This window comes from Dioscorea cayenensis, chromosome 7, assembly GCF_009730915.1.
Source record: "Dioscorea cayenensis subsp. rotundata cultivar TDr96_F1 chromosome 7, TDr96_F1_v2_PseudoChromosome.rev07_lg8_w22 25.fasta, whole genome shotgun sequence".
Lineage (NCBI taxonomy): Eukaryota > Viridiplantae > Streptophyta > Magnoliopsida > Dioscoreales > Dioscoreaceae > Dioscorea > Dioscorea cayenensis.
This window is the reverse complement of record NC_052477.1, coordinates 14,274,073-14,346,161: the sequence shown is the minus strand read 5'-3', so window position 1 is coordinate 14,346,161 and position 72,089 is coordinate 14,274,073. Positions and strand designations below refer to the sequence as shown.

General features: G+C 38.7%; 1 pseudogene; it reads right to left on the bottom strand.

The window, feature by feature from the left end:
• Positions 1-31,634: 31,634 nt before the first annotated feature.
• LOC120265090 lies at positions 31,635-46,014 on the bottom strand (annotated as a pseudogene).
• Positions 46,015-72,089: the final 26,075 nt, after the last annotated feature.

The window sequence follows — 72,089 nt, the reverse complement described above, 5'->3', positions numbered from 1 at the left end:
GCTATTATCTAGCTTAAGATCTCAAGTGAGGGAATTTACTCTACTAGGTGAAATTAAAACTAAAACAAGATTATCAACAAATTAGAGAGAACAAGCAATAAGCAAGCAAGAAACTCAATGTAATGCAAAGGCCTATGGATGCGGATCCCCTTGATTCACGTTTGACCAAACTTAAGCTTCGCTAACCGCTCAAACCGAGCTCGATGCTCATGACATGTGAATTCTATGACTTCTGGCTCAGGGGCAGGCCCTCTAGGACGTTTAGCAACTGCCTTCTTCGATCTCGTGGCCATACCTACATGTATTAGAGGAAGAAAATCAATCAATTTCATTCAAACTGCAGGAAAATAACAACGCACGTCCGTGCGGAAATTCCACACGCCCGTTCACTTTCACGGGGCGTGGAAAACGCTCGGCCCTTTGTAGCCAATCTTCCAGCTACATCCCCATCTCACTTCCAGATCTTCTCAAAAACAAATCATAACCATTTTAGTAAGAAACCGATGCGTATTATCCATTTAAATCGTAGGTAATCAGCTAGGCTCAAAGGAAATCGGTGACGAGAGGAAACAAAGGCTTCCCGATGAGTTGAAGCTAAACACCTCTACAATCCGCATAATGCACAATCAATCGATTCAAAGACAATAATAGAAGGACAAGCGAATGTCGAAAAATGTTCTGTGAGCGGCTTAGGGTTAGCTGAGGAACAAGGTGTGACCAATGTATTGGGAGAGTAGACAGTCTTTTAATTCCTGGAGATCCACACGGGCGTGCGGGAATCAACCACGCCTGTGCGCCTCATTACAAGAGAGCCACAGGGGCGCACGCACGCCCCTGTGCGCTCTCTGGAAAACACTCGTTCGACTCTGACAGCTCTCGCACGGGCGTGTGGAAAATACCCACGCCCGTGCGCCCGACCCACAGGGGCAGCCGCACGCCCCTGTGGCTTCCCTGGACATCCGAGAAAAATGCCAAGTGTTCTACACGCCCGTGAGGAAATTCCGCATGGGCGTGGACATTCACATGCCCAACTCATAGGGGCAGCCACACGCCCCTGTGTTTTCTCGGGATGGAGAGAACTCCTCTGCAGCATTTAGCACGGGCGCTTAAAAATCACCCACGCCAGTGTGTAATTCACAAGGTAGCACACAGGGGCGAGTCCACGCCCCTGTGTGCTCTCGGGATAATCTGCCCAACTCTACAGGAATTCACACGTCCGTGCGGAAATTACCCACGGGCGTGTGACAGTCGCATGGTCGTTCACAGGGGCAACCGCACTCCCCTGTGCCTTCTCTGGATGAGCTTGCAATACAAATCCATGGGCGTGCGGTAGAGGTGTCAAACGGGTCGTGCCGGCCCGGGCCCGACCCGATTTGGGTCATGCCCAGTCCAGGTACGATGCTACAGTATCGTGTCCGGGCTGGGCACGGCCTGCACCCGGCCGGGCCGAGCCGAGGGTTCGTGGCCCATGGGCCGGCCCGCACGCGGCCCAGCGGGTTGGCGATTGGGCCGTGCCAGTCGAGCACGCGGGCGGCCCGTAACGATCCACTTCTTAATGTGTTAAAACTTTGAATTTATTTTTTTCTTTTTTTGCTTTGATAGAAAGACATTTTTTTACCCATCCCAACAACTAGTTTTTATGGGTATTTTTAGTCTTTTTGGTGTAAATGACAATTTTGCCCTTTACAACAACTATAAAGCGGCTAGTTTATGAGGGCATTTTTGGAATAAAAAAATATTAAAAAAAATTATAAATACCCCTAAATTCAAACTAAAATTTTTCACACCAAACTCTCTCATCTCTCAATCTAATTCTCTCTTTGGCTTCTAAGTGCAACTTCCAAGCTTTCAAGTTTGCAAATCCAAGTTTCAAGTTCATCATCATGTATCTCAATTGCACTCAAAAAGAAATCGACACCAAAAAAATTGACTTCGTAAATTATTTGTTAAAAGCAATTGAGGTAATCCGTTGTTCTTAATTTTTTTAATTTTTCATAATGGCCGGTTCTTCTCCCAACTTTCCCTCCGATAATTCTCCGTTTGGTTTTTTTATGAAAAATGCCCCGTTAAATTCTCCGGATGATGATGATGTTGTTATTGAGACCCCAAATATTGGGCCATCAAGTGACAACCCTCGAAGATCTAGAAAACGAACTTCCGGGGTTTGGCAATTTTATGACATTGTTGATTTTTCGAACAAAGGCACTTTCGGGCGGTTTGTAAAAAAATGTAAAAAGATTTTTTTCTTGCCAAACTTGGGGGACGGGGCATTTAAAAAGACATGCCGATAAGCATGCCATGAAGCCACACGATCCCACACAAACGCAAATTAGTTTTTACCGATTCGAGTATGGGAAATTTTATTTTTTTAATAATGAAAATGCAAGAAAAGAAGTTGTGAAAATTTATTGTTCAAAATGAGCAACCTTTTTTTATCTTGCCGAAAAATCCACTTTTATAAAAAAATACTTATTTGAGGTTTTAATCCAAATTTTAAATCGGTTTCAAGAAATACTATGAGAAAATATTGTCTTATTATTTATGATGATTATAAATAAAAATTAATTTCGAATTATCTTCTTGTTCTTTTTAAAAATTTCTCTTACTTCGGATATTTGGTCTTCTCAATTTCAAACGAATTATCTTTTGTGTTACCGGTCACTATATTGATAATAATTGGGTTTTTGCAAAAGCGTATTTTTAAGTTTTTTTGAATTAGAACACCGCCATACACGTAAGTGTTATTGCAAGTTATATAACTCGGGCTATTAATGAGTATAATATTTCGAGTTCTATATTTTCAATTAGTTTGGATAATGCTTCGGCAAATAACAATGCCGTCGATCTTTTAAAAATGAATTTAATGCCTTTATTTTCCGGGGCTTTTTTTCATGTGCGTTGTGCTTGTCATGTTTTAAATTTATGTGTTAAAGTTGGTTTAAAAATAATTGAGCCCCATATTAAAAAAGTTCGAAATTCTATTTTATATGTTCGAAATGGTTCAACCCGAAGACATGATTTTTCAAGCTTATTGTTCGGAAAGGGGAGAAAATGTAAAAGATATATCATTGATGTTGAGCATAGGTGGAATTCAACTTATGAAACGTTGGAGTGTGCTTATAATGATAGAGATATTATTTCTATGTTTGTTAATGAGAGATTTCCCAATGATCATGTCACTAATTATGATTGGGAAGTTTGCCATTTAATTAAGGAATTTTTTTGGAAATTTTTTTATGCTTCAACTAATATTTTTGTCCGGTGTTTATTATTCCACTTCATCTATTATTGTCAACCAAATATTTTTTTATTAGTGAGGTTTTTTTGCAAAATATAGAAGACCCTAATTTTTGCTCCTATTATTGCTCCCATGGAGGAAAAAAATTTAAAAAAAATATTTTTGGAAAAAAATCGAACCACTTCCTATTTTTAGCTATGTTTGTTGACCCCCGTTTTAAAATTGATGGCACTTTTTTTGCATAATTGATTCTTATGATAATAATATGGATCTTGATCATTCTCTTTTGAAAAGAAAAATTATCGTTCTTTTATTTTTATGACATGTATAATGAATATCATAGAAAATATGGTGATAGAAGGACTTTCAATATGCCTCAATCTAGTGAAAGTTCCTCTTCAAGCATCAAAAAAATAGATCCGCCACTTATGTTGTAAATATAATTAAAAATTTCCATGGGATGCTTCTTCTTCTTTTTCTTCTTCTAATACTAGTACTTCTTCTACTTCTCATGAAATAAATCATTATTTAAATAATAATATTAATAATTTCCTTACATCGGAAGAAATGGATAAGTTTGATATTTTTTTGACATGGTGGAAACAACAGAAGCATAGTTATCCTGTACTTGCCGCCATGGCTCGTGATCTGTTAACTCCACCGATGTCTCATGATAGCATCGAGTCTTGTTTTTAGTGCAGGGAAAAAAAGAGTACTTTGGATGATAGGAGGAGCAGAATGAATAATCAAACAGTGCAAATGTGCATATGTCTGAAGGATTGGGTAGATGCTGAGATAGATTGGAAGGGCTAATAGAACAATTCACCCCTGATGACGGCGGAGAAGGCATATATCACGATCATCGACGTAGAAGAAATAAATTGATGAGCCTCAACTCTCAAGCTTGGAACATGCCAAGATTAATCCTTTATTCCTTTTTATTGTTTCAAATGTTCCAAAAGATAAGTATTTTTGAGTTTATTTCAAAAATTCAAATGATATTAATAATTAATTGTTATTTTTTTGCAAATTTTTAAGATTTTTTTATTTAAATATAAAATATATATTTAACTAATCTTTCTATGTTTCTCATTAGGGTTAGCTTGGTGACTTGGTCCTTGGAAGCCGACAGCCGGCAGCCGCCTAGCCCTCCCCACACGCACGGCCGCACTTCGCCGCTTCAACGGTTCAACCGCAGCGCCGTTTCTCTCGCCCGCCCAGCCCTCCGTCCTCTCCGATCCCCAAGCCAAGATCCTCCTTTCCCTTCTCTCCTCCTCCCCTCCCTCCTCCCCTTCCACCCCTCTCCTCCTCTCCCTCCTCTCCATCTGGCCTCGCAAATCCCTCCGCCCCTCCTCCTCTCTCCTCCTCTCTTCTCTCCCCTTATCCCCTCCTCCCTTTTCCCTCAATCCCTCCTCTTCCTCGGCTCTCTCTCCCTCCATGCCTCCTCCCGCCCCGAAGCCCTCTCCCTCCTCTCCCGCCTCCTCGATTCCCCTGCTGCCCTCCCCCCGACCTCCTCCCCGACTTCCCTCGCCCGGCCTTGGTTATGCCCTATCTCGCTCTCGATCCCGGTTTTTTTCAAGAAAGGTTTCACCTTTCTCCTCCGACTTTGGAGTTTTTCCCCTGGTTCCAGCTTCAGCACTTTTCTCTCGAATGGCCTTATGGTTCTCAAACTCGTGGAGTGGCTTGTTCGTCGGCTTCTTGAATTCTCATTCTTTTGATATGGTTCGGGATTCTCGCAATGAGGTTTCGCCCGAGGATGTGTAGAGAGGATGGAGAGTGGTGGTTTCGGTTTCTGTGTGGTGATGACTTGCTCGGTGTTACGAGGGCTTTTCGGATGGTTGGTTCAAGCAGCAAGCTTGGGAGCAATCCTCAGATGAGGAGTTCAGTTGAAGGGTCTATAGCTCTTGTTGCTAAATCTTTGGTTACGGGTAGTAGTGATTCGGAGAAGCATCTACTTCTGCAATGCTTAGCCATTGGTCTGACAAGATGAGGTCCGATTTCCTTCTCATTGTTGCTGCTGTTTTTTCTTCTTGTTGTTGTTGGCATGGCTTTTCTTTGATGTATTTAGAGTTAGGGAATGCTGTAATCCTATTTTGCTTGGACAGAAAACCCATCCCCTAGCCTTCTTGCTCGATTGTGGTGGACGTGAATCCTCGGAAAGAGAATATGAAAGAAATGCTCATCTCCATGGCTTTTTCTTCTTTTTATTGTTGCCTCTGAATGACTGAAGAATGTTTATGTATGAATTTTGTTTAATTCATCGCGTTGGACCGTTGATATTGATTTTACTCAATTTTGTGTTCTTAAATTTGTATTAATAAATCTCATGCTCTCTTGTTTGAGTTGATTCTGTAAACTCTTCATCTTTATGAGACCAAGTTCTTTTTTTTTTAATGTGATTTTCTTCTTTTTTTAATTTTCTTTTGCTTGTATAGTTCCTCACTTTTGGTTATTTGAATATTTATGTTGAATCGTTGATTGATGATTTGAAGTAATTTAACTAAGGATTTAGATTAGGCAATGGATTAAAACTCAAAAAAGCCTGAAGGATTTGATTTCAAAGATAAATAGATAATGATAAATGATAATATAGTTTTTTTCAATTATAGTAAAATTTAATTTATATTTATATTATTTAATTATTAGATAATGTTTCTTATATTTTTAAATAATTTTTTTCTGATTTTTTTATATTTTTTTATTTTTTTAATATTTTTATATTAAAAAAATATTATCGAGACGCACGCACGAGCCCGACCAAAGTGGGCCGTGTCTCGTCTTTGGGCCGACCCTCCACCATTTGCGGGCTGTGCCGGCCCGGCATGACAAAGCCATAGGCGGGCCGGCCCGGACACGCACAGTTCTCGGGCTGCCATGGGCCCGGGCCGTGCCGGCCCATTTGACACCTTTAGCGTGCGGAAATTCCACACGCCCGTGTGTCTTCACTGGATGCCTTAGAAAAAAACCTGCGAGGCTCGCAGAAAAATTTCTGAACATGTTCATACACTCAGAGCCTGCCTAGTATGCAAGTTTTACCAATGAAAAACCATGGAATAAAGCTCAAACGACATAACTTCGCCAATTACTCATGAAAACACACGCTGAATATTCAAAGCCCACAAGAAAATCTCAGCAAAAGGATCTAAAAATCAAGACACCAACACTTAACAAATTATTCATGCAAACAAACTAAACTATAAGATAAGAAAATAGTAAACACTTGGGTTGCCTCCCAAGAAGCGCTTGTTTAACGTCACTGAGCTTGACGTACCTTGTCTTACCTCACGTGGGTTCGTGGAGGAAAAATACTTCTCTATTGTCACTACAATTCTCTCCGCCATAGTATGGTTTCAGTCTATGTCCATTCACCTTGAATGTGCCCTTCTCTGGATGGTTAATCTCAATGGCTCCTTGAGGCGAAACTTCGGTTACAGTATATGGACCATACCACCTTGATTTGAGTTTCCCCGGGAATAAATGTAGACGAGAGTTGAATAGTAACACCTGATCGCCTACTTTGAAGTCCTTCGGAATCTTAATATGCTTGTCATGCCACTTCTGAATTCTTTCCTTATATATCCTTGCATTCTCATATGCCTTCATCCTCCATTCGTCTAAATCGTTGAGATGTAATATTCGTTGCTTTCCGGATTTGCGCAAGTCGAAATTCATCACTTTAATTGCCCAATATGCTTTATGCTCTAATTTCACCGGTAAATGGCAAGATTTTCCATACACTAAATTATAGGGAGTGGTCCCTATTGGGGTTTTGTATGCTGTTCTATGAGCCCAAAGTGTGTCATCTAACCTTTCGGACCAATCTCGTTTCCCTTGTTTCCACTGATTTGGTTAATATTCTCTTGAGCTCTCTGTTTGTAACCTCCACTTGCCCACTCGTATACGGATGGTAGGGAGTAGCAAGACGATGATGAACTCCATAACGCTTTAACACCGCCAATTGTGTATTACAAAAATGGGTTCCCGATCGCTAATGATAATTCTTGGAGTTCCAAATCGAGTAAATAACTTCTTCAAAAACTTCACCACAGTTCTTGCATCATTAGTTGGAAGAGCCTGGGCTTCCACCCACTTGGAAACATAATCAACTGCTACCAGAATGTATTGATTGCCATTGGAGTTTGGAAACGGTCCTATGAAATCAATTCCCCATACATCAAATACCTCGCAAAATTGCATGGGATTTTGAGGCATCTCGTCGCTTCGTGATAAATTTCCAGCCCTTTGACAACTATCACATCGTAAAATGAATTGATGAACATCTTGGAATAAGGTCGGCCAATAGAACCCAGCGGCTAAAACCTTCTCTGCAGTTCGACTTGAAGCATAATGCCCCCCCACTAGGCCTGAATGATAATGCGCAATGATGTTCCAACCTTCCTCCCTAGAAACGCACCTTCGCACCACCTGATCTGCACAAATACGGAACAGGTAAGGATCTTCCCAGAAAAAATTCTTAAGGTCACTGAAAAATTTCTTCTTCTATTGAAAGCTTAAACCCTGCTTCAATACCCTTCCTGACAGATAATTTGCAAAATCTGCGAACCATGGAATATCTTTTGATTCTGCTCCCTGTACCGCATACAGATGCTCTTTAGGGAAGAAATCATTAATTTCCTTGCTTGCCGGTTCTTGCCCCTCACAAGCTTCTAATCTCGACAGATGATCTGCAACCACATTCTCTGTCCCCTTTTTATCTTTTATTTCCATGTCAAATCCTTGCAACAACAATATCCACCGAATCAATCTTGGCTTCTCATATGCCTTGTTCATGAGATAACGGAGTGCAGAGTGATCTGTGAACACTGTGACATTAGATAGGATGAGATATGGTCTGAATTTATCAAAAGCAAACACTACTGCTAATAATTCCTTTTCAGTAGTGGTGTAATTCTCTTGTGCACTTGTGAGAGTCTTGCTAGCGTAATAGATTGGTTGAAATTGCTTATTTCTCCTCTGACCCAAGACCGCTCCCACTGCATAATCACTAGCATCACACATTACTTCGAACGGCTCATCCCACTTCGGTGTTGTTAGGATTGGTGCTTGCACTAATTTATCTTTCAGCACATTAAATCCATTCAGACAGTCGTTTCCGAAATCAAAAGGGGTATCCTTCTCCAAGAGTTTGGTCAACGGTTGGGAGATCTTCAAAAAGTCCTTAATGAACCTTCTGTAAAAACCTGCATGCCCCAAGAAACTACGGATCCCTTTCACATTCGTAGGTGGAGGAAGCTTTTCAATTATCTCAATCTTCGCCTTATCCACCTCCATACCTGCCTGGGAAATCTTATGTCCAATTACAATGCCTTCTTGCACCATAAAGTGACACTTCTCAAAGTTGAGGATGAGATTTGTCTCTTCACATCTTACTAATACTCTTTCCAAATTATTTAAGCAAGCATCGAAAGAGTCCCCGAACACTGAAAAATCATCCATGAAAACTTCCATAATATCTTCAAGAAAGTCATCAAAAATGGTTGTCATGCAGCACTGGAATGTTGCAGGGGCATTACACAACCCGAAAGGCAGTCGTCTATAATAAGCAAAAGTACCATAAGGGCAACTAAATGTGGTTTTCTCCTGATCTTCTGGGACTATTGGGATTTGAAAATATCCCAACATGCCATCAAGGAAGCAGTAGAATTGATGCTCCGCTAGTCGTTCCAACATTTGGTCAATAAATGGCAAAGGAAAGTGATCTTTCCGAGTGACGTCATTCAGCCTTCTGTAGTCAATGCAAACTCGCCAACCAGTAACTGTCCTAGTTGGTATTAACTCATTCTTTTCATTCTTTACTACTGTCATTTCTCCTTTTTTCGGACAACTTGGGTCGGGCTCACCCACTTGCTGTCGGATATAGGGTAGATGATTCGTGCATCCAAAAGTTTTATTACCTCCGCCTTGACAACCTCCTTCATATTCGGGTTCAACCTACATTGAGGTTGGATCACATATTTGTAGTCATCCTCCATTAGGATCTTATGAGTGCAGAATGATGGGTTTATACTCTTAATGTCGGAGATCTTCCATGCAATAGCTGATTTGTGCTTTTTCAACATGCTAACAAGCTTATCATTCTGCTCCGCAGACAAGTTTGAAGATACAATCACAGGGAGTTTAGAGTCCTCCATTAAGAACGCATATTCCAAATGTGTTGGAAGAGTTTTAAGCTCAAGTTTTGGTGGTTCGACAATTGATGGGCGCAAGCTGCCCTCCTTCAATCTATCAATCTCCTCGAAATCATTTGCCTCATGTTCGCAGTCATTCTCCTGTTCTTCCACCTGGGTACCTATTTCTTCACACTCTGCAACGGATATCAACGTGTCCATTACACAAAGTTCCTCTTTTGAAATAGCAACTCCCACTGAAAAGAGTTCTTGCATTTGGTCTTGATAGGAAGAATCAAACTGAGCAAAAATTCTTTCTACACTTTCCTCCAACTGATCACTCATTGACACCGACGTGGATCTCTCAAACTGCTTTATCACATTATCTAATTCACAGTTCTGCCCTTGAATCCTGGCGACGTACTCTTTAACTGATTCTTCTACTGGCTGTTGAGTGGTATACTGCTCATGATGAGAATAACACGGTATGTCGTGCAGTGCAACTGTTTGAACTTTCTGCTCCACGTTTTCAACCATTCTCGTAATAGTGTCAAATGACTCGAACATGTTAATCATTTTCTGAAATAAAAAAGAAATAAAGAAAAGTCAGAACAATGATGGAATAAGAAGATAGGAAATAGAATGTATGGTGAAATAGCTAAGAAAACAATGTGCAAAGTATCTCTAAACGCCTACTCCCCGGCAACGGCGCCAAAAACTTGACAAGATCCCCTTGCGTATATCCCGCAAGTGCACGGGTTTGCCGAAGTAATAATCCCGGATGAGTGGGTATCGAATCCACAAGGAGTAGGTAATAAAAACACTTAATCTGCTTCTTAGCTATGTGAAAAATCAATAGTGATAAGTGTGACAATGATTCAATTCTCACAAGTAAAATCAACAAGAGAGCACGAGTAAAGGAGAAGGTAAGGTAATCGATAAAGATGGGGTACTCGGATAATGCTCCGCCTAGGACGATCGCTTCAAGTGCAAGAACCCTCTATTATGCCTCCTAATCAATGCAATAGTGAGTCATGGAAATCCTTCATTACATAGTCCCAAATCTAAGGTCAACTATGCCTAACTCCATACATGTCCCGGAGAAGAAATCGAACAATCTCAACACCTCACACTCGCATAGAGTTGTAATGAGTTCTAGGGATTCCAAGTGATAAATCTCTTCCTAATTATAGACCTAACCCTTTGGTCTAGGTGGAAGGTCCCTAACCACGATTAAGCCCTAGATACTAATATCACCTCAACGCTTCACTCCGTTGCACTCGTAGCTAAGCCCCATCGGAGGGTCATCCTTTAGACCATTCACTCTATTATGACCGCAAAGAACTCGAGGAACAGAAATAGAATCTATCACATCGGAGGGGAAAGGGGACGCTCCTGTACCTCTCGACTCACCCTCTCAACCCTCTCCAACTTAGCTTTGTCTAACACTCGTGGTGTGTCACTCACTCACAAGGTTACCAACAAGAACTCTCAACCCTAATGTCACTCTAGGGGAAATATTCATACAATCAAGCATTCAAAGTTGGAACTCACAATAAACATCAATTAATAGAAAGCATAATAAAGAGATTCAATGAAACGAATGCATCCTAGGGTTCACAAATACCCAAGTACCCACTAGGGGTTTAGCTCTCCATGGAGCTAAGTACAATCAAAGAAATAGAATGTAAAAGCAATGAATCCATAGATAAACCCCCTCGATGGTCGTGTCGATGGTCTTGTGGAAGTCCTCTACTCGTCGTCCAAGGATTCCCTCGTCCGGTATAGGATACGCCTCGACGGAAGCTTCCCTACCAACCTTCTTCCTAAGGAATGACGATGTCGGAGCCATAGAACCTCTCCAAAACCCTAGCCAATACCCTTCAAAACCCTAGCCGAAGCCCTCTCTCAAGTTGGGGAAAAGATGGAGAAAAGAATACTGAAATCGGGGCGTAATCGGCTTTAAATAGGGATGGAGTCGGGCGACTACACGGGCCTGTGGATTTTTCACACGCCCATGTGGAATTTTCACACGGCGTGGATAATTTCCACACGCCCATGTGGATTCTCTGAATTCCTGTTTTCTCGACCGGCTATGAACAGTGTAGCTACAGTACTTTGCTGCAATGCTCTGCTACAGTATCGGCCTGAATAGCTTCCCGAATCCATACTTTTATTGGGATAATGCAAACGGGCACACGTTCACGTCGTGGATCACTTGCTTCTTCAATAATAGACAAGTTGGTGTAGCTCTTGTTCTATGTGTATAAGTCGGAATGCTCGAGTGTGACTGCCCTTGTGCCCCTCCAAATTGATGTGCCAACTAGAATACGAGGTTGGCACACACTCTAGCATCTCACACACCCAACCTATGTCTTCGCGTTTGAACCTTAGCAAGATTTCCTCCAAAATCGGTGCATTACGATCCACATTGGCTTCTTTCCTTCATACTCGGCCTCACAACCCTACCTGCACGAAAGTAACATAAAAACACACATATTAGTGTAAAAACCTTCTTTCCTCCAAAAGTAATGCTCAGCATAAGGAATGAACGCTTCGCATTCATATCGCACAAGCACTTATCAATATCTTCTTGTTCTCCATGGCTTCCTTATGCCCTACAAAGCAAATAGTAGACAATTAAGCACAAAATGGGCATCAAACCTCACAAAATACAAGCAAAGTGAATACGATATATATATGAAAACACCTACATTTATACACTTATCACTTCACAAGTTCTAAACAAGTCATATAAAAAAAATTAAATAGACAGATAAGAGAGCAAACATTAACGAGTAATGACATAAGATTAGTGGTTATTACTTCCAATTAAACATAATCTGATTCTTTCTACAATCAATGAAACCCTAATTTTAACATTCACTCTCAATCCATACTCACATGTTTCAAACCATGGAATTATATTGCATCCTGTAATTTAAACATTTTCACAAGTTCTAAAACATGTCATATACAAATAATAAATAAATAAACTGATAAGAGAACATACATTGAAACCCTAATTTTAGCATTAACCTAACCACTAAAAAAAATGTAGGAATACAATAACAACAAGGCTTACAATACTTTGGCCCTTCCTCATTCACACATCTTATGTGCCAACAACCATCCATGGTCCACAATCTTTAATGAAGGTTGGTCTTGTCCTTGCCCTTGGGCCCCTAGCCTTTAGCCAAAAAAATCCAACACCCGCAAGATGATCTTCTCTCCTCCAGCTCCTTTGGTCAAACGATGTTGCCAATGATGCTTGGCAGTCACTCTTCTCTCTCTCTCTCTCTCTCTCTCTCTCTCTCTCTCTCTCATGCTCGATCAGGTGAAACTCGGCCGTTGCAGTGCCCTGGTTGATTCCTTCTTCCACCCTTCCGTGCTCGCTTCCCAACCGATGAAGTAAGATCTCGCTGGTGAAATAGGGGCCACCGGTGAAGAATCCCTAACATCGGATGCTAAGAATCATGATGGGTGTGGGGGGCTCTCAGTGAAAGGGAAAGGTGCCCGCTAAGTTGGTTTATTAGATGGTGGCATGGCTAACTTAAGTCTGACATGGTCCCATGGTGGCGTTTCGAAGCCAACCTGGACTAAATAATTCAAATTAAATGGATGATGTGTAATTCCAGTGGCCAACTCATTTTTTATCATATTCTTATGGGTGACCTCCCGGTAAAAAAATCAGTATAAAGTGATTGAAAAGAAGCCAATTGAAATTAAGTAAACAAGGTGGAAAATGGTCATAGTACGATGACCTAAAATTTTTACTCGATTAAAGCCTCCATATGTAACATAATTAAAATTTATTTTTTATTATGAAAGAAATTTTCATATAAACCCATATTAAAATAAACTTTATGATATGATTTTTTTATAAGCTAAAAATGTTTATAAGTCCGTTTGTTCCAATGAATTCATGTTGGTTGTTGCTCCCCCTTCTCTCTGGTGACCCACTTTTTGTCTCCGTTGTTTCCCTATGGTTTTTTGTGATTTTTTTATTATTGAATGAAATAAATGGGTTATCCACTTTATTAAAAAAATAAATTTATAAATAACTCATTTAATAAATTAATTATAAATTATTAAAAAATAAAGTATTTCTATATATATATATATATATCATATGTATGAAATAAAAAAATAAGTGTATTAAATATGCAATAAACTTATAAATAAAGTATTTTTCAAAAAACTATAAAAAAAATGTATGAAATTATGTTTTCTTGATTTTTACTTAATTAGATCAATACAAAGAAAAACATACATTTCGCGGAGATTTTAACCATACCAAATCACTTATGTGACAGTTTTGAATAATTGCCGAAATAACCTATTTGTTGAGGTTGTATTTCACAGCGGTTTTATCAATGTTGTCAAAGACGAACTGGTCCGACCAGTTTTCAACTAGAAAAACCAGGAACCGGCCATGAGGCCGGTCCGGATATCCCCTTTGACTAGATGTTGAAATAACCCGGCCAAAATCCATTGACTTGGCTGGTTAACCTGGAAACCGGTTGACCCGATCGGATCTAAGGGGTTAAAAAATAAAAAAAATTTAAAAAAAATGTCATGGTGAGAAGAAGTGATAATGAAGCCAATGAGAGCATTAGCGAGTGGCGGTGAGCGGCGGCAGGCATGAGAAGAAATGAGGGACAACCGGAGAAGAAGATGAGAGACAGTGTCACAGTGGAGATGAGAAGAAATGAGAGAGAGAGAGAAAGAGTGATTTTTTCTTTCTTTCTTTCTTTGATGAGTCCCCAAAGGAAGTAATTTTTTTTTTCTTTGATGAGTCCCCAGATGGTGACATAGAAAAAGAGAGAGACGTGTTTATTTTTTCTTTGGTGAGTGGAGTGGTCAGTGATAATTTGGTTTTAATATTTTATTTTTTTTTAAAAGTATTGTATATAAAACCAAAACTTTATATTAAATTTAACTGTATTTTAAATATTTTTAAAATAAAAGAAAATATATAAAATAAAAATTTTAAATATCATATCTAATTAATTGTGCTTTTAAATTATTAAAATATATGTTATATTATTTTTTTATCATTATTAATTATTATAATATATATTTTAATATTATATTATTGACCCCGGTTCAACCCCAGTTTGACCCCGTCAACCCCTGACCCCTGGTCATTGCCTGGTCAGTACTCGGGTAGGATTTGACTACCTTGGGTTTTATAACCACTGCGAAATGCAACCTCTTTATTTTGAGGCAGTTTAATAACTGTCACAAAATGCGATTTCATAACTGAAATAATTTATTAATTTTAAATGATTTATTAATTTTTATTTTTATTTAAAAATGATTTCGCGACGCTTGAGAACCGCCTCGAGATGTGATTGATTTTTATTATTATTATTTTTAAGTTTTTTTAAATGCTTTTAATTTTTTTATAATATTTTTGAAATAATCCAAATTTTTCATCTTTCGTATCATTCAAATCCATTCATTTCAAAAATAAAAAACAATGAAAAAATTATTAAAAATTCAAGAATAATCAAAACAAAAGTTTATCTTCAAACTTTTAACAAAGAATATATAAAATAAACCATACACTTTGTAAAAAATCAGCAAAACATTGTTTGCAAACATTGCTTACAAACATTCAACAAAATATTACATCACAAGTATGATAGCAGTTACTGATGTTACTTCTAAGTTGTTGATGCACTTTGCATTGGGGAAAAAAAATGAAACACAAATCAATATATATATACACTTTATAGAAAAAAACCGGAAGACAGACATGTGATGGTTGATTGTGGAAATATCATCAAAGGTGCTAAAAGTTAAAGAGAATTACATCATGAAATGCCCTTGAATGGATGTTGGAAGAATCAGAACCCATAGAATTGTTCATTGGAGCAGCTATAGCAGCTTCAGATGCCACCGTGTCAAGCTAAGTGGTGCGGGGACCCATGAGCTGGTCGACGGCCCGGTGAGCAACAGACATTTCTAGTACTAAAAAGCCACACCTATAATATGAGAATATAACATAAAGGAAAAAATGACACGTCAGATAAAAGTTAGAACTAGTAGGGAGAAAGATGATGCATCCTAGAAGAGTTTCAAATAGCATGTTATCTATATCGTATCTTGAGCAATGGTGGAACCAATTCCTCCAAGGATAAATCCTCCTCCTTTAACAGGGAGGCGGTGGAGGAGCTGAATGAACTACAACAATATATAAATTTGGAAATAAGTATTTAGCAACCAGCCAATGAAAACAATATTTTTAATCAAAACAAAATGCATGGGCTATAATAATTATATTAGTTAAAATTAAATAAGATGCATATGAAATAGCATAACTTCCATATATCTTTTGTAAGTTCATATATTAACCTTCCGTCCAATATCATTTACTAAGAACATTCTGATCTTATCAACCTTCTACACATGGCAGTCACCACCATCGGTCATCTAACTTTTCCAAGCATTCCTGTTAAACTGAAAAACTATTATGGACATGGTGATAATGAGAGGCTTGAAGGATAAAATTTGGGGGGTTATTCTTAGTTCGGTTTGTTATGATTTTCTTATTAATGGCCAGCCCACCTCTTGGATTTCCTCTTGAGGAGGGGGTTAGGGGTTAGGCAAGGAGATCCTATCTCCCCTTATCTCTTCATTTAGGCAAGGAAAGTTGCCCATTTTATCAAACTTTGCTTATCTATTAATGGGCAGCTGACTGGGCAAAATGCACATGTTTTTAAATATCAGATTTACTTCCCTTCTTGGGCTAATAAGAGAATTATAAGAAGTTTTTGTTCTATCCTTTCTTTTAAAACTAGTTATTTCCCATTTACCTAAATAGGCATCTTAATTTCTCCAAAAAAAGCTTGTGGTTTCCCATATTAATAATATACTGGAAAATATTGGCAGAATTATTGCTAGTTTGAATAAGTCTAAAATCTCCCTTCTTTCTATCCTCCTTTACTACCTGTCTGTTTATCCTGTCCAGAACATTGTTTTGAATAAGATTTCTATGAGTACTAGGAAATTGTATTGGTTAAATTGTGGCAATTGTAGTGGCATTCACTTGGTTAACAGCCATGATACTACACTTGATCGCATTGAGGGGGCCTTCTCTATTAAGAATTTTAAATTCTCTAAAGTGGCTTTGATGGCTAAGCATGTTTTCAGATTTTTGAATTCTCGGGATCATATTTGGATTGATATTTTGGCACAAAAGTATGGAAACTTTAATATTTGGACTGATAAAATTTCAACCAACTGCTCTTGGTTTTTCAGGAGCTTATGTCGAACTACGTTTTCTGTCAAGCCTTTTATTTGGATCAAGGACATTAACAATAATTCTGTCTCTTTTCTTTATGATCCTTGGTGTTTTTAAATTCCATTAGCTTTTAAGCTGATTTTTTTAAACATGGATTTGAATTTAGTTGATCTCTCTGTTTCAGATTTGATTGTTGATATTCATTGGAATTTATATTTAATTTGAATGCTATTTGGAAATCAACTAAATTCCCCTGCTCTTAGATTTGGCACAATTGACCCAATTGAGCATTCTCATTGGGTTTGATTTCCCAAACCTACAAAATAGTCTTTCCAACAAGGTTTACAAACATTTAATTGCTATGTCTTCTGATTGTGAACCTTGGAAGGGCTTGAAAATATTGTGGTCTCTCAAACCGGTTCCTAGAGCTAAACATTTCATTTGGCTGGTGTTCAAAGGTAAAATTAAGACTGCTAATTTCTTGTATGCTCTCAATTTAAGACCTTAGGACCTTAGCATCTTTTGTGGTCTCAATTTTGAATCAGCAGAACACATCTTGAATTTATGCCCCAAAGTTCAGGCCATTTGCAACTTGATTAGTAATTTGGTTGGGAAAACCATTTCTTTTCCTAATGGTTTCATCTCCGGGGTTTGGAGTGAAACTGATCATTGTGTGTACCCCAATTTTGTCAAATCTGTTGTGGTGGGCTCTGCCTGGTACATTTGGAAAACTCGTTGTAATGTTATTTTCAGGCATGAAGAACTAGATTTCAATAGTATCCCGAGGAGAGCTTATGCCTTATCGCAAGAGTACTATACTGCCTCCAATCATCAAAAAGGGAAGAATCTCATCCTGCTTAATTTTTCTTATCCTGATAGCCCGTTTTTATTTTTGACAGCTCTATTTTCCCGGGACTTTTCTTTGGGAGGAGCTGGTTTCTTTGTTACAAATTCTAATTATAACATATCTTTTGCAAGATGTTGTCAAATATTAGTTAGTTCAGAAATGGATGTTGAAATTAAAACTCTTTTGATTGCTTTGCAGTGTACTACCTTACACAACATCAAGATCCAACAAATCTTCACAACTTGCACTAATCTTCAAAATGCTCTTCAAGCTGATAATGCTAAGATTGACTGGGGATCAATTTTGGCCTTCAACCACCTCAGACAGTTGATCATAAGCTTTGGTCATCCAAGAGTTCATATAATCCCCAAGAGTTTGTGCCTTATTACTGCCCAAGTTAGCTGGCCATAGTATCTCTACCCCTTCTCTTTCTCTATTTCATTAGGGTAGAGATCTTCCGAGATGGTTAATGAAGTTGTTTCATCTGAATGATTTTTTTTTAATGTCGTGTGCTTTCTGTTAAAATTTGTTTCAGTTTTTTGTTTGTCTTTGGTTTGTTCTTAACCTTTGTATTGCTTTTATTGTCCAATAAATAAGCTTCTACCTCTTTATATATATATAAACTGTAATAAACCTTTTGTCTGTAAAGATACGTGAAATTTCATATATTTTTCTACTTTAATTTTTATTTTATAGTTTTATAATTCTCCTATTTTTTTAAGTAAATTGTAATTTATCAATTTAATAAAAAACAATTGTAGGATTTCATTAAACTTTTGACTATGAGATGGCGAGGAAGACATCCTTAAAATAAGTCAAAAATAAAAAATATTTTTAATTAAAATAAATAGATAGATTAAGTAGTCAATTTATTTTTAAAAAATGACTTATAAGTATTTATTCTATTTAATAATTTACAACGTTATTATATATTTTATTATTTATATTATTCATCATAAATCTAAAATATTACATTTATCATCAATGCTCAAAAATATGATTGGTTGTGGAGTTGTTTGTGTGCCCAAGGTAAATAAAAAAATAAAAAAATAAAAATAAAAATAAAAATGTATCATTAGACCTATCTCTCAATAATATCTCCCCAAGAAGAGAAGTGTGTTCAATCAACTGAGTCTTTTTGAGATCTCTCATCCGGAACAATGGTTGTGGAAGCGATTCTCTCAACAGCCTTGGAACTAATCATCAAGTTGACATCTCCTCTTGTCATCCGATGTCTGCACCCAATTTGGGGAGGAGTTGATGATGAACTGGAGAAGCTTCGTAGTTATTTAGGCCAAATCCAACCTCTGGTTGAAGATGCTGAGGAGAGGCAGCTCATGGAGGATAATGTCAAGTGTTGGTTGACATAGGTCAGAGGCGTTGCCTATGATGCTGATAACATTCTCGACCAGGCCAACACACATGTCCTATTCATCCAACGCAAGGCCGAGTTCTACAGTCCCCTGAAAAGCAAGGTGCATGGCTTTTTTTCTCTTCATCATAACCCACTCCTGTTTCAACTTCAGTTGCGGCACAAGCTTAGAAGCATCAACAAAACAATAGATGGTATCATAGGGAAGATGCACAAATTTAATTTTAAGGTTGCAGACAACAACAATAACAACAACAAACCTTGGAGGAATAGGCCACAAACACTTTCATATGTACCGAATCAGAAGTAATTGGCAGAGATGAAGAGAAAGAGCAAATAGTGCAGATGCTAATATGTGATCATTTTGAAGAGAAAGTAGCAGTGGTTTCCATAGTTGGTATGGGCGATATAGGCAAGACAACACTTGCATAGTGATCTATGGAGATAAAAATGTGAAAGTCACTTTCAACTCTCCATATGGGTATGTGTGTCTGATGATTTTGATGATGCAAAGCTTGCTAGAAACATCATGCTCACCACCTCTGAGAAATCTTATGTGGATACAATCATGGAGGTGCTACAGCGGGATCTACCGCAACTGCTGGGGCAGAAGAGGTATCTGCTTGTACTTGATGATGTTTGGAATAAAAATCACATGAAGTGGGATGCACTTAGACATCTACTTCTTGATGGGGCAGAAGGAAACAGAATTTTAGTTACCACACGTAATGAGAACTCCTCAATGATAATGGGCTCAAAGAAATCTTATATTCTTCAGGGTTTATAAGAAAAAGCTCCTGGGCTTTGTTCGAACAAAGAGCATTCACCACAAGTGTATCAAGACAACCAAAATTGGTAGATATTGGTATAAAGATTATCGAGAAGTGTGGAAGGTTACCTCTTGCAATGAAAGTAATAGGAAGTACCATGCATTCCAAGAGCGAAGAAAGTCAATGGCAGACGGTGTTAGACAATAAAATATGGGATATACTACATGCTAAAAATAAAATCAGACCCAAATTATGGCTAAGTTATGTTGATTTCCTATCTCAAGTGAAGAAATGTTTTGCCTTTTGTGCCATATTCCCAAAGAACAGTTTTATTGAAGAATATATGCTGGTTCAATTTTGGATGGCTCATGGGTTTTTTCCATCTCAAACTGGAAAAGATATAGTAGTTGAAGGCCATGAGATTTTGAATGAATTGATAGGGAGATCTCTTCTATAGTTTGTTACTGATAGATGTGCTAGCACCACTCATTATTATAGCTCTCAAAGTCTTATTAGCAATGATGAATTGTTTTATGAGCCAAGTTTTAGACATTGTAAGATGCATGATCTCATCCATGACCTTGCACAATTTGTTACTGGAGAAGAGTGCTCCACATTTCCTGAAAGAAACGAATTCAAGAGAATTTCAAAAAGGACCCATCATTTCATATTAAATGATGATCGCAGAGTATGATATGAGTGATCATGCTACTAGTGTTCACATTGCATTACCTATTAGAACAAACTTTATTGGATTGTCAAAGTTGAAGTTGGCTAGAGTGTTAAAGTTGGGTTATGAAGCAAATGTTGACGAACTGTGTATATCAATAGAACATGTGCACCATCTAAGATATCTCAAACTATCTTATACTGATTTCAGAGAACTGTCAGAATCAATCTGTATGCTTGTTAATTTGCAAACATTGAATCTGAATGGTTGTAAACTGCTTACTCAACTTCCCATGAGCATAGTATACATGAACAGTCTTAAACATCTTCATCTTAGGGATTATTCAGCATTAAAAATCTTGCCACCTGATCTAAGTCAATTGCGATCCTGAAAACATTAACAAAATACACTATTACAGAGAACACAGAGAATAAGATAGGAGAGTTAAAGCATTGGAATCTTGATGGTCACCTTCTGTTGAATGACCTCCATGAGGTGAATAATGTGGATAAGGCGAAAGAAGCTAATATAAGTTGTAGACAAAACATTAAGTTGTTGTCCTTGTCTTGGGGAGCATCAGTGGAAAATGCAGAACAATTGTCGGAAGCCTTGAAACCTCACGCTGCATTAAAAGATCTCAGTCTGCATGATTAATATTAGGTATGGCTCATATACTAGATAAAGGATAGATGCTGGAGGGGAGTGGAGTGAGTGAGCAAAGTGTAGGGAGTGAACAAAGTAGAGCAATAGCATTTGTCCAATTAGGGAGTTTCGCGATGAAGTGGGTTGGGGAGTGCGGGGCAACACCGCCATGGTACAGTATAGGGTAAATTTGTAAATTGTACAAGGGGTTAAATATATGCATTATTTTTGTAACCCTAGGACGCCGCTCATCGCTCCCGAGGACGTAGGCATATCGCCGAACCTCATTAAATTTTTATCTCCTTTTATTCTTTCGATTATTAGCGTTATTTTTTCCTCAATAATTTGCATTAGATCCATGTTGAGATGGCTATATCTAGTGCAAAATTTGAAGTGGTGAAGTTTGATGGAACTGACAATTTCAGATTATTTAAAACAAGGGTAAAAGATCTATTGGAGTAGCAATGGATTCTAAAGGCTTTGGGGCCAAAGAAGCCAGATAATATGGAGGCTGAAGATTGGGAAGAACTGCAGCAGCGAGCGGCGGGAACTATACGGCTATGACTAGCAGATGAGATCATATATCGTGTAATGAATCTGAAATCTCTAGGCGAAGTATGAACAAAGTTGGAAACCCAGCTTATGTCCAAATCCCTAATGAATAAACTATATCTAAAGCAAAGGTCGTATGGGCTAAAGATGCAGGAAGGTTCTGATTTGGCGCAGGACATGAATATCTTTAATCAAATAATCACAGATTTAGCTCGACTTGATGTGAGTATTGAGGCCAAAGACAGAGTGATTATTTTGTTGTGTTCATTACTTTCTTCTTATGAACACCTGGTGACTACTCTTACATATGGGAAAGAAACAATCAAAGTTGAAGAGATTACTACAGCCTTGTTGGTACATAATCAGCGGAAGCAAAGTGCAGTGAAGAGCTCTCATCGTGACAGTTTATATGTTAAGGGTAATCAGGATCATAGAAGGAAGTTAGAGAAGGACGGGTTATGGATTTCAGATCAAAGTCTAAGGGCCGAAAGACGATTCATTGCTTCAAGTGCAAGAAGCCAAGACATATGACGAAAGACTGTCCAAAGTTGAAAAAGTAGACTGATGAAAAATGTGATGAATCATCCATGTTTGCGAATGTGGTGCAGAGTGATAATTTAGATTGTAGTGATGGTGATGTTCTTTTAGTTTCAACAGATCAGTTCATATAACACCTAACAGGTAGTGGTTCTCGTCATACAGGTCTGCTTATTCTGGTTGTCTATTTTGGTGATAATCAATGTTGCAACATTGTTGGTATTGGTGAAGTCAGAATGAAGATGTATGATGGTACTGTTAGAACATTTTGTGATGTTATCCATAAACCAGATTTGAAAAAGAATCTAATTTCCTTGGGCATTTTGCATAAGAAAGGTTTCATTCCTAAAGCATATGAGGATAGGGAAATTATTAGAATTGTTAAGGGTGCATTGACTGTAAGGAAAGGAAAGCTAACTGCAGGGAATATCTACAAAATGTTAGGAACTACGATTTTAGGTGGAGTTCATTCTGTTGAGTCATATGATGATAATAAAAAATTATGGCACATGCGTCTTGATCATCTTAGTAAATGTGAGATGGCTGAATTGCATAAAAAAAATTTGTTGCATGGTGTTAAAAGCTGTAAGCTCGATTTTTGTAAGTTTTGTGTTCTTGGAAAGCAGAGTAGAGTTAGTTTCTCAACTAGAAAGAACAAAACTAGAGGGATTCTTGATTATGTGCATTTTGATGTGTGGGAACCTATGAGGGAATTGTCATTGGGTGGATCTCAATATTATATTACTTTTACTGATGATCTTTCTAGAAAAGTTTGGGTGTATTTTTGCAACAAAAATTTGAAGTTTTTTGCCAAATTCAAGCTATGGAAAGCTGAAGCGGAGAACCAAACTAGTAGAAAGATCAAGTATTTGAGATCTGATAATGGCACAGAGTATACAGATTCACAGTTTCAGAATGTTTGTGAGCAACATGGGATTCAGAGGCATTATTCAATGCGCAAGACACCGCAGCAGAATGGTGTTTCATAAAGGATGAACAGGTAATTGACTAAAAGGGCAAGATGCTTGAGACTGAATGCAGGGCTTCTGAAAATCTTCTAGGCAGAGGCTGTGAGTATGGCATGCTACCTCATCAATAGGTCACCGTAGGCATCATTGGGTGGCAAGGTTGCAGAAGAGGTATAGATAGGTAATGCAATTGATTTTGATCACTTACCGATTTTTGGTTGTCCTGCTTATGTGCATATACCTGGTTATGAAAGATTAAAACTTGATCTAAAATCCAAGAAGTGTATCTTTATGGGCTACGAGAAAGGTGTCAAAGGATACAAGTTTTGGGGTCTAATTACAAAGAAAGTGGTGATCAGTAGAGATGCAGTTTTTGATGAGCAATTCATGTTACAACAATATCAAGACAAAATGCCAAAAATTAGTTCAAGTTCAGATACATTGCAGATGGATTTAGAACCTCATCCAATAGTAGATGATAGAGTTAAAAGTTTAAATCCAACATCTGGTGGTTATAATACAGATGATCTGCAAAATTATAATCTAGCCAGAGATAGACAGAGATGCACCAACGTAAAGCCTCCAAGAAGATTGGGTTATGAAGACTTGGTCTCTTTTGCACTCCTCATTACTAGTAAAGATCAAGGTACCTTCCAAGAAGCTATCACTAGCCAGGAGAAAAAGTAATGGATGGGTGCAATGGTTGAGGAGATGTAGTGTTTGCAGAAAAATCATACATTGGAGCTAGTTCAGCTTCCAGAGGGAAAGAAGGCTATTGGGTACAAGTGGCTGTACAAAAAGAAACTAGCAGTATTAGAAAATGAAACGGAAAAGTTCAAGGCTCGATTGGTAGCAAAGGGATTTTTACAGTGGAAGGGGATAGATTATGATGAAATATTTTCTCCTGTGGTTAGGCATACTTCAATCAGGGTAGTAGTACTTGCATTAGTAGCTTGTTGGGATTTGCATTTAGAGTAGATGGATGTTAAAACTGCTTTTTTTACATGGTGATCTAGATGAGCAAATTTACATGGTGCAGCCAAACGGGTTCACACAACCTGGACATGAGCATCTAGTTTGTAGGTTAAAGAAATCGTTGTATGGGTTGAAACAGTCTCCAAGACAATGGTACAAGTGGTTCGACTACTACATGATATAGATTGGCTATTCGCGATGTGAGTATGATTGTTATGTTTATGTTAAGAGTCTTGATGATGGTACTTTTTATTTTTTCACATTCTGTATGTTGATGATATGTCTGATTGTCTGTAAAAGAACATGTATGATGTCCTTGGTTTGAAAGTTTTTTTAAGCCGGAATTTGACATGAAAGACTTAGGTGCTGCAAAAGAAAATTCTTGGAATGGAGATTCATAGAGATAGAGGCTCAAGAAAATTGTGGCTATCTTAACAAGGCTATGTTAAGAAAGTGTTAGACAGGTTTGAGATGAGCAAAAAGCAAAAAGTCGATTACCACTCCATTGGCAAATCATTTTTAAGCTTTTTCGGAAAAAGTGTCCTACGATAGATAGATAAGGAAATTGAAGACATGGAAAAGGTTCTATATGCAAGTATAGTTGGCTACTTGATGTATGCTATGGTATGTACTCATCATGAATTGGCTCATGTTATTAGTCAAGTTTGTAAGTACATGTCAAAACCCAGGGTAAGTGATATTAGGAAGTCGTCAAGTAGATTTTTCGGGTATCGGAAAGGTATTGTAGGCCATGGAATTATTTTTGGCGGTCAGCTAGAATGATCCTTTAATTGTAGGATATGTGGATTCAGACTATGCCCTTTGGTGATTTGGGTGATGTAAGGTCTACAACCAGGTATGCTTTTACTCTTGGTGGAGGGGCTTTATGTTGGAAATCAACAGTTCAGTCTATTGTGGCATTATCTACAATTGAAGCTGAGTACGTGACAGTAGCTAAAGCTACTAAAGAAGCCTTATGGCTTCATCGGGCTAGTAAAAGGAACTAAGTGTTGAGCAAGGTGGAGTTCGATTGCATTATGATAGTCAAAGTGCTATTTATATGGCTAAGAACTAGGTGTATCATGCTAGAACTAAGCATATTAATGTGAGGTTTCACAAGATTAGAGAGTTGATTGCATTTGGTGAGATACTATTACAGAAGGTTCATACTAGTGAGAATGCAGGTGATATATGACCAAGCTAGTTACTATCAACAAGTTCATGCATTTCTTGGACTTGTTGAATGTTGATTGTTGCTCGACAAGCAAGGTAGCCCAACCCATTTTTGGTGTGTATGCAAACTCTATGGTTTAATCTCCTAAGGGATTGATATTCACCAAGGTAGAGATTTGTTAGGTATGGCTCATATACTAGATAAAGGACAGATGATGGAGCAGAGGGGAGTGAGTGAGCAGAGCGTAGCGAGTGAACGGAGTGGAGCGACAACATCTGTCCAATTTGGGAGTTTTTCGATGAAGTGGGTTGGGGTGCGGGGGCAATTTTTTCCGCTGATGCAGTACATGGTAAATTTATAAATTGTACCGAGGGGGGTTATATATATGCATTGTATTTTTAACCCTAATTAATTCTTTCTTCTAGATTAATTAAAAAGGCCACTGCTCATCACTCCAGAGGATGTAGGCATATCGCTAAACCTCGTTAAATCTTTGTCTCCTTTTATTCTTGTGATTATTAGCGTTAACTTTTCCCTCAACAATTATCCTAGAACACAATTTTCAATGTGGATTAGAGAGGGACAACAACTTCAAAATCTGGCTGATGATTGCCAAAGATGTGAACAACTTCCACCTCTGGAACAATTACCTTGTCTTGTAGATATCATCGTTAGTAGAATGGATGGCATCAAATACGTTATTAATAACACCACAGCGATGCATTGTCATCATTCCCCTGTACTAAGGAAGCTTTTTGTTGAATGAAATGGCCAACCCTAGAGGGGTGGTATGTGGAGGAGGATAAAGAAACTACTCCACCATTGTTTCCATGCCTGAATGACATGAATATTGACAGCTGCCCCAAGTTGACAACTATGTTACCACAATTTCCAATTCTCAGATTTCTAAGTATAACGAAACTATACAAGAAGGCAAAAAATGACCTCATGTTCAAAGAGAAGGAATTCTTCTAGCATTTGAATTCTCTTGGGTCATTGAGGCTAACGAGATGTGAGGAGTTAGCTTTGTTGCTGGAAGAAGAGGAGGAAACGCAATCCTTCAGCTCTTCACTTCGTAGTTTAAGCATTGTTGTTTGTGGTCAATTCTCATTATCACCGGCTTTGCAGAACCTTACCTCTCTTGAAAGTCTCAACATGTCTCATTTGGAAGAGCTAGTGTCTTAGCGAAATGAGATCTTGAGAGGTCAGGAGTCCATCATATCTCTGACTATTGAGTCATGTAAGAATTTGACAGGTGTATCATCACAAGGAGATTGTGGTCTACCGTTTCTAGAGAACCTTGATGTTTCAAATTATGATGAGCTGATAGAATTGCCCAAGTGTCCCACATCACTCAAAAGCTTGTCTGTTAACATTTGTCTAAGTATCAAGTCTTTATGTTAAGATATGGGACACCTCACTTCATTATATGAATTATATTTAACTGAATGTCTCATGTTGGAGTCTTTTCCAAAAGGGATACAAGGCCTCACTTCCCTTGAGGATCTATTTATTGAAGATTGTCTAGCGCTGAAGTTATTCCCAGAACGCCTACAACAATGGCTTCCTACTCTTAAAGAAGTTAAAATCAATAAATGCCCTGAGCTTGAAAGGTGATGCAGCCCAGGAGGAGACTATTTCCACATTATCTCTAACATTTCAGAAAGATACATAGGAAGCCACTCTAACATCTCAGAAAGACAGAGAAAAAGTAGCTCCAGGAAGATACGATTAGTACCTTGTCTTTAACATCATAAAAACATAAATAGTAAGTAATATTACCTCTTGAAGTAGCACAACTCTCGTGGAAGTTATGACCAACTACATTACCACACATTCTTTACTTTTTGGTAGCAATTTTCATTAGTTGTATTTCTTGATTCTTACAATTTTTTTATATTTTATTTTTTTTAATATGAACAATTCATGTCACACTCTCTTTTTATTATTAGATCTCAAACGTTCATTATAAGAGACTCAAACTTTTGACTGTTAACAAGTCAAGTTTCTTACTGCTTAGCTATTGCGCCAGTGACACTTTCATATATTTTTATTTCAACAAACATGTTTTATAAGGTGCCTCATTTTTTTAGTGTATCTTTATGTTCTAATTTCTTTTCTATTTCACTTGTTTTATTTATAATTATTATCAATGAAAAAACATTCTAATTTCATTTTTTAATAAAAAAAACTCTCTAATTTAAAAAATAACAGAGCGTTTCCTTTATTAAATACCCATTCTCTTTGTCAAACAATTTTAACTAGGAAGTTTATATGTATTCCACGCCATTGTTTTCTTTTGATGGGAAAATTGAGGGATTATTTTTGTCCTTTCCATTTGTTATCTATGCTTGTATCATGATGAATTGTATCATGTAAACAAACTACTAGTGCAAGAAACATAATTGGAATGTCTTGGAGCATGTCATTATTGTTGCCTTCCCTTCTGTGTTCAGAATAACAACACTAGCTGTATTTCTTTCTAATAATTTCCCAATGTCTTATATTCTCAATGATTTATTTATTAACTGTTTTGAAGAATTAGCAAATGTTTTGCGCAAGTGTGATGTTGGGTGTCATACCTGTGAATATGTTCTTTATTTTTATTGCCTCAAGATCACAATCACATAATTGCAAGGTATTCTTAATAAATCTACTTCTATTTGTCCTTCTTTCAAGCTTGATGTGTACCTTTTTCTGACCATGCTTATTGTGCTTCCTATGGCTAATAAACACTTGCTCTTGTTATCATAACATGCCACAAAAAAACAAAGGAAAAGATGCATCTTTCCTAGTAATCTCATGTCTTTTTAATGTACATAATTCTTGAGGTGTACTCTTGCTATTTTTTTCATTTATGCTTTGCTTCCCTAGATTGATCTCACTCGACCAAACCAGCTTCTAGTCATTTATCATTAATTACACTACAACAAGTGGTGATGTATTAATTCTAGTAGTTCACGCGCGTGACTTGGTTATGGATTCAGCAGGTGGAGGAGGTTTTGATATTAGTGAATCGTTGTGTGCAAGGACCAAAGTTCAATTTCGAGAGGGTGATGCCCAGCAGATTCATGAAGTGTTTTCCACAAGAACTTGGAGTTTTTTTCTCCTTAAAAATATTTGGACATGTATTTTACTTCAATTTATGATATGCTTGTCTCATAGTTGATGCTATCTATTACTAAGCAAATATCCATAAGATATATACTCAACATCTGTGAAGATAAAATCCCTTGGATAAATCAATCAATTGGCTTATTTTTCTTGATTTAACTTTTTAGGAAGGATTTGGAGTTACGTACGTATATGCGTGTAAACCGTAAGTGCACGGGTGTCGAAGTAATAATCCCAGATGATAGGGTATCGTATCCACAGAGAGTAGGGAATAAAGACACTTAAGTTGTTTCCTAACTAATGTGAAAGATGAATAGTGATAAGTGTGACAAAATATGAAATAACGAAAATAAAAACAACAAGATAGAGGGCACAAGTAAAGGAGAAGGTAAGCCAATTGATAAAGATGGGGTACCCGGATATTGATCCGCCTAGGACGATTGTTTCAAGTGCAAGAACCCTCTATTATACTTCCTAATTGATGCAACAATGAGTCGTGGAAATCCTTAATTACATGATCCACCTAGGAGAGATTGAATAACCTCTCAACCTCGCACTCGCATAGAATTGCAATGAGCTCTAGGGATTCCAAGTGATAAACCCTATTTCTATGTATAGACCTAACCCTTTGGTCCAGGTGGAAGATCCCTAGCCATAACCAAGCCCTAGGTGCTAAAATCACTTCAACGCTTCACTCCATTGCACTCGCATCTAAGCCTCAGCTGAAGGTCATCCCTTAGCCCATTCACTCTACTATGGCCGCAAAGAACTCTTGGAATGTAGAGGTAGAATAGATCACACCGGAGGGGAAAGAGAACGCTCCGCTACCTCTCGACTCACCCTCTCAACCCTCTCCAATCTAGCTTTGTCTAACTCTCATTGTGTGTCACTCACTCACAAGAGTTACCAACAAGAACTCTCAACCCTAGTGTCACTCTATTTGAGTATTCATACAATCAAGTCTCTAAGATTGGAACTCACAATAAACATCAATTAATTGAAAGCATAATAAAGAGATTCAATAAAACGAATACATCCTAGGGTTCACAAATACCCACTAGGGGTTTAGCTCTCCATGTAGCTAGATACAATCAATGAAATCGAATGTAAAAACAAAGCATCCATAGAAAACCCCCTCGTTAGTCATGGCGATGGTCTTGTGGAGAGTTCTCTACTCGTTGCAAGGGTCCTTTTGTCTGGCCAAGGAAGGATACACCTCACTGGATCGGTGCCGACGAAAGCTCTCCCACTAACCTTCTTCCAAATGCCGCTCGATGTCAGAGCTGTAGAACCTCTCTCCAAGGACCTAGCCAATATCTCTCAAAACCCTAGCCGCCACCCTCTCTCAAGTTGGGGAAAAGATGGAGACAAGAATGCTGAAATCGGGATTGAAATCAGCTTTTAAAGGGCTGGAATCGGGAATCCACACGGCCACGTGGGCGCCCCTGTGGATTTTGCACACGGGCGTATGGAATTTCCACACGCCTGTGTGGATTCTCTGTTTTCTCGGCCGGTTGTAAATAGTGCTGATACAGTATCTTTGCTACATTGTTTTCTATAGTACCCTACTACAGTACCAGCCTGAAAATACTCCCGAATCTATACTTTCATCGAGGTAACGCAAACGGGCACACGTTTACGTCGTGGATCGCCTTGCTTCTTCAATAATGGACATGTTGGTGGAGATCTTGTTCTATATGCATAAGTCAGAATGCTTGAATGTGATTGCCCTTCAGCCCCTCCAAATAGTTGTGCTAACTCGAGTTCGAGGAGGTTGGCACACATTCCTGTATCTGGAACCCGACCTATGTGTTCGCATTTGAACCTTGGCAAAATTTTCTCCAAAATTAGTGCATTACGACCCACATTGGCTTCATTCTCTCATAATTGGCCTCAAAACTCTACCTGCATAAAAGTAACATAAATACACTCATATTAGCGTTAAAACCCGAGAAACGTAATGCTCAACACAAGGAAAGAACACTTCGTATTCTTATTACATAAGCACTTATAAAACTCCCTCACACTTAAGCTTTTGCTTGTTCTCAAGTAAAGATTAAAACATTATATGCATGGATGAAGGAAATATTGGAAGTTCTTGGCCTTAGTTTCACCAAAGCATACAAAGAGAGCATTCTACAAGTAAGGGAAATTTCCACACTAAATACGAAAAATCAATACTCTAGCTAAAAACTTGAATCAAAAAGGACAACAAACCCGAAATTGTGTAAGTGTGTGAACTCATTCAAAACAACCCCAAAGTATACTCCTCACTGTTCTAAGTACAAGGGACTTATTTATCTACAAAAAGTAACAAAAATTTCAAAAATGGTAGTAGCTTCACACATCCTCTAAGGTAGCCCTTTTCAAAGTGGCCGCTAAGGTGGCTTTCACACTTTCTGAGTGGTAGCTTTCACTCATCCTATGAGATAGCTCTTTCTCTCATTAGGGCATAACTAGTATCCGACTTATGAGAGTATTTTCATACTTCATAGGTGGTAGCTCTTTCCACTCAATAAGCACAAATAAACAATAAAACTATTTTGTTCTTTCTTTTCATTTTTTTCATTTTTTTTTCAGAATTAACACAAGAAACAACTATAACTAGTCCCTTATACATCAAACATGAGTTTACAAAATAGTTCAAAGAGTGAGTAGTACAACAAGTGTCAATCGGGCAAAAATTCCTAAAAATTCAAGCAAAATCTAGAGCATAAAAACATTCAATGTTAAAAATTCTCCTAAACTCAAGAATACAATCAATGCAACTAAGGTGAACCGCCATTGGCTATGTGAGCATGTATATCAATCAAAACTACTATAAAAGAGATGCGTGCACTATGAAACTCCCCCTCCCCACCCCACCCCCCCCCACAGACACACACTTAAGTTGTACATTATCCCCAATGTACACATGCAAGCTCATTCATAATGTAAATCAATTAAATTTAGATGTGAGAGAAGCAATCAAAACAATACTCCCCTGACTCCTAGTGTTGCATTTGATGGAGCTAAGTCCATGGGAGTGTTGTTCCAATGGGTTGTGAAGGTCACACGGCCAAGTGCCAGAACACCTTGGCCTTGCCCATGACAAAGTGTCATTTAATAACAGATGCAGATTTGACCACCTTTGTATGAAATACAGTGAATAACTCTAAAACAACAATGGCAACAATAAGCATCCGGTTGAAGTGTCATTCTACAATCAGAATGTTCTTGAATTAATATAAAAGGCAGGGATGTAGAAGAACGCAGGTATATGTAAGACCATAACTAGGTAATAATAAAAATTTGCTGATTTATGTTAAGAGAGTTTCCAAACAAGATTAAAAGGCTTATAAAAAAAACAACAAAATCAAGTCTCCTCTAATGTTTTGGTCATTAGCCACTTGACCCTATTGATGCTTCAAAGGTCGAGTAATAAAGAGTTGGTACACTGTGCTTAAAATCTGCATGCCAAAAACTATAATTAGCATGCCAAAAACAACTCTGCAACAGTTACACAACTCACTATTAGACTTCACTAAATATATTCCATATTTCATCAAAAATATGTGATAAAGAGTTGGTACCCTGTGCTTAAAATCTTTGGATGCACAATGTATTCCTTGGGAAATACAAATGGAACAATTCCTTGAGGCAGAGCCGCCTGCATTTTAAGTCATAAGAATACAATAAATTAGTGGCCAAAAATGGGGCAACATGCATCATGGCAATTTATGTTTTAATTTTTCAACCTGAACAATGCTAACATGGAGAAGCGCACCTCGTAATCCAACAACATAAGAAGCCACAACCATCACAAGAGGAGCAAGTATAAATCTTACAGCCATTGAAAAGGCTGTAACAGAGTTGCCACAAGCAATCATCTTGGGTTGCAATGCCATGAACAACCCTATGCATATGTCACCAAATTGTATACTTGAATCACTACTCAAAATAAAAACCACGATACCAATCTACTCAAAATTGAAGAATATATCATCATACCAAGACTAAACATAGCCATTCCAAGCCTAGCATCAGAGTGGATACAGAACAAGCTATTATTGCAGCCATTTCAGTCCCCACCTACCCCAACACAATCAAGTTAACATCAAGTTCTAGACTAAAGCAACAAATCAAATCTAGAAGTAACTATATACCTGAAGGAGACCAAAGACCAAATATGACCAATAAGACTAGAATAAGTGTTTAGATTCCTAATAAGCTTCCTCCAAACCATAATAAGAATGAGCCTGGTCATCACACTGGCAACTGGCATTGCCACAGCCTTTCCACAATCTTTGACATTGTGCTCAGCCATAATATCAGACCCCTATTTGTCCCATTCCCACCATCCCTTTCCTAATTCCTGAAGCTACACTCATTGCAAAACATCACGTCATCGCTAAAAAAATTCAACAAAATCACAAACACTGAAAACAGAGTCAATAAAAATTCTACAAACATTGGTATAGTAAAGATCTTTCACCTGCTGTAGTATTCTTTGACACAAGTGAAGCACTAGAGCTCCAAACAAACATATGCAAGTCCTTATTAGCACCATTACTCCCATTCACCTTTTTCTTCCCCACCATTGGAGACAACAAACCATTAAGCTTAGCACCACCATGGCCTTCATTTTCCTCATCATTGTGAACTATTAATCCAGACATGATTGGACTGGAGATGTGCTGCATAGTCCCCTACCTCCATGTATTGTGTGAAGCCACTAGAACTTGTTTCCCTGTTTTACGGTTCATGAGTTGGCATAATTCCTATTTTGTTAGGTTCTAATTCAATAGGTATTACTTTCGGTCGTAAAGTTTTTGTTATTTAAGCATTTGGAAATATAGTGAATGAGGTGTGCTAAACATTCAAATCAGAAGTTCTTGATTTCCTAGGTTACTTCACTAACATCTAGTATCAGAGCCCAGGTTGAACGTCTAAGTATCCTTGACTCCACAAAATGTCGATTGTTCCACAGTAGGTGGCAAAGGTGAGTGGCGGGGTGTCATTCTGTTTTCCGATGCTGAACCCCTCAAACTATTCGGCATGGGCGGTAAGGATGGAGGCCATCCTTGATGCCCAAGGAACATGGGAGGCTGTGGAACCGGCGGAAGGAGCACAAGTAGATGCAAAGAAGGACGAGGCAGCGTGAGCACATATCCTATTGTTCGTCCCCAAAGACATTTTTCTCCAAATACTAATAAAGAAGACAGCGAAGGACACCTAGGATAGTCTCAAGACAAGGTACCTAGGTGCTGATCGGGTGAAGAACGCCGTCTGCAGACACTAAAGAGCGAGTATGATGCCCTCTGGATGAAGGAGAATGAAACTGTTGATGAGTTCGCTTGCAAACTAAGCGCTATGTTTAGTAAATATTCCATCCTTGGCGGTACACTTGAAGACTCCATCCTTGTCAAGAAGCTACTCGACTCCATCCCTGACAAATATTTCCCCATTGTCACCGGGATCGAGCAGCTCTATGATCTCGAGACCATGGCATTTGAGGAGGTGGTAGGATGGCTAAAAGCATTAGAGGAGCGAGTAACATGGCCACGTAGCAACGCTGATGGCAGCTCTTGCTTACTTAGGCTAAGTGCCAGGCGCGACAGAAGGGGGGTCATCGGCGACACTTCGTCAGGTGAAAAGGGTCGTGGCTCCAGAAATCCTGATCATGCAAGAGGGTGTGGATGGTGGCGTGGTCGCGGCCTCGGTGGCCGTAGTGCGCCACGTCAAGAAAGTACAGGAGGAAGCACTAACGGCACCGTAAGTGGCACTCGTGACAAGAGTCACATAAAATGCTTCAAGTGCAAGAAAATGAACCATTACGCGTCTGAGCGCCATGGAAAGTGGCGCGACGATGAAGCTCATCTCACTCGCATCGTCAACAAAGAGCCTACACTATTACTAACCATGTCCCATGGAGGGGCACGCACTAGGCAAGAGTGGCATGATGCTGCATTGCTCAACGAAGAGAGAACACTGCTAGATAGGCACCACGACAATAAGAAGGAAGAAAATGAAGATCTCTGGTACCTCGACAATGGTGCTAGTAATCACATGAGTGGCCATCGCGTGAAGTTTCAAGAATTAAATGAAGCTGTCATCGGGAGGGTGAGGCTCAGTGACGGGCCAACAGTCCAAATCTTAGGCAAGGGAATAGTTATGTTTACCTACAAGAACGGTGATTAGAAGGCTCTCCAAGAGGTATACTACATTCCAAAACTTTGTAGTAACATTATAAGCCTTAGGCAGATGACCGAAGATGGGAATGAAGTGCTCATGGCGGGAGACACCGAGAAGGTGTTCGATAAGAGCGGGAATCTCCTAATGTCAGTAAAATGGACGCAAAACTGGTTATACCAAATAAACTTGAAGACGATCAAGCCGGTATGTCTTCTAGCAATCATCGAAGATCCAGCATTGCTATGGCATGTTAGGCTCGGTCATGTCAATTTCCATGACTTGAGGCTCTTAGGGGAGAAGGAGATGGAGGTTGGTATGCCACTGCTGATCCACCCGAATTAGCTATGTGAGACGTGTGTAATTGCTAAGCATGCACGTTCACCATTCCCGCATCAGGCAAATTTCAGAGCAGAGAGGCCACTTGAACTTCTCCATGCTGATATATGCGGGCAGATCTCTCCCTGTACACTCGCCAGTAACAAGTACTTTCTCTTGATTGTTGATGATTTCACCCGATAGATGTGGGTGTATATACTTGCAGTAAAGAGTGATGCATTCCACGCATTCAAGAAGTTCAGAACATTGATGGAGAACAAGACAAAACACAAGATCAGAACACTTCGAACGGATCACGGCGGCGAGTTCTTGTCCATGGAGTTCACTCGTTTATGTGAAAATAAAGGCATTAAACAGCATCTCACGGCTCCCTACACACCACAACATAATGGTGTTGTGGAACGATCACTGCTCAATAGTATCTTGGTGCCCACAAGGTTTTGGGGAGAGGCGGTCAGGCATGAAGTTTATTTGCTTAACCGTCTCCCAACCAAAGCACTAGGAACATGCACCCGATTTGAAGCCTGAATGGGGATAAAACCTTGCCTCGTACACCTAAGAGTATTTAGTTGTGTGGTGTATGTAAAGAATACAACTCCTCATATCAAAAAGCTTGATGACGTGAGCTCACCCATGGTATACCCTATGTGTCGAGGTAGGTCGCAAAGCTCATCGCTTATTTGATCTCGTGCCGAGGCAAACTTTAAGTAGAGATGTTGTTTTTCAAAGAAAATCTTGATTGGAAATGAAATGCAGGTGATAACAATGAAGTGGAGTTGCTCGAATTCATTGTCTTTGACACATTCTACTCCGACGATCCACATGTTATAGCGGACACGGGAGGTGCTATGCCATCTTCGGGAGTCACGACACCCACGGTAGAAGCATCAAACTTGTCTACACCACCATCGAGTACCCAGACAACTACCTCATCTCGGATGTCATCTACACTGGACTCCCATGATGGGCCAGTCCGTTTCAGGTCCCTCGTTAACATCTACACCAACCTTGAAGAAGTGGTCGCTTGCAATGAAAAAGAGGGTGAGATGATGATGGTGATGTCTGAAGAGCCATCCTGCTACCGAGAAGCTGCGACCGAGGCCTGCTGGTTTGAAGCAATGGAGAAGGAGTTGGAGTCCATTGAGAAGAACAACACGTGGACCCTAATTGAACTCCCATCAAGTTACAAACCCATCGACCTGAAATGGGTGTATAAATTGAAGAAAGATTCAGATGGACATATAATCAAACACAAAGCAAGGCTGGTGGCTAAAGGTTATGTACAAAGGCAAGGTATCGACTTCGAAGAAGTGTTTGCGCTAGTTGCAAAACTTGACACTGTTTGAGTCATTCTTGCACTTGCCACAAATCGGGGCTGGAAGGTACACCATCTGGATGTGAAATCTGCATTTCTTAACGAGGAGTTTGAAGAAGATGTTTATGTCACTCAACCGGAGGGGTTTGAGATACAAAACCAAAAGCATATGGTGTACAAATTGTCGAAGGCTCTCTACGGATTACGGCAAGCCCACGGGCCTGGAACACCCGACTGGACAGGAGTCTAAAAGGACTCGGTTTAAGTAAATGCACTCAAGAACAGGAAGTATATACTAGAGGAGAAGGAGAGGCAAGTGTGATTGTTGGAGTGTATGTTTATGACCTCATTGTGACAGGAAGCAACACTGAAGAAGTCAAGAGATTCAAGGAGCAAATGATGATGGAATTTGAGATGAGTGACTTGGGACCTCTTTCCTATTACTTAGGGAATGAAGTAGAGCAGCAGAAGGACCAAATACTACTCAAACAATCAGCTTATGCCAAAAAAGTTCTATCTCAATTTGGAATGGCAGATTGCAATGCATCAAAGTACCCAATGGAACCCAAGATGCAATTGCACAAGGACTTGGAAGGCACACCGGCTGATTCCACAGAATATAGATGAATCATTGGCTGTCTTAGATACCTTTTGCATACATGGCCGGACTTGTCATATGCCGTTGGGATGACGAGCAGATATATGGAGAGACCTACAGTCATACATCACAAGGTGGTTAAACAAATTCTGAGATACTTGAGAAGGACAATTCACTCTGGACTCATTTACATGAAGGGACATAAAGAAGTGAGCATTTCTGGGTACTCGGACAACGATTTGGCAGGATACAAGGATGGGAGAAGAAGCACAAGTAGTATGGCTTTCTTCTTCAATGAAAATCTGATATCCTGGAATTCCGAAAAACAAAAAATAGTGGCGTTATCATCATGCGAAGCTGAGTTTGTGGCAGCCACATCAGCAGCTTGCCAGGCCCTTTGGTTGAGGAATCTTGTTAGTGAATTAACCAGGACAGATCTAAAACCAGTGACCCTTTTTGTTGATAACAAATCTGCCATTGATCTCATGAAAACCCTGTATTTCATGGATGAAGCAAGCACATAGAAACAAGATTTCATTTTATCAGAGAATGTGTGGAGAGAGGACAGATTGTGGTAGAATTTGTAAACACCGGTGAACAGTGTGCCGATACACTGATGAAAGCCTTGTTAGGAGTTTGGTGTTTGTGATCTGGATGCATGTCAGGCTTAAGAGGGGGTATGTGACCTATTAATCCAGACATGATTGGACTGGAGCTGTGCTGCACAGTCACCTGCCTCCATGTATTGTGTGAAGCCACTAGAACTTGTTTCCCTGTTTTACGGTTCATGAGTTGGCATAATTCCTATTTTGGTCGGTTCTAATTCCATAGGTTTTACTTTCGTCTGTAAAGTTTTGTTATTTAAGCATCTGGAAATATAGTGAATGAGGTGTACTAAACATTCAAATCAAAAGTTCTTGATTTCATGGGTTATTTCTCTAACAATCATTACCAACCAAAGAGAAAAATTCATTGTGATTAAAGCTAGACTCTCTTAGAGTTGGATTTCTAGATAATTGCAACAAGTAAATCTCCACATTGGTTAAGTTTAACGCTCTTGGAGTCAGAGACTTGCGAGAGAAAATCTCTGACCTCAAGCTCAGCTGACTTCATGAATAATATTATAATCATCTTTGAAGGAAACAATAGACGCAGCGTTGTCCGGGAAGTATTCACTAATGAGAAACCGAGCTCCACGGTACTCAAACAAGAAGAGCAAAAGAGTATACCAAATGATGCATTAGAGTACAACTATTTGGACCATTAAACTACCAGAGAAAGCACCATACATGCCTTTCCGAAGAGAATGCCCATGACAAGAGTGTTGGGGAGAGTGGAGAGGGAGAAGAGAGTGATAATCCATTCTAAAGAACCTTTGGAGCTGGTTTTGGCCCAGATAGAGAGAACGGTGAGAAGTATGAGTTTCTGAAGAGTGTTAGCAGCTATAAAGTGGAAGTTCATGGAGTAAGGGTTATTAGTGGATATGAAGTGGAAGGAGAGTAGTGGAACAAGAAAGAGTGCAACAAACCAGTTGAACCAGGAGCACTGGTCTAGTGTGCAAATCTGTCACCATTTCACTGAAGCATAGGCAAGTCTCATGGCCATGTACAATGGCACCACTATCATAAAAACATGGTACAAGACTAAAACATGGCACCACTGCTATGTGCCAAACTACCTTTTGTGTCTAACATAATTAGTTTGATTATCTTGGCTATGTTTTTAATCTCACCTACTCATGATCAATAGGATACTAATTTGTTTACTTTGGAAAGAATGAACTTCTTTTTTTGGCGATCACTCACATCTGTTATTTACTTGACACCACTACTGTGTGCCAAACTACCTTTTGTTTCTAACACAATTAGTTTGATTATCTTGGCTAAGTTTTTAAATCTCACCTACTCATAGTCAATAGGATACTAACTTGTTTACTTTGGAAAGAATGAACTTCTTTTTGGTGATCACTCACATATGTTATTTACTTAACACCACTGCTGTGCGCCAAACTACCTTTTGTGTCTAACACAATTAGTTTGATTATCTTGGCTAAGTTTTTTAATCTCACCTAGTCATGATCAATAGTATACTAACTTGTTTACTTTGGAAAGAATGAACTTCTTTTTGGTGATCACTCACATATGTTATTTACTTAACACCACTGTTGTGCACCAAATTACCTTTTGTGTCTAACAATTAGTTTGATTATCTTGGCTAAGTTTTTTAATCTCACCTAGTCATGATCAATAGGATACTAACTTGTTTACTTTGGAAAGAATGAACTTCTTTTTGGCGATCACTCACATATGTTATTTACTTGACACCACTACTATGCGCCAAACTACCTTTTGTGTCTAACATAATTAGTTTGATTATCTTGGCTAAGTTTTTTAACCGCACTTTAATGTTGACCCTACAAAAGAGTAAATTAAGTCTAACTACTTAATAACATGCTAGATGTCACAAGCATATTGTGATCATAATACATCAGGTCCAAGGTCTATTCATATAATCATAACCAATAATTCTGGTCAAAGAGTAAAACAAATGTGTTATGTTTGAATACACTAAATCTCATCGATGTATTTATGACATATGCACCCACTATCCTATAGTATTCAACTAATATTTTTTGTTAAAATATATGTCATATAAATTCTTATGAATCCGTAATGCCAATTAAATGTTCTTTAATTTGTGAACTATTTAAGAGTAAAATATTTAACTTAATACACAAGAACTATAATGTTTAGATTTAATTAAAATATCATCACAAAATTTATATGAACATCAAAACCAATGAAATGCCTTAAGACAAATATCCTCGCTGGCATTCGAGGGCATAATAGTAACAATTGGGACCTCCAAAAGCACAACATTTCCTTCAGAGAGTTCGGAATACTTGAAGCCTTGAAGACCCTGGTCAGAAAGATCCATATTTTCTTAATGAAGGGATAATGGATAAATATATGACCTTGGTCGAAAGGCACAGGCAGTACGTGGTGGTAGGAAGTCACATTTTCAAGACGCTAGATTTTTCAAGGTAAGAATTAGGTTGTCCCAAGCAAGCCAATTAAATAGATTGACTGTTTGGGGGTAGGCATCTTTCTAAATTTTTGTGTCACTTGATAACAAACATCTCCATCGTTTAGGAAGCCATAAAAGGATTCAACTGTGAACCTACCATTAGTTGTCAAGTTCCATTATTTTTTATCGTTAAAGGCTTGTTATTGTAATGAAAGAGGAATATTTTTTATGGTTTTGAGGATATATGGTTTCTCTAGCTAAAAAAAGAGATAAATCATTAACATGTTAACTCACCATGGCAAATTATCATTTCATTTAAAAGCCAGCTCATATGACTGACACACCCCTTGCGAGTGTGTACCGCAAGTGCACGGGTTGTCGAAGTAATAAAGTACCCTTGTGAGTGGGTAGTCGTATCCACTGGGAATAATGCTCAGAAGCACAAGAATTGTTGTTTAACTATAGTGAAGATTATTTAAGAGTAGTGTGAACAATATCAATGCAAATAGAAATAAAGTAAAGAAGAAAGAAAGAGATACAATAGAAGTAAGGAGAGGCAATCGATGTAAGATGGGGCACCCGGGCAATGCTCACCATAGGACTATTGTTTCAAATGCAAGACTAATCATTATGCCTCTTAACAGATGTTTAATAAGTCATAGGAATCCTAAAACACACGGTCCCAAACCTAAAGTCAATCGTGACTAACTCTACACTATGCCCCAGCGAAAAGGAATACTCTCGATGCCTCACACTGCCTGGGGTTGCAAAAAGCTCTGGGGATTCCAAGTGATAAACCCTATTCCCTAATATAGATCTAACCCTTTGGTCCAGGCAAAAGACACCTAGTCACGATTAAATCCCAGCACTAAGGATTACTTCAACGCTTCACTCGCTACTCGCAGCAACTAAGCCCCAGTGGAGTTTGTCTCTTAGCCCTCGAAAGTGACCTCCCCATGCATCGTTATGAAAATTCTGAAATAATCTTAGGTTTTAACTCATTAGGGCTAACATAGAATTTACCATTTATCCTTAGCACTCCATTAGTGAAAGAGATGTGACTACCTTCTGATGATTAAAGTGTAGCTCTGGCTATTAATTCTACAGCTTTAGGATCCCCTTCATAACTGGCCCTAATTTCAAGCATCCACTTGGGTGTGATACAAGAAAGTTCACATACTGATAATTCTTCCTTTTGGCGGGATAAGGTATTGGCCACAACATTAGAAGACCCTTTCTTATACTGAATTTCAAATTCAAAACCCATCAGTCTACTTAATTACTTTTGTTGTATAATGGTAGACAACCTTGGTTCCACAAAAAAATTAAGCTCTAATGATCTTTCTTTATAATGAACTTGTGACCCAACAAATAAGGCCTCCACTTATTAACATCTTGCAAAATTGCCATAAGTTCTCTCTCATGGGTTGAGAGTACCAAATGTCGGTTAGCTAATAATTGACTCATGTAAGCCAATGGCCTGCCGTCCTGCATCAAAACTGCCCAAACCAGTCCCACTTGCATCAATCTCAATAACAAAAGGCTTAGTAAAATCTGGGAGGCCTAAATTAGGAGTTGAACTCATGGTCTGCTTCATATGTTGAAATGATGGGTATCCTTTAATAACTAATTCAAAGGTCTGCTATGATTCCCATATCCTTTCACAAACTTCCTATAATACCCTGTAAGGCCCAAGAAGCCTCTCAAACCTTTAATGCTTTTGGGAGTCGGCCAATCTAACATGGCCTAAACTTTAGTTTTATCAGTTGAGACTCCATCTATGGATATGATATGCCCTAAATACTCAATATGGCTCTGACCAAAGCTACACTTGGACTTCTTAGAAAAACGTTTATGATCCCTCGAGACTTGCAAAACCGTCTGCAAATGGATAAGATGATCCTTCCAACATCAACTATAAACCAAGATATTATCAAAGAAAACTAAAACAAGTTTTCTTAGGAAAGGTTGAAATATTGAGTTGATAAGTGTTTGGAAGGTTGCTGGGGCATTCGTTAAGCTGAATGGCATCACCTTGAACTCATAGTAGCCCATATGAGTTCTAAAAGCAGTTTTAAATATGTCTTGTGGTTGAACCTAAATTTGATGGTACCCCAATCGGAGATCCAATTTAGAATAAAAAAGAGCCCCATGTAGCTCATTCTAGAGTTCATCAACTAAAAAAAGGTATATGAAACTTATCCTTTATAGTCAATCAGTTCAACTCCCTGTACTCAACACAAAAGCACCATAATATATATTTTTAGTTTACTAATAGAACTAGGGAGGCAAAGGGACTATTGCTCAATTGTATCACCCTATTGACTAGTACCTCCTTGCTTCTAAATGAATGGATAACTGTAGGCTCTGAACTTAAATGGTTCCACACCAAACCTTAAAGGAATTTGATGATCATAAGTCCGGAGAAGGGTTAAACCCTTGGGTTCTATCGACATATCCAAAAACTGATATAGAAGAGATATAAGCTCTAGATCTTTAGACAAGTCACTAGCACTATCAGTTTTCACTACTGTAATGAAGCCCACAGCTGCAATCTCCTGATGGTCACACTATTACAAATGGATAGTTGATATCCTGCTAACTTTAGGAATAAAACTTGTGTTGCCTCCCTGTATCTTAATAGCCTCACCCTTGTAATCAAGTAATAGTGTCTTGGACTTGAAGTTGCATGTTACATCCATCTTCTCCACCCAATCCAAGCCTAGCAATGCATCATAACCATCCACTGGTACCACTCTCAAGTCAGCAGTGAAATCATAACTCTTGATGTTAAAGGCAAAATTCTTACACATTTTGTCGACTGGCTCATGATCTCCATTATAGGAAACTGCAAGAACCTTAGTTCTTTGGTCTAGTTTAAATTGTATTTTGTGGGTGACAACGCCCCTTGCGTGTGACCCACAAGTGCACTGGTTTGTCGAGCAATAAATCCCAGGTGAGTGGGGTATCGTATCCACAGAGAGTAGGGAGTAAAAATACTTAAATTGCTACTTAACCAAATGAAAGTGAACAATGATAATGTTGATAAAATGTAATGATAATAAAGATAAAAAGAAACAAGAATGAAAGGCCAAAGTAAGTGAGAGGTAAGGCAATCGATAGAAGTGGGGTACTCGGGCAATGCTCCCCCAAGGATTAATGTTTCAAGTGCAAGACCAACTATTATACTTCTAATCAATACTCAATGAGTCGTGGAAATCCTTAAACACATGGTCCCAAATCTAAGGTCAACCGTGACTAACTCTATACTATGTTCCAGCGGAAAAATCACTGAGTCTCAACACCTCACACTGTGTAAACTTGCATGGAGTTCTAGGGAAACCAAGTGATAAACCCTCTTCCTATGTATAGACCTAACCCTTTGGTCCGGGCGAAAAGCCCCTAGTCACAAGGAAATAGAGGTAGGATAAATCGCATCGGAGGGGAAAGGGGACGCTCCGCTACCTCTCGACTCACCCTCTCAACCCTCTCCAATCAAGCAATGCCTAACCCTCGTAGTGTGTTACCCATCTACAATGGTTACCAAGATGGACTCTCAACCCTAGTGTCACTCTAGGGGAGAAATCATTCCACAAGAACTCAAGATTTGAACTCAATTGAAACATTAATTAAGGAAAACATAATAAAAGATCAATGAAACAATAACATCCTAGGGTTTACAAAATCCAAGGACTCACTAGGGGGTTTAGCTCTCCATGGAGCACAATACAATCAATAATTAAATCGAAAGTAAAAACAAGTGTTCCATAAGAAAATACCCTCGGTAGTCATGTCGATGGACTTGTGGAGTAGCCAAGGCTTCTCCAAAGGTCCCCTTGTCCGGCCTAGAGCACACCTCGCCGGATCTATGTCGACGAAAGCTCACCTAATAAACTTCTTCCAAGTCAATCACGGTGTCGAATCCCTTAAACCACTCCAAAGACTTACCAAAAGGGTCCCCAAACCCGACCCGACGGCTTCCCAAATGATGGAGAAAAGTGGAAGAGAAGAGGGGAAAAAGATTCCTAAAATTGAGCTAAATCGCGGCTTTAATAGGGCTGGAATCGGGAATCCACACACCCCTGTCGATTCTTCCCACAAGCCTGTGGAATTTCCACATGCCCGTTGGATTCTCTAGAAATCTGTTTTCTGGCCAGCTGTGAACATGAACTGCTACAGTACTTTGCTATAGTACCCTTCTACAGTACTTTGCCAAAATACTCCCAATTCCACACTTTTCATCGAGGCAACATAAACGGGCACACGTTTATGCCGTAGATCGCAACTCTTCTTCAATCAAAGGTTTTGTTAGTGAAGATCTTGCTATTAATGCACAAGTCAGGATATGCGAATGTGACTGCCTTCGTGCCCCTACGACTTGCTGTAATAGTTTGAGTACATGGAGGTTGGCACAAATTCACTCATCATACCCCATTTGTGTCTTCGTGTTTGTTCCTTGTAAGATTCAACCAATTAGTGTGCTCACGATCTACTTTTTGGCTTCTTTTTCTTAATACTTAGCTTTCACAACAATACATGCATAAAAAGTAACACAAATGAACAAGTATTAGCGCTAAAAACCCCGATAAAAGTAATGCTCATCATAAGGAAAAGAACACTTCGCATTCTTATCACACAAGCACTTATCAAACTCCCCACACTTAAGCTTTTTGCTTGTCCTCAAGCAAAGAAATACACATTGAAGCATAGAAGAAGGAAATATTGAAAGTGCTCGGCCTTAGGTTTACCAAAACATGCAAGGAGAGCATTCTACAAATAAGGGAAATTTCAACACTAAATACGAAAAACAATGCTTTAGCCAAAAACTCGAATAAAAAAGAACAACAAACCCGAAATCCTGTAAGTGTGTGTAAACTCACTCAATTCAACCCAAAGTATATTCCTAAAAAGTCCTAAGTATAAGGGACTTATTTATCTACAAAAAAACATTACCAAATAAAAAAAGATGGTAGTAGCTTCACACATTCTCTAAGGTAGCCCCTTTCCCCAAGCGGCCGCTAAGGTGTCTTTCACACTTTCGAGGTGGTAGTTCTTTCTACCGGGTGGTAGCTTTCACTCATCCCATGAGATAGCTCTTTCTCTCATTAGGGCATAACTAGTGTCTGACTTATGAGAGTAGCTACATACAACATAGGTGGTAGCTCTTTCCACCCCTAATGCACAAACAACATATAAATTTTTTTTAGCAGAATTAACAAAAAAAGTAACACTAACTAGTCCTTTTAACATTAAACATGAGTTTCCAAAAGAGTTTAAAGAGCGAGTAGTGCAACAAGTGTCATTCGGGACAAAAAAATTCCTACAAATTCAAGCAAAAACTGGAGCATGAAGACATTCAATGTTAAAATTTCTCCTAAACTCAAGAATACAATCATTGCAACTAAGGTGAACCGCCTGGTTATGTGAGAATGTATGTCAATCAAAACTTATATAAAAGATGTGTGCAACGTGAACTCCCCCACACACTTAAGTTATACATTGTCCCCAATGTACACATGCAAGCTCACTAATAATGTATATCAATCGAGAATATATTTGGGAGAAGCAATCGAATAATACTCCCCGACTCCTAGTCTTGCATTTGATGGAGCTAAATCCTTGGGAGTGATGTTCCAATGGGTTGTGAAGACACACGGGCAAGTGCTAAAAACACCTTGGCCGTGTCCATAACTAGTTCTCGATTCCCATACTGACAGACCATCTGCACGCATACACGAGGAGGTTCAGTGAAGCTCAATAAAAACAAAAAAACAACTCGAGTATATAAAAGATAGAGCAATGAATACAACTCGAGAAAAAAAAATGAAAATAAAAGACATACTCAGAAGGAAAATCATTTCTGAGTAGTGCAACTCTAACATCAATACAAAATAAGATAATAAAAAAGAAATAAAGAACGACGCATCAAGTGTCGGTGTCACGCTCTGGCTCTGTTGCTGTGGGATAATCAAAAGTTGCCAGTGGATCTGGTGATGGTGAAGCCGTAGGGGTCCGAGGTCTTAGAATAAATGATGGGATAACGTCTCGCTCAAGAATCTGTAGCGCGGACCTAAGCAATCTCTGTCCATAGCCCCCCCACCGCACTCTCGAGTCTCTCAAAATGATCATAGGCTCGAGACGGTGAAAACATATGTACTGGGGGTGGCTCCTCTGTTACAGGAGGTACCTCGGTCTCCACCAGTGTCGACTGAGGCTCGGGAGCAAGCTGAGAACTCTTGATAATATCATTATCTCCCTCTCCTACCTCCGGGGTAGATATAATCAGAACATACGCTCTGTCTTTGGACTCGCGAACTATCCTCATCGCCCTCGGCGTCCCTATGCCCAAGGGAGCGGGATATACTCGCCTTCTCAGTCCCTCGAATTGCGTCCAGAAAACCCATGCCTATGACTAGTCTCGTGATATATGGGCCTAAGAAAATGACTCCTGCTCAGACATACTGGCTCTAGTAGCGCATTTACTCAGCCAGAATGTGCCCCAAATAAATTGTCTCTCTCTGCACCATGGAGTACTGGTATAGTAGCTCCCATGCGCTCCCGATACTCACTGTGCTATCACCACGCCCGTCCACTGATCTGCTAAGAACAATGTGGATGTATCTGTATGCTGGCCGAGAAAGGCACGTAGCCTTGGACACTCCCGGCTCATACGCCCCTCCCACAAAGTGTCCTATACGCCCTCTAGGGAGTCAGACTGTTGGGATAATCTGTGGGTAATCGATCATACTCCTCTGTATACATGTAAACCTCATCATACAAGCCCAGATAGATGGAGAACTGCGTAACACTCATGTTGTGATGATGCCTGAGTGCTCTAAACTGTATAACATCAACACTATCGAAGCTCGAGTAAGATCGGTCAAACTCAAAGGATGAAAGCACCTCCAAAGTGAGCTGACGAAGAGCTGGCTCTTGGATAGACAATAGACGCCTCCGACTACCCACAAACAACATCTCTTCGACCTCATCTACCATGTCTTCCATCGATCGAACTTCCCGATAATGCTCATGTCCAGTGAATCGGGTTTGACCAAACTCGAGCTTAGACGAGCCTCTCAAACCGAGCCTGATGCTTGGGAATAGCAAACTCCATGTGATCTAACGCAGAGGAATGCTCACGCGGACGCTTGTCAGCTTGCTTTTTCGACCAGGGAGCCATTCCTGTAATGTTTTAGAAGAAATTTGATCAAGAATACTCACAGGTTAATGTTGCAAAAATCCACACGGTCGTGTGGAATTTCCACACGACCGTGTGGATCCATGGGGCATGAAAAAAATGCACGGCCGCATGCTAAAAACTCACAAATACATCATCAAATCACCTCTATCTTCTTTCTAAGCTTGCATACCCCTTCTAATTATAGAAATGAAGCAATATTTACCAGTTTTATCAATTAAATCAAACATTTATGAAGAAGAGGAGGAAAAAGTGTTTACCGATGAGTTGGAGATGTAGAGCCTAAAATTAGCCGGAAAAATCAAGTAAAATCCTTCTAAAATGATGTTGCATAGTCGGGTGAGTGAGTGTTTTATTTTTTAGAACAATTTGGAGTGTGAAGATAGAGAAACTCGAATAGATTTTAAAGAAAACCCCGCGACTATAGAGTTTCCAGACATCCACACGGGCGCAGGGAAATTACCCACGCCCAGTGCGCCTCTCGGAGAGACTCACGGGGAAGACGCATGCCCCTCTGCACTCGTAGAAAAACACTCAAGTCTCTTTGAACACATACACACAGGTGTGCGAAAAATACCCACTCCCGTGCACCCGACCCACAGGGCATCCCCACACCCCTGTGGCTTCACCATCCAACCCGAGAAAACTCTAAGTGTTTCACACGCCCATATAGAAATTCCCCATGGGCATGGACATGTACAAGGTCAGTTCACAGGGCCACTTGCACACCTCTATGTATTCTCGGGATGGAAGAGTGCTCCTCTACACAAATCCATACGGGAGTGTGGAAATTACCCACGCCCGTGTGTTTATCACAGGGTCATCCACAAGAACTAGTCCACGCCCCTGTGTCTTCTCAGGAAAAATCTCTAAGTCTCTGCATGAATACAAACGTCCATGCGGAAATTACCCACGAGGGTGTGAATATTACAAGGTCGTTCACAGGGGCGAGTCCACGCCCCTATGCTTTTTCTAGATGAGCTCTCAGTAGAGACCCATGGGCGTGTGGAAATTCTACACGCTCATGCGTTTTCTCTGGATGCTTTGGAAAACTCTGCAGGCTATGCAGAAAATTCCTAAACATGCAAACACACTCAAAGCCTGCCCTATCATGCAAAATATACCAGAGAAAAACACGAAACATGCTTAAACTACCAACAACTTTGCCATAGACATTAAAGCACATGATAACACCAACTCATCCACAAGAAAATCACAGCAATGAATCAAAACATTTAGACACCAACACTCAATGTCTTATTCATACAAACACTAAACTAACAACTAACAAAACAGTAAGTGCTGGGGTTGCCTCCCAAGAAGCGCCTTTTTAACATCACTTAGCTTGATGTACATTGTCTTACCTCACAGGATTCATAGATGAAGGTTTCCCTCTTACCCATGACTTGAAAGCATAATGAGCACAACCTCTTGAAGGTAGAGTGAGAGTTGTCGAGCTTGTTACCACTTAAAGGCTTGTCACCCTTTTTCCATTCATGCACATCCCCAACAGCCTTGGGGCGTTTCTCATGGCGTTTTCTCACTCGCTTTATTTTCTGGAGCATATTGGTCTAGCAACCCCTCGTATGGGTCCGGATTTGACATTTCCCGCTTATATTCATCGATTAATTCATCATTAGTGTCTAGAAAATATAAAGTATCATCAAAGTCAAGAGAATATCGCATGGCTTCGCGAGGTGGTATGTGAGCTTGTCATCTCCAACCCTCGGTGTCAACTCCCCGCCGTCCCATGTCAATCAATGCCTTGGAAAGTGCTCAAGAATGGCCTCCCAAGTATCAAAGGAACATCTACATCCTCATCGAAATCCACCACTATAAAATCTATAGGAAATATGTACTTGTCCACCTTGACAAGCACGCCTTTGATGATGACCCTCGTATATCTCTCCGTGCAGTGCGCCAATTACAAAGTCATCCCGAGTGAGCCGAGGCTCTCCCAAGCCTAACTTTTTGAAAGAAAGAGTATGGCATGACATTGATCATCGGCCCCTGAGTCTCGCCAATGCCATCTCTTCACCCAAGTTGCCAATATTGCACGGGATAATGAAACTTCCCGGGTCTTTCTTCTTGTTTGGCATATTCTTTTGCAAAACTGCCGAACAAGAGGCATTTAAGATCACCGATGCACTCTCTTCCAACTTCTTCTTGTTGGTCAATAGATCTTTCAAGAACTTAGCATATCGAGGCATCTAAGACTATGCCTCGACAAAAGGAATGTTGATGTGAAATTGCTTGAATAGACCCAAGAACCTTTTGTATTGCTCATCATTTTGGTCGTTCTTCAATCTAGAGGGATAAGGGATTCTTGTCTTGTAAGGTGGGTGACAAGGTCCCCTTGCGTATATCCCGCAAGTGCACGGGTTTGTCGAAGTAATAATCCCGGATGAGCGAGTATCGTATCCATAGGGAGTAAGGAATAAAAACACTTAATTCGCTTCTTAGCTATGTGAAAGATGAATAGTGATATGTGTGACAATGATTCAATTCTCAAAAGTAAAAATAACAAGTAAGAGAGCACAAGTAAAGGAGATGGTAAAACAATCGATAAAGATGGGGTACTCGGACATTGCTCCACCTAGGACAATCATTTCAAGTGCAAGAACCCTCTATTATGCTTCCCAATCAATGCAAGTGAGTTGTGGAAATCCTTAATTACATAGTCCCAAATCTAAGGTCAACTATGCCTAACTCTATACATGTCCCGGAGGAGAAATTGAATAATCTCTCAACCTCGCACTCGCATAGAATTGCAATAACTTCTATGGATTCCAAGTGATAAATCTCTTCCTAATTGTAGACCTAACCCTTTGGTCCAGGTGGAAGGTCCCTAACCACAATTAAGCCCTAGATACTAAGGTTACTTTTGTTCTTCTCTCCGTTGCACCCGCAACTAAGCCCAGCGGAAGGTCATCCCTTAGACCATTCACTCTATTGTGGCCGCAAAGAACTCGAGGAACGGAGGTAGAACCTAACACATCTGAGGGGAAAAGGGAAGCTCCTGTACCTCTCGACTCACCCTCTCAACCCTCTCCAACCTAGCTTTGTCTAAAACTCGTGGTGTGTCACTCACTCACAAGGTTACCAACAAGAACTCTCAATCCTAGTGTCACTCTAGGAGAGTATTCACACAATCAAGCATTCAAGGTTGGAACTCACAATAAACATGAATTAATTGAAAGCAAAATAAAGAGATTCAAAGAAATGAATACATCGTAGGGTTCACAAATACCCAAGTACCCACTAGGGGTTTAGCTCTCCATGGAGCTAAGTACAATCAAAGAAATAGAATGTAAAACCAATGAATCCATAGAAAACCCCATCAATAGTCGTGTCGATGGTCTTATGGAAAAGCCCCTCTACTCGTCAGTCAATGATCCCCTTGTCCCGGCATAGGATACGCCTCGACGGAGCTCCCCTACCAACCTTTTTTTCCAAAGAGATGATGATGTCAGAGCCGTAGACCCTCTCCAGGACCCTAGCCAATACCTCTCAAAACCCTAGCCGAAGCCCTCTATCAAGTTGGGGGAAAGATGGAGAAAACAAATGTTGAAATCTGGGCTGAATCGGCTTTAAATAGGGCTGGAATCGGGGATCCACACGCCCCGTTGGACGCCCATGTGGATTTTTCACATGGGCGTGTGAAAATTCCACACGCCCATGTGGATTCTCCGTTACTGCGACTTTCTCGGCCGGCTTTGAGCAGTCGTTTGCTAGAGTGCTCGCTACATTATGCGGCTCGAAATACTTCCCGAATCCATACTTTCATCGAGGTAACGCAAACGGGCACACGTTCACGTCGTGGATCGCTTTGCTTCTTCAATGATGGAAAAGTTGGTGGAGATCTTGTTCTATATGCATAAGCCAGAATGCTTGAGTATGACAGCCCTTGTGCCCCTCCAAATGGTTATGCTCACCCAAATACGAGGAGGTTGGCACACACTCTAGAATCTCACACCTGACCTATGTCTTCGCATTTGAACCTTAGCAAGATTTCCTCCAAAATCGGTGCATTATGATCCAAATTGGATTCTTTCTTTCATAATCGGCCTCACAACCCTACCTGCATAAAAACAACATAAAAACACACATATTAGTGTAAAAACCCGAGAAAGGTAATGTTTAACATAAGGAAAGAATGCTTCGCATTTATATAGTACAAGCATTTATCAGTAGCTATATAGTATAGTTGCCTCTTATTACACTGGTGCACTTTGAAGAAGTTCTCATCATAATTAATACTTAAGTTTTGTTCTTTCCTCCTTTGATACTCATCTGGGATCAATTTCTTATCAGTTGGTATGGTCTGAGATCAACTCGTGTTCATGTTGAGCAAACTAGTGGTTGCAGTAGGGAACTTCTTCTCCAATGGTGGGGTAGGCAGCAAAGGAAGCAAAAGAAAGGTTTGGTTTTGGATGAGGAGGAGAGCGCCATGCCTCGGTTTTGACCCTTTTATCAATAGGATGAAACCCCAACTCTACTAATTTGACTGCATTAAATACCTCACTAAAGGTATTTGGCCTAAACAACTTCACTATAACTTTCACCTCTTCCTTCAACCCACATAGACAAGATTCTATCAAGTATTGCTCTGTGAATCCTTGTCCATTGGCCTCCTCTGTATAAGATAGAAGCTCTTCATAACGATTCTGGTAGTCCTCCACTGTGGTGGTGTTCTCGAGCTTAGAAAAATTCACCCACTAAGCTATTATTCTTCTCATCATAAAAGCCCGATACAATAAATCAACAACAATTGATCCCATGATACACCCGGATACTTTTTATGATAGGAGTTATACCATGATGTAGCATGACTAGAGAAGTACATAGGTGCAAATGGTACCTTAGAATTTTCACTCACGCATCAAAGCTCAAAAGAATTGATTGCAAGTAGCTACTTGATCATAGATCGATAAGTGCACGGGTCATCAAGTAATACCACTGTGTGACACGGTGGTTGTATTCCCCAGGGTCTCAAGAGTTGCTATTACTTCCCTCTAGACGAGCACTATCTAGTCTACCAATTATATGATAAAAAAACAAGATAAGGAAAAATAACAAAAAAAGAAAACTATAAACACATGGACTAGGGCTCACCACATAAGCATACTAAGGAAGCAAGTAACAATGAAAGTTCGAGGTCCCCGGGTGGGGATCCCCTCAGGACTACTAAAGCTAGAGGGATGCTAGAATTACAAAGACAGTGGGCCAAGAGACATCCAAAAATTGGTTACCCCGATGGTCATGGTGATAACCCCTAATCCCATACAAGTGTTGGGATCTCTCTAATTAGGGCCGATACTCAAACTAGGTCCAGGCCTAATTGTTGGAGGAGTGGCAAATACTCGAATCCCTCAGTGTATTAGTACATGTATCTCTTCTAAGCCAAGTGTGTCTAGTACAAGGATGACGCTACCAAGTACAACCTAGAAGTTAAAATACAGAGTTCTCATGTAAATCAACACATCAAAGTTCACAAGGCTTAAACCACAAACCACACAAATACCATAAATTTAAATCAAAACATCCACAAAAGAAAGTTCATCCCAAGGTTCACTAGATGCCTGACGGCCTTAGGAGTGTAGTTCATTATCAACAAAGGAGCAAGTGTAGAAGACAAGAGATACAAAGCAAAGCTCAAAACAAACTCCCCTAAGATGAATACTAGAAGGTGGTGATGAGAACTTGTCAGATCCTCACTGGCAAGCTCATAGATTTTCTCCTTAATAGTGTTTATATATAAATAATATAACGCATGTCCTAATAAAATTCAATGTCCTAATGGAAACCAAATTCCAATTTAATTTGAATTCTAATATATCCTAATAATAGATATGTTTAGAATCAAAATTTAAATGTCCTAATCTTAATCTTAATTGATTATTTGATTGTCTTGGACAAGGATGCAAATTCCAAGTTAAATACAAAATGCAAATTACAAAATTGCCCTTGAGAACATATCTCGAGGCATAAATGCAAAATTACAAAATTCTCCTTGAGAACATATCTCGAGGCAAAGTCCAAATTACAAAATTGGTCCCCGAGAATATATCCTCGAGGCAACCCCTAAGTTTTTAGGATAGTTCAAACACACATCTCGAGGCTAATTGGGATTGAGTGAATTATATATAATAATAATAAAAATAATATAATATATATATATTATATTAATGAATAAATAAATAATAAATATAAACAAGAGAGATTTAAAAATTTGAAATTTAAAGTTTAAAATTTCAAATTTGAAATAAAAATAATAAATAATAATAAAAATAAAAATAAAATATAAAATAAAAATTAATTAAAATAAAATTAATTAAACAATTTGGATCCGATCCTACCTACCGTTGCTAGATCTCATGGGAAGATGGGATTCGTGATAAGGATAAGGGTTTTGGGTTATTTCTTTCTAAGAGAATTGAGGAGGGATTAATATATATATATATATATATATATATATATATATATATAATAATATATATATAAGTATAAAGAAAAATTAAAAATAAATAAATAAATAAATAAAAATAAAAATAATTAAGAAAAAGATAATAATAATAACAATAGAAATATAAAAATATATATAAGAAAAATAATAATAAATAAGTAACAATGATAATAAATAAAAAGGTGATAATAATAATAATAATAATTCCGAAATTTAAAAGTTGGGTCATTAGTTGTGATTCGTAGGGAGATGGTTAGGATGTGGATAAGGATGGATGGTTTTTTCTTAAAAAGGAAAGGGAAGAGCGAGGATTGTAGGAAGAAGAATTGAGACCAGTCTTTGAAAGGAAGAAGCTTTAAGGTTTCTATCTCTTCCCCTATACTTCCATCTATATATATATATATAATAAAAAAAGAGGAAAAAGGAGAGAATTCCCGGTGTTGTTGCCCCTCGTGTCCATCGTTGATCTGCCGGTCGTGATCGAACAGTCGAGATAATCCGCTCGATCATGCCCGGATATTGACTCAGCCCGCTGCCGCTCGCTCTGGGTCGTCGCTTGTCGCTATTCACCACCATGGCATGCTTGGATGGTCGAGATAATGTTGCCAAAGCATGCTGCTCGCCGGTCATTGCTTGCCGGCTTCGCTTGCTCGCTCGCTAGTTCTTGCTCGTTGTTGTCGCTTGAGTGGCTGAAATAATACCGCCAAGCGAGCTTGAGTGGCTGAGATCTCTCAGAATGGTCTGCGTTCGTTTCCGTTGCCCATCAAAGTCCATGGACTGGATGTTCCTGTCCTGTCTTTGGCCAAAAGGTTCTTTGCCATCAGCTTTCTCACCGTTGCACCAACCATGGCGATGATGAAGATGCTAATAATACTGATGATGCTGAAGACGATGCTCATGATGTCATGATGATGATCATCCTATGATGCTAATGATGGTAGTAATTAATGGTGATTCTAATGATGCTGATGACGGTAATAATGATGATGTTAATGATACTGATGTTAATGATGGTAATGAAAGATCGATGCTAATGATGTCGATGATGATGTCGATGTTAATGATGGTAATAATGGTGGTGCTAATGATGTTAATGATGGTAATAACGATGATGTTAATGATCGCCGAGATGAGGCGATGATGCTAATAAGGATGCTTATGACAATGATGATATGAATCGATGGCGACGATGATGATGATGGTAATGCTAACGATGATAATGATAATGAAGACGATGCTTATGATGATGATGATGATCTGATAATGAAGATGACGCTCATGATGATCGTCGAAGATGATGCTTATAAGGATGATGATGATCCTATAATGTTGACGATGTTGAAGATGGGGTTCGCTACATGAAATAAAAGATTTGGCTGCGGAGACCAAGTCTCGCAATTCACAAGATTAAAAACCCGTGTTATAGTCTCATAGTCTAATGACATGCATAAAAATAAATAAAATAATAAAAAAAAATGAATGAGATGCATGCATTCTTATTATTGATGTTGTTTGTTAGCATGGGTTCATAGTGGCAGACAAGAAGTAGAGCATGTCTTCTTGTTTTTGATAAAAGCTCTAGGATCTCAAATAATAAAATAAATAAATATATATATATAATAAAAAAATAAAATAAAAAAGGAAATGGGAACTATCCTATAAACTTATGATATGCATGCATATATTCACGTGGGGCTCACTATGGAGGGATATACATGGGAATATTTAGAAAGGAAAAATTATTATATGTAAGCATGAATAGAATCATGAAAAATCATGCTATTTATTGATTCATACACCCTTCATGAATTCAAAGAGAAGAGTCCGAATAGAGAAAAAGAAAAATATATATACATGAGAAATGAATGACATGACAGAAAAATGATGATGAGAAGCATGCATACGTGAATGGGAATAAAAAAATATAATAAAATAATAATAATAACATGCACGCAGATGCACATTAAATAAATATATATATATATATATAAAAGAACAAAAGCATGCATCATCTTGTTAAAGAATAAAAATTTTAAAAAAGGGGGGCCCACCATCGGCGGATGATGAATATGGGTTTCGGGTTATCAATCACGTGAATCATGCATGCACATATAACTAAGAATGTGATGTTAGAAAAAAACATGTAATGGTATGAGCATAGTAAAAAAAATTGCCCATGAAGCTCTAAAAAAATTGCATGCATGCATGTCCATACGTTTAGAAACCAGGATCACCATGCATGATATAAAATAAAAATATATATTACGCATATATGCATGGGATATTGAAAAGCGTGCATACATAAAATAAAAAATGGAATAAGGGCATGCATACAAAAAAACAAAAAGAAACATGCACGTTATATGCTCACAGCCCTCTAAAAAAATAAATAAATATAACCCACTATGATAAGTGTCGATTAAAAATAAATAAAATTAAAAATATATATCTAGAAATGATATGCAAGCAAATGAATAGCGGAGAAATATGCACCTGCTAATTTCAAAAGCAACAATAAGGGTGCTCATCTCAATGTAGGTACTAAAATTAGTCTCAAAACAAACGAAGTGAGACATATTCCAAAAATAAATAAATAAATAAATAAATAAAGGCGACAACAAGACATGCAATATAGTACAAGACACAATCGAGAATGACTTGTTTATCTTAAAATGGCAACAAAAATTGCAAAATGGCAATGCGGCAGGCAACGCAGTGACAAGGCACAAGCAGCGGAAATGATAAATATATATATATATATATATATATATAAGTGATGTAATAAATATTTTTTATATAATAAAATAACAAGTTTCATAATTCGCGAATCTTCTTGCTTTCACTTGTGCTTTTTTGCCCTTAATCGGAGGTTCCTAAGCTTTCTAATCTAGGGTAATTAATAATAGAGGCTTGCCTCTATTAGGAATGAAAGAACCCACACAAAACAACATCGATATTTGTGCTCGATGTATCATCACGGTGTCTTCTACATGATGCCGGACGCATATTTTTGATCTCACAAAGTCTGCACGGTGGGACCACATTCCTCCTCCCATCTCCGAGGCAAAAAGTACAAGTAAAGGCATTGTTCCGACATCCCTATGAAAGAAATCTAATCATGTTTCTTTTTGTTTTCAGCAGAAAGCGAAGAGCAAATGGCACTCAAAAACTCAACCACTCTTGAAGTCCAAAACTCACAATTTTTCCTTGGCGAAGGACCGGGGTGCAAGCGCCCTAACCCTGCACATTCAACACCGGAGTCGCATGAGTCGAGCTGACCTTGGCACCATATCTGAGTCGGTGCAATTCATAAGGAGACCCGCACCTTCGAAGGAGAACCTAATAGTCCCGCGGCTTCCATCCAAAGGTCGTCGCCCCAATGTAATTGCTTCTCGCGAATCGGCGAGGATGCTCGGCGTCGGGGAGCACCAAGAGTATCTCGCATTCGGAGGCTATCTCACCCCAAAAAGGGTAATGAATGATGATGATGATGATGATGAACCCGCTTTCACCATTACAGCAAAGGGGCGGGAAAGTGGAATTTTCCACTCATCTGATGAAGACACACCAAAGAAGAAAAGTGTGTTTTCAAGGCTCACACAAAAAGGAAAGTCAAAAATTCCAAGACAAAAGTTGGATTTTGTGTCATTCCAAGGGCACAGGAATGATCAAATGAGTACCTTCAACAACTCATTTGAACCTCTTAACCTAGTGAAGAAGAACGCAACCATCATGGGACTTAGCCTCAGCCAGAGTGAAAACAAAGTTGGTGAGACCTCCAAAGTCCTATCACAGAATTTATTTGGTCAGAAATCTCTACAAGACTTACACGAGATCAAGGAAAGCTCGGTCAATGAGAAGATAAGACCAAAAAGAATTCTATCAAAAAGAAGAAGCAATTGATTTCAATAGAGCAAAAGACAGGTGTTTGATCGCTTAGCTCCTACAAGAAATCAACCCAAGGTTGATAGGTCTAAATTTCAATGGAGGAGGGAAATGAAAGATGAAGAAATGTTTGATGCAGATGTGGGAGTACACACTTGTCGGATGGTTACTGAAGCAAGAGGAGATCCCCTGCACCGAACAAGAACAACAGGGACCTCGTTACAAGATCCCGTGAGAAGAGCGTGCAGACTCTCCGAATGGAGAAGAAGGTTCTAGTCATGTGCCGCCACATGAGGGAGCAAGGGATAGGGACTAGCCTTCCACCACTCCATGTATTAAGGAAAAACAAAGAAGTACAGCAACTAAATGAAGATGAAAAGGATGAACCTGTCTTTATTCCTCAAAAGGGACATCGTGATACTGAATATTGAAGACTCAATGACAACATGGCAATGTTGATGGGGTCAATGTTACAAATGCTAAAATCCTCATGGAAAATCAACCTGAACAACCAGGAAGATCGAGGAGTCCAACCCGACGGCCGAGAGAAGCCCACGAGGCCGATTGAGCAAGGGTAACCCCACGGTTTTCCTATAGAGAATGTGCGGAGGTCGAGAAGTCCAACACCACCTCCAAAGGAAACCTTCAGGGCCAGCGTGAACATGGGAGAACCTCTTATGCTCCCTCGTCGGAACAATCACCGTAATGACTTGGGAAAGAGATGCAACGAATGGTAGTTGCTGAATTAAATCAAGCCAAAAGGAATTGAGACAAGGGCGGGATGGAGACAAGCCTTATCCCGACCTATCATGACCTCGGTGCCTTACCCCAAGGGATATAATGTTCCTAAATTCAAGCATTTCTTGGGATTGGCAATCCTGACCAACACTTGGCTCATTTTGTCACGGCTTGTGGAGATACAAGTGCGAAGCCATCGCTCCTCCTCAGACAGTTCTCTGTAAGTCTAGTAGGAGTAGCATTTGAATGGTATGCAAATCTGCAACCCGAGTCGATTCAAACATGGCAGAAGTTAAAAGATGCATTTCGAGTATGGTTTGGGGGCATAAGTGACAAAATCACAATTGCTGACCTAGTAGCCATTCGCCAAAACAAAGATGAAAAAGTGGTCGATTACATTATGAGATGGAGAAACTTGAGCATCAAATGTGAACAACCACTCGATCAGCAGCAGGCAGTGGGTTTATTGCTAGGGAACATTGATAGTTGGATGTCACCGTTCTTAAGTACATCTAGCATCACTACATTCCAAGGCTTAATCTCACAAGCTAAAAAATTGGAAAGGACCAACCCGAAGGTGTTGTCCAATTTCCAAACCACTTCAAGGAGTGACAAAGACAAATCCAAGAGAACAGAAGGCGTCAAGTACACTGCTACTACCTTCAATATTGAGAAGGAGAAAGGCGTGGCAGGTCCCATAGCCGGGAACAAGCTAAGGTATCTAGCTTAGGTGCTACTCGACAATGAGTCAAAAACCTCTTCCTTCCTTAAAGGATAGGATGAATAAGAAGTATTCCTTTAGAAGAGATAAAGTACATAAAATCTTCAAAGATGCTGTGAGAGAGGGTCTGCACTTCCCGAATGCAAAAGACACGAAGAGCAAAGCAAGACGGATCATCCCAATTCACATCCATATCATAGGGATGTTGGGACATACGATAGAAGATTGTTATGTCTTCAAGGGACTGGTCGAGCGACAATACCAAGAGGGCGCAAAATCACACTCTCAAAGAATGTTTTGTCCAGAGCAACCAGGGAACATATCGCTACATGACCGCCCTAAACCCGGAAGGGTCATCCCAAAGGGAAAGTTACAGGTGGTTGGTAACAAGGTGATATTTACATCAACTGAAGATGACAAACCTTGTGCTATCGAGTAAGAGTTATGGGAAGTATTTGTATCCAAAAAGATCAATGAAGATGTTAAAAAGGTTGGCTGAATTGCGAGGATCATTTGAAGCGCCTCAAACGAACCTCATAAAGGTCACCGGACAAAGCGGCCAAAGAAAAAAAGAACAAGAAAAGAAAAGCAAAGAGTGCTGAACAATCAAAGCGCAAGAAATCTATTATTGAGGAGTACATTGAGACCCTTGAAGAATATGAAGCGAAAGAAAGGGTTCTGATTACCCTCAGAGATTATTTTCCCGAAGAAGTTGAAGAATTACTCGGGGAATTAACTAAGAAAATTGAAAATGAAGAAGATGTGCAAGTGGAGACTTGCAGGGTTATTTCGGGAGAGGAACCTCTATATAACCCAGAAGATGATGATACTAATGAATATGATAGTTTTTCTGAGCCAGAAGAGTCATATGACCGTTACGGTCGACCCTATGTCAGTATAAAGCAAAGAAAGAAGATAGCATTCAGGGAAAGAGTAAAGAAGGTGAACGCCAAGCTCTTGGAGCCCTACCCACAAGTAAAGTCTAAAGAACCATGCTATACCCCGAAGACCCCAAAATATAAGGTCTTGAAGAAAGTCATGCCTGCTGAAGACATCCCTGCTTTCATTCAAAGGAGTATGAGGAGTCGACTAATAGGCTACGAGTAGTTACATATTGAAGATGTCTGAGTGGGATGAATCGGGACATATCCTCCGAATCATCAGGGATAAAAATTTTGTTTCGAAATCGTGGATTCTCCGACCACTTCTAAAACAACAAATATCAAAGAAAGATTTATTAGAAAAGATAAAAGGAAAGAGCTTTTTTATCAAGCTATAGAAAATGGATTGGGTTTGCCTAAACCCAAAAGGCGGCGCCTGATGCATCTTGGTAGACACTCAAACTACTGCCAATATCACCGGTTTATAGGACACACCATAGAAGAATGTCATGCTTTCCAAAAATGGTTGCAAGGACAGGTTTCTCAGGGAAATTTGACACTCACTGAGGATTACTTTGAAGAAAAAGGTGAATGTTATGCTATAGATGCTCATGATGATTCAGAAGATGAGCTAAACTTCCCTAAGGAGGAAGATGAGGCACCACAACATGTACATCAGATGCAGCTTAGAACTGGGAAGACACTTCAGCCAAGACAGGTTCCTGGTTCAAATAACCGAGATAAAGGGAAGATGATTGAAGAAGAGAATGTCTCCCCCAGGAAACCCTTGAGAAAGCCAAATTACAACATTTTGGCACACTTGAAGAAAGTCCCAGCACTCCTCAGTATGTACGATGCATTGATGATGTCAGCTGAAGTCAGGGAGTCTTTAATACATGCCCTACAAAATCCTGAGGAGTATCAAGCATACTTCGCCGAAGTCAACATAAAAGAAGCCCTATATGCATCTCATACATCTTCGGTGTCCTTCACAAATGAGGACCTATTACTTTTGACTTCGGCACACAACAGACCACTATATGTGACAGGATTTTGTGATGGAGTAAAGATCAACCGAGTTTTGATTGATCCAGGGTCTTCTTTGAATTTAATGACCCTCAATACTCTTCGAGCATTGGCTCTTGAAGTATGCCACTTATCTTCGGAGAAGATCATTATCCGAGCTTCAATCGGCCATGCCAAAAGGCATTGGGATCGATCACTCTCCCCTCAAATTTGGAAAAAAATATCATCTAATGTGAAATTCCATGTAATTGATGTCGATGCTTCCTATAAAGCCCTCTTAGGAAGGCCATGGATTCACGAAAACCGAGTTGGTTCCTTCAACGCCGCATCAATGCGCAAAGTATTTGGTGGATGGGGGAAGAGTTCGGAATTGATGGAGAGATCCAACCCTTTGGCATCCATGAAATACACTATGAGGATGCGAGGTATTATCTCAACGCATCCAAGTCAACCAAAGGGGGCAAATTGTCATGCCCAGAAGAAGTGTCTTTGATCAAGACAGCCAAAACTACTCCTGTGCTCCAGAAAAGAGAACCAGCACCACCTCACTTTGGTAGTGACACTGAGTCATCAGAAGATGAGAGTGATGCAGATATACACCAGAGTAAGGGTCAAATTGAAAGATCTACTGAAGAAAATGCATTATACATTACGAGGATTCCGGATGGGCTATACAAATCCTTGGATGACTTGAATGTAAATACAGTCGAGCATCTAAAAACATTTTATGTGCCAGCTCGGCATGAAAAGGAGAGAGGCATTCTCTTTTATAAAGACAAGAGCAAGAAGACCTTAAATGATGATATCATAAACATTGAAGAAATAGAAGATGATGAAGCTCAACCCATAAATTTTTCCAAGCCATTACCCCAACAAGCTCGGGGACGATAGTTGAGAGATTTGGGAGCAAAATCAAGTGGTCAAAGAGGTTACATCAGGGGCTTTTCATCAATTGTGGCATCCTACACATGTGGATAAGAGAGGAATAGGCTACTACGAGGTTTTCTAGGCACTCATGTTACATGGTAACATGGCAGGAGGAAGAAGAGGAAATAAAGATAAAGAATGCACCACTCGAACTAGAAGACGGGGGGGCAAGCAACAATTGATGAGTTGGTTGAAATCGACTTGGGAAGCGATGGTGACCCAAGGCCGACTTTCCTAAGTGCACAACTATCAGAAGAAGAAAAAGCATCATTCAAGGCTCTCTTGAAGGAGCATATTGACTGTTTTGCTTGGAACTATAATGAAATGCCAGGGTTAGATGATGAGGTAGCTGTACACAGACTGGCCATTGATCCTAATGCTACTCCAATCAAACAGGCACCAAGAAAGATGAAGTTTGACCTAGAAGAAAAGGTGATAGAAGAGACCAAGAAGTTGATTGAAGCAAATTTTATCAGAGAAGAAACATACCCTGATTGGATAGCTAGCATAGTCCCTGTGAAAAAGAAGAATGGGCAAATACGGATATGTGTAGACTTCAAGGACCTGAATAAGGCGTGTCCTAAGGATAATTTTCCCCTCCCAGTTATGGAGCTCATGATCGACAACACCTCAGGGTACGAGATGTTCTCCTTTATGGATGGATATTCTGGATATAATCAAATTAAAATGCATCCAGAGGATCAAAAGAATACTGCTTTCTGAACACCCATGGGAATCTATTGCTATAGGGTAATACCGTTCGGATTGAAGAATGCAGGAGCGACATATCAAAGGGCTATGACCAGAATATTTGATGATTTAATTCACAAAGTTGTCGAATGCTATGTAGATAATCTTGTGGTTAAAACAAATTGCAAAGACAAGCATCTTGATGATTTGAGGACAATCTTTACACGCCTCGGACAATACAAATTGAAAACAAATAGCACTCCTCTTCTCCCCTTGAATTTGCACCCTGGATCCGCCTTCTCCCGTAACTTTGAAACCCTAGATGATGATGCTGGAGAATGGTGGTTAAAGACACCGTGGATGATGCCTTAACCCTTTTTTAAAGATGATTCTCAGGTTTGCTTGCGGGTTGCTTCATGGTCAATATATTGGCCATGAGGATGCTCAGAAAATGGGCCGAAAATTTCAATAAGTGCTACAGTATTGCTACAGTAAAGCTACTACAGTCTACTTCTCTCTAAATTGCTTGCGGTCATCTTCACAGCCGTGAGGTTGCTCATAAGGATTCCTAGACTTAGAATTTTCACAAAGTCTTCGTGCTTTAGGCTGCTATATTGCTGCTATAGTGCCAGGCCCTAGAACGTTGTTTTCAGTGTCGATTTCTTCTTAAATCGCATCATTGAGCTCACTTAGGCTTCTTTTATGCATGTAACATGAAATTAACCAATTAAACCATAAAAGGGCATCGATTCATCAATAAAATACATGACTCATATGCACATATATGTATAAAATATGTACATTTAGACGTTTATCACTACCCATTCCTTAGCTTCATCACCATTGAACTTAGGAAATTCAAGTTGAGGATCCAGTAGTTGGAATATACCATTTTATGGAAATTGCCTGGATGCGTAAAAAGCTTCATGGTTGCTTGGCGAAAGAGTTGGAGAAGATTCTCTAGCCATTTCCTCGATGCCTCCCATCTCTTTTCGCCCCTTTAGTAGCTTCGAGGTTTAGTTGTGAAGGAAGTCATTAGCTAAAACAAATCTTCTAATCGAAATTCCATTCGCTTCCGATCCTCTTGTTACTACAACTTGAGCTCTTCAATCGCCGTGTCCAAAGCTTGATAACGGGTCTCAGTCACCATCTTGGTCATAGGAAAATCGTCTCTGATACCAATTGTTAAGTTATCATAGCTTAAAGATAGAAAATTAAGAAAAAAGTGTGCAGGGTTTGAGAAGCTAGAGGAAGATAAGGGAAAGTTAGAGAGAGATCTTCATTACCAAATTCCCCAAAAATTAAGCCTTACCACCCACTCCTACCTACACATTGACCTTGTCACATTACTCCCAAACACCAAGCCAAAATATTAGCAAACAAACTGAATTAAGCTAAACAAAACATATATTAGCAATAAGATTAAGCTACACAGAACACCAGAAGACCCTTCTGCTTGTGACACTCCGCCACACTATGCCGTGCTCCCTCGCAGCACATTGCTCTTGCTTTCATCTCATGAGGAACTTTTACGGGCGGAGATAAGAGGAACTCAAGCACCGCTCATTTGGCTTGCTCTGCTTGTTTAAAAACCCCTACTACTCATAATTCAAGTGTCAAGCTCTCCAATAAACTCCATCTCTGCCAAAATCTTCCACTCTCATCTCCACTTCCTCTATACTACAAAGTTGGCACCTTTACCAACATCTAGTGTTAGGGTTTTGCCTAGGGCTACAAAGATTTCCAATTTGCAGCTCAAGGAGAAGTGGTTGGATTATCTCTCCTTGAGCCCACTGGGAGGAGACGAGGGAGTGATTTGTGCTTCGGAGCCTCAATGGGTTCTTGGAGTAGATCCCGATATCTCTAGCACCGTCACACTTTTAAAACCCCATGGTTCTGTCTCTTCAGTTTAGGTGGAACACTGTTCTTTGTTTTACCTTTTAAATCACAATGTTCTTTTAATTAATCGTGATTGAGGTAACAATCTAACTCAATAACATCCAGTTTTACAATCAATCATCACTTCTTAAAAAAGAAAATAAATTTGTTTTTATCTGCGATTCAATGTAGAAATGTCTAGTAATAATTTTAGAAAAGTTTTAATCTGAGCAATAATTCAATTTCTATGCGCTTAAACTTTCAAGTTTCTCATATTCAATTTTATTATTGATTTTTTTACTACTTGTTGATATGAGGTTGTTAGTGAATGCATTAACTCTAAATCGCAACGAAATTGACAACCACATCTTCAACGGTCTTGTTGTTTGGTGACAATAGTTACTTATCCTATTTATAGTTATGTTTCCTGTTTGAATTGAATTTCATTGCTTTGTTTTTAGCTTTTAACTTTTGACTTGGAAGTATTACTAATGGTGAGAATGTGATTCAAAATTTTATGCTTATTATTTTCTTGGGTTGTTAAGGGCCATTATTATTTCTATTTCTCTTTGGCAAGCTCTTGTAAAAATCATGTACAAATCCCATATTGTAGATCTTTGATGCCCCAAATGTAAAAGTACTGGTTGGGAAAAGAGTTCGAAATCATTTGGATGTGAGGTCTATCATTTAGTTACATCAGAACTTTGGTGCACGACATTGTATGAAGCTTGAATCTGTGTAATTGTTAGTTGTGGTCCTATCATTCTCCATTTTTCTTGACTTGTATATGTGTTTTAAGGTTTCTAGAATTTGTGTATATGTTAGTTGTGGTCCTATCATTCTCCATTTTCCTTGACTTGTATATGTGTTTTTAAGGTTTGTAACGTGCTTGATGTTCATAACCATGGGTTATCTGTTGGTAGGTAGTATCTATTGGTTCTACAATTACGTAAAGCATCCAAATTTTTTATTTTGGATTTTATAAAGTCACTAGTCTCAGAATATTTTCTTGATTAATTTTCCCTTCCAAATAGTCTTGACAGAATTTGTTTGTGATCATAAATGGATCCTTATAATAGCCCCTTTCTGAATCATAAATGGACTGAATTTTAATGTTTGTGATCTACCCCTTGCCTTATTTTTGGTACCCTTTTCAACACCTTGAATGACTTGGTCTTGGTCTTAAGTTTTGTATTTTTCTGATTTATTGATCAAGAACTGCGAGGGTGCTCTTTTTTTCATGGTTCAAAATGTTTAATGTGTTAACTAAATTCAATTTATCCGTGGTAATGTATGTGCCGATGCATAGTGGAATTTCCTAGGATCCTGTCCATGTGCAGACTATTGCACATTATGTTTTATTAGACTTTGGAAAACAGTTGTAAGGAAATTGTAAATTTGAAAACAGTAGTAAAGCAATTGCTTACATTGTATGTCGTTTGGTCTTTAACTTTTTTATAAGAAAAAGTATCCATGAAATTTTGCTAAATTATGGTGGAATGCTTAATGTTAGCTTTTTTTAGATTAACCTCTGGTTAATGTGTAAGGGGTAACATATCTAAGTATTTTTCTACACTTTAGAGGTTTAATTGTTCTTATAAATTAATCTATCTCAGGGACCAGAGCATATATCGAACAGTCGAATCCCTTCCTATGAGATGGAAAGCAGGTTTTTGCTAAAAATGATCTCTGATAGAACACAACTTGTACCTTTTGGCCTTTACAGAGGTCTCTATTATTCAAATCAAATAGTTGTTAAATTTTGTTTGTAATGTTAAGAAAAAGTAATCATGTGATGTTTTTGAAACTAGTTTTCGAAAAGCCATCATGGATGTACGTGAATTGGCATGATTTTATTATGACCATTGCTGAGATATATCTTCTAGAAACACAACCCATTGGTGGATCTGTAGCTTACATCAAATAACGTTGCCATTGTTAGCCTTAGATAGCTGGATGTCATTAATCTATAAAGGATCTTTCTTTACAAATGCTCTCTCTTGCAACTGTGTTTATTGCTATCTTTTTCACTGTTTTATGCAGGGATGGTGGAGTGGAGGATATACATATGGATTGTGGATTGGTGTTCTAGTTGCATTAGGATTTTTCAGTTGTGCCGGTGACATCACATGAATGGAAAAAAATCACTATGAACTCTCTCAAAGCTCTTCTAGTAAGGTTTGTGTAAGTGCAACTTTTTTATCACATTTATGTACAATGATGTATTATTGAATCATGGTTTTGAGGTAGCTGATGTACATAGTTATACCTATATCAGATTATGCTAGCTATCTTCTATGTCTGGTAGTTCTTGAAATGATGAACTGTGATTGATCCATTCTGTTTGTGGAGAAGATGTTGCCAATTGCTTCCATTATAATGTTGAAGTTTACCATAATCCATTGCTCTAGTGTTGAAGTCATTCAAGTATGCTAATTTTTCTGGCTTTTGCTGTAGTATTTGCCATGAAAATGCTATATTAACAGGTGTATGTATAAAAAATGAATGCGAATAAGAGCTTTTATTCTTTTTATTTGGAGGCATAGTTGGAGAAGTTCATTTTTTCTTTTTATTTGGAGGCATAGATGAAGAAGTTTATTTTTTCCCCTTTTTATTTGGAGGCATTGTTTCTTGTGTTTAGTTGATTATGATAATCTTTAATCTGTTATCTCTGACTTATTAATTTGTTCCTTATGCTTTTACTTCTAGAGTGAACTTACTAACCCCCGGATGATAGTTGGAGATTTCTTTTTAATTGTAAAGAATTTTGGCGAGGATGACGATAGGGAAGTTGCTTCTTCTCTCGTTCCCCATCTTTTGAGCCATCAGCTAAAGAGGAAGAATGATCATGGTATATATTGTCGCGAAATTCTCCCCAAAAACTAGTTTACATTGTGTACACTCCTAACAAACATTCTTCTTCATGGAGTATTACCCTACATCTCTATTTCCAAGTCGAGCTGAAGCTCTTCTTATTGGCGGCATATGGAAGAGGTCTTATAGAACAATTGGAACCAAGTTGATTCTAATGGTTCTCATTTGTTTACTGACCTGTTCAATTCACTAATCATAGTAAAGAAGGTAGTTTAAAACTTTTGAGAAAGCATGCTACTAGCTTGGCAGAAGTTTTTCTTGTTTTTCATGTCAACCAGTTCATTTGATTTGCTTGTTCTACCACTTGGCTGGAAACCTAAGAGGAATGGCTGAAGATTCTCCAGATTAGATTTACATTATCCCTGTAATTGCAGCTATAGGAAATTTAGGTCTCCAGATTGGTGTCTATATAACTTGCATTCAACACATATATCATTTTTTTTTTCCTTGTGTTGTTTTATCTCGGAAATTATTGCTAAAAGCCAATTTGCTATGGAATATGAATTAATTCTCTCAATTTATAAGAAATGGCTGCTTTGGTGTGCATATCATGATATTTTCTTTAAGCTTGGTTCATTCGGGTGTTTCCATGTATGTAAGGATTCCTTCGCAATGGCAAATGAAAGCAAAGGAGATGAAGTGCCTTGGTGATATGCATCAGTCAACTTTGCTTAAAGTTGATAATGCTACTGTAACCATAAAGAATGTATTTTTAATAATAAATTAGCCAATATATTTGAGTAACTTGAGATGAAATCGGCCTTTTGTTTCACTCTACAGTCCATAGAGGCAAGCAAATCATTTGGTCTTAAGATCAATCTGTCTAGTGGAAGTCAGAGCTTCTAGTTCAGGCACTGGGAAAATGCAATGGCCATGGGAGAAGATCTTTCTTTTACCTTGTACTGATTGTCAAGTTGTTAGCACCTTGTTTTCCAGTGATGATTTGGCCCCATTTATCATGCATGCAGAAGAGCATATCGGCAAGGCCAACACATGTTCTAGTGGTCCAATTGAAGTTAGAGCTCTAGGTTCACAACTTATGGAAGGTGTGCAGCTTCTCTCTTTTAACTCGCTCTTCTTTCTCACCAAGCTTGAGAACAAGCTTGAGATGTACTGAGTTTGATTGATCTCAAGGTCCATAATCTCCTCGAGGCTCTCGAAAACCGCACCATAGACTCACTCATCCGGAGTCAAACTAGATGTGATTGGAAAAGTGAAGATAAGTTGAAAAATAGTTGAATGCTCCTTAGTCATCATTTTTCTGAGAGATTGACGATGTTGATATTGCGGCTTAGCAACGCTACCCTCTCCTCTGCTATTCTTCAACCTATTACTTTTTCCTTATTGTGTAACATCTTAGCATCCTCTTCTTGAAGTCAGCTTAGTTTGGAGGTCAGGCTTCTTATGTTCAGAAGCGATGCTGAAATACATTATACAGAGTGTGAATTCAATCATTAAGGCATTTGTTAGCACACCCTAAACTCAAGCTTGACATGTTCTTTCTGTTGATCTTAATTATTGTTTGATTTATGTTAATTACATGTTTTTAAGGTTCACTAGCATCTAATTTCAAACAAAATTAGAAAAGAAACTTAGGAAACTTTGTACGGAGTATGAGGAGATGGGACACATTCACTAATCTTTTTAGGGTTACATAATGTCCTAAATTGGCATCTCTACTAGAAGGAATGCAAGACCTCACTTCCTTTTCAAAGATCTCATCCATTGATGATTATCCTGAGTTGAAAGTCATTCCTGGAAGACATCCAACCATGGCTTCCTGCAAACTAGGAGGACTCTATGGGCACCTTGTCCATAACATCACAGAAAAGATCTACAGGAAATAGTGTGGACCCCACCCAGAACTAAAGCATGCTTAGGATGCTAAGCTCTTGATTTGCACCTCTAATCCCATCTCCTTTGTCTCTATGCTTTTTATTGTTTAGCTAGGTGTTGAATTCCTAGAGAAAATACTCGGGTTCCATCACATCCATGTCTCTCCGCTTGTCCAAGCCTTTTAACCCCACTGCTTTTCCTCCTTCTCCATCTTCTCCAATTTCTTCTTCTTTCATTCCCTTGTCTTGTGAGGAATGTTTCTAGCTAGGAGGTTTTTGGAGCTTTGATTTTTCAGCTGGGTTCTCTTTAACCTCTTTTTCGGCCATCGTAGTAAGCCCCTCAGCCATGCTTGGTTAAATTCTTTTTAGTAGTGTTGTTGTTGGTAACTAAAACCATGACTCTTTATCCTTTGATTATCTTGCCATGATTTGTTCGAGTAGCATGTTAGTTCTTATTATTTAGAAACTTTGGCATGTTGACTTTGCAAAATTTGGAGTTGTTCACGCTTGTTGTTTCTTTTAGTTCATAGCTCAAAATTGTCGTTGAAATCCTTTGAGCTTAGTGTTAGCTCGAGGGCTTAGTGCTTAATCATCCTTGTTTTGAGACAGGTTGACCTTGGTATTAGTTTAATGAGTGATAAGTTGCATGATTCTTGCTTATCCAAGCTTGGTGGAGTTTTTTGGACCTTATTTGACGATAGAACCAGCATGCTATAAGCAATGCATTTTTGTGTATGATTTCATGTATATATATTCGTTAGTTTTGGTTCCGCAACTTCGCTTATGTTGGTGGATTGGTTTTGTAAAGTTGATACCAATGTTGTGTTAGTGTGTCCAAGATTGGATAATGAAGCTTGGTTGTGAATCAGCAGAAATATCTTATTTATCGTGTTGGGTTTGATGCGCTTAATTGTTGCAAATTCTTGTGATTATTAGTAGTGATAGTTTAAGAGAATGAGGGAAGCATTGTAGTGGAAATGGGTTTAGATTGGATGGTGGAGATTTCTCATCGAGTTAAAGTATTAGTTCAAGGCAAAATGTCAAATTAGTGGAGGTTAAGCATTGGATCACTTTTAATTTTTAATCATGTTAATAGGTTAAGCCTTTAAGATGTGTTTAATTTCATGCGTGAGTGCCTACTAGAATACCTGGGAGCCATTTATTTTATTTTATTTATTTATTTATTTATTTATTTTATTTTGGTTTTTCTCTAGAGAATGCTTAGGGTAATACTTGATGAGTGTTTAAACTTGCGATTAGAGTGATTTTGTTTTCACTATAGTAACTCATTGGGTTTTAGGATCATTTTGGTGAATGACCTTGGATCTCATTTTTGGACTTAAGCTAATACCAGGTAAGTAATCCACCGATAAATCCGTATTTCTAATATTTGAGAAATTATTTTATTCGGTAAAATAATTATCTAGTATTTTGTTATTTTATTTCAAATAACTGTTATTTTTTTTAATATTGAAAGTATTTATCTTGAATATGTATTTTGAGATATTTTCTTTGATTAATTGTTTTTTATTTAGCTTTTGACTTAGTAAATCTACGTTGGTGTGATGTTAATTAAATGATCGTTATTCATTTCAACTTTGTTATTGGTTTATTTTTTATACTAAGTGTGTGATTGCATTCAAATGATTACTTCAACATTTTTAAAATTCGCTTTGTTTATGCGGTGTGGGTTGGTGATTCCCGCTATCATTTGGATTGTATAGTTATTTCCATTATTTATTTATTTATATAATCATTTTTACTTTAGTTTTGAAGGAGCTGGTATTTTTGTATAATTTTTAAATATTTTGTTGCTTAAAGTTTTATATTTCATTTTTGGTTATCTCATTTATCTTTCCCTAAAAGTGAGATCTTGATATTTATCAATATTTTTGAGTACATATGAACTTGAAGAATTTAGAAATTTCGAACTTGTACTCGCAAATGTTTTGTATCCGAATGTTTTCGGGCTCTACAAATGAGAGATACGCTACCCCTATTAGTGGGGGTTAAACCTGACCTTGTTGACAAGAAAATTACGAAAAATGAGACTGCAATTTCACACTATGTCCGTTTCGAGTGAAATAATTAATCGGCCACTGATATTCACACTGCGAGTTACTGAGGGTAAATAAATGACCAACTGTTATTCTTGCTTGGGTCACCGAGGGTAAATAAATGAACTCTAGCATCTATAGTGGATTTGGAGACATGCACTGAAATCTGTTACTTTCTGTTTTGCCCTTTTGATTTTGATTTTTGCAACAACACAAACTTTTTGTCCTACCTTGAAGTTTCCATATTTCTGATATCGCATTTCTAGATTTTAAATTTTGGTGAATGACATATATGGAAATATTCTTTTATTAGAATATTATACTTTGTATTTTGTTAAAATATGATTTCAGAGACTAGTATTATTATGAAAATCCGGTATATTTTTTAATCACACTTTTGAATTTTCTGGTTTAGTTTATTTGGAAAATAATTATTTTTGAAGACCTATGCTCATTTCTGGCAAATTATTATATCTGATTAGCAGTTTTGAAATCTGATATTTTTTTTATTACAATATTTTGGATAATGGTATTACTTTGTTTAAACTCAATTTAAACTTTGAATTGTTCTCAATATTTAAGATCAAGGTTTACAAACACTGTTGTTTTTAAACAATTTCTGGATTAGTTACTGAGTTAGTGAGCTCATGGATTTGTTTTTAAATCCTTTTGACGATCAAGAGTGGTAGACCGATGTGGACCTTAAAAAGACTGCTGACAATGCCCCTGTGAGTGGGTAGTCGAATCCAGGGAATAATGATTAGAAACACAAAGATTGCTATTTAACTAGAACGAGGATGAAATAATAGTGATGTGAATAACATTGCTCACCCTACGACTATTGTTTCAAGTGCAAGACTAATCATTATGCTTCATAACTAATGTATAATGAGTCATGGAGATCCTTAAACACATGGTTCCAAAACTTAAGGTCAACAATGACTAACCCTTCACTATGCCCTGGTGGAGAAATCTCTCAGTCTCGATACCTTACACTGTGTTAGGTTGCTTTAGGCTCTAGGAATTCCAAGTGATAAACCCTATTCCCTAAAATAGATCTAACCCTTTGGTCCAAGCGAAAGACCCCTAGATACAATTGAGCCATAGATACTTAGGATTACTGTAACGCTTCAATCTGTCGCTTGCACCACTAAGCCCCAGCGGAGTTCGTCTCTTAGTACTTCACTCTATTATGACTGCAAAGAATTCTTGGAACGTGGAGGT